At 31.4% G+C, this 72089-nt stretch overlaps 3 protein-coding genes across 4 annotated transcripts; 1 reads left to right on the top strand and 2 right to left on the bottom strand.

Annotated features, from left to right (window-relative positions):
• Positions 1–16043: 16043 nt before the first annotated feature.
• LOC139858590 (probable receptor-like protein kinase At2g42960) lies at positions 16044–19729 on the top strand. Its single transcript, XM_071847423.1, has 7 exons — positions 16044–16705; positions 16939–17043; positions 17141–17263; positions 17691–17861; positions 17970–18099; positions 18581–18787; positions 19478–19729. Exons 1-7 carry the CDS (start codon positions 16068–16070, stop codon positions 19577–19579), a joined length of 1476 nt encoding a protein of 491 aa, XP_071703524.1. The 5' UTR covers positions 16044–16067; the 3' UTR covers positions 19580–19729.
• A 618-nt stretch (positions 19730–20347) lies between these two features.
• LOC139857783 (uncharacterized) lies at positions 20348–25979 on the bottom strand. Of its 2 annotated transcripts, XM_071846625.1 has the most exons (10): positions 25794–25979; positions 25537–25653; positions 24120–24181; positions 23942–24025; positions 23798–23829; positions 23594–23675; positions 23107–23335; positions 22333–22560; positions 21781–22073; positions 20348–20991 (listed from the first exon to the last, which is right to left on the bottom strand). In XM_071846625.1, exons 1-10 carry the CDS (start codon positions 25818–25820, stop codon positions 20574–20576), a joined length of 1572 nt encoding a protein of 523 aa, XP_071702726.1. In that variant the 5' UTR covers positions 25821–25979; the 3' UTR covers positions 20348–20573. The 2 variants fall into 2 exon arrangements, with proteins under 2 accessions (XP_071702726.1, XP_071702725.1); XM_071846624.1 differs by lacking the exons at positions 25537–25653; positions 25794–25979 and having other exon boundaries at positions 20348–20994; positions 24120–24176.
• A 3930-nt stretch (positions 25980–29909) lies between these two features.
• Positions 29910–32386, bottom strand: LOC139858595 (pentatricopeptide repeat-containing protein At3g09040, mitochondrial-like). The gene has a single exon (XM_071847426.1). It carries the CDS (start codon positions 32342–32344, stop codon positions 29987–29989), a length of 2358 nt encoding a protein of 785 aa, XP_071703527.1. The 5' UTR covers positions 32345–32386; the 3' UTR covers positions 29910–29986.
• Between the last annotated feature and the right edge of the window lie 39703 nt (positions 32387–72089).

Here is a 72089-nt window from a genome sequence, read left to right as displayed (position 1 = left end):
CTAGAATAATTAAAACAGGGGTGAAATTATGTACAAGGACACTTGGTATAATTGATAACAAAATATTAAAACCTTGGGTTACACTCAGTCGACATCCTGGTGTAATTACTAAACAAAGTATTAAAATCTTGTTACAGTTTAAGTCCCCAATTAGTTGGAATATTTAACTTCGGGTATAAGAATAATTTGACGAGGACACTCGCACTTTATATTTATGACTGATGGACTGTTATGGACAAAAACCAGACGGACATATTAAATAATCCAGGACAAAGGACAATTAACCCATAGGCATAAAACTAAAATCAACACGTCAAACATCATGATTACGGAAGTTTAAATAAGCATAATTCTTTTATTTCATATTTAATTTCCTTTATTTTATATTTAATTGCACTTCTAATTATCGCATTTTTATTATTATTGTATTTAATTGCACTTTTAATTATCGTACTTTTTAATTATCGCAAGTTTATTTTATCGCACTTTTATTATTCGCAATTTCATTATCGTTATTTACTTTATGCTTTAATTTAAGTCTTGTATTCATTTTTAATATTTTACATTTGGTTTTAACTGCGACTAAAGTTTTAAAATCGACAAACCGGTCATTAAACGGTAAAAACCCCCCTTTATAATAAAAATATTACTTATATATATATATATTTGTATTTTTATAAAAGTAAACTAATATAGCGTTAAGCTTTGTTTAAAAAGATTCCCTGTGGAACGAACCGGACTTACTAAAAACTACACTACTGTACGATTAGGTACACTGCCTATAAGTGTTGTAGCAAGGTTTAAGTATATCCATTCTATAAATAAATAAATATCTTGTGTAAAATTGTATCGTATTTAATAGTATTTCGCACTAAAAATAATACTATTTTGTATACACCCCCTACGACATCAAGTATTTTTGGCGCCGCTGCCGGGGACAAAGAAGTAATAATCGTGACTTATTATATAGAAGTATAGTGGTAAGTATTCACTTATTTATGTCAATTTGACTCGTAGTAATAATCGTGACTTTTAGTAATAATTATGTCTTTATTTTGGACACATTATTTTTATTAATGTCACAATAAACTTAAGTCACAATATATTATGTCAATTACCAAACACTTGAGAATTCATGTGAATTCATGTAAATAATTTTAAGTTTAAAAAAAAAAAAAGATTTCAATTGGTTTGTCTACTTTATCTCTGCCGACACTCAATAGCTTTTGAACATGCATGCTACCAATTGGCTTTTGTTAATCATCTAATTAGTTTAATAATAAATAATAATAATTGATTAGGATAACTAGATAATTATTTATTTATTAACAGTTAATTTTAGTTAATTAGATATTTTAGGATAATTAGTATTAAAATATAAAATTAGTTTGAATATGCCATATAATAAAGATTGTACAACGGAGCAAATCGCTTTCTTGTTTACCATTAAATATTGTAGCCAATCACTCAATAATTAATAATCATTTAGGAATCAATCCTTTTCTTTTTATTTCTTTCTTTTCTTTGTTTGTCGTGACTCAAAATCAGCAAGAGCCAATCGGCTCTCTATATTGTACTGCTCAAATCTTGATTTCTTGAAAGTTGGACTTTTCTAGTTCAATATTTTCCTAAGTCATTGATTTCTCCCAATCTTAAAACATGGGTAAATGAATATTTTTAAAATATGTGTGGGCTTCTTTTAAAGGCGAAAGAAAAGATGTATATTTAAATAACGATCAAAACTATAACTAATAGTCAATAAGAGTAGGCTATGGAATTAGATATAGTTAAATTGGAATAAAAGGCCAAAAAAAAAAAAAAAAAAAAATTCGCCACGTGTTACATTTAAAAGTTTATCAACTGAGACTTTTTTGTACCTGATTAAATAGCCAGTGGTATTATGTATTAGTAGCCAGTAGCCAACTATACAACTTTAAGTGGAATCCTAAGTGTTTCAATGTAAACTGTGAAATTAATTAAAGATTAAAGATATGAATTAAAAATTAGTTTTACTCTGTAAAAAAAAAAAAAAAAAAAAAAAAACGAGTTTTGAGCCTGCACTCCCAATTTGAGCCTGTAAAAAAAACGTTTAAAAAAAAAAATTTATTTTAAGTTTTATTACCTTTAGATTTTTAGACTATAGTCGCAACTTTTAGTATTAAGTTTATTTTTGCCGTAGTTTTTTTTTTATTTCTAGAATTTTAGGCTTTGCCGTAAAATCCCTTAAGTGCTTATTCCTTAGACTAAGATTTAGGTGCTTTAGAATTTTGCGACGCCATTTTTCGCGCTACTTTCTTATTTTTTTTTTTTTTTTTTTTTTTCGACGCCTTTTACCTATGTATCAATTACAATTCCAATTAGTGATCTCAATTTGTAGTTTTAATTTTAAGATAGTGATAGTAATAAGGATTGATTAGTCGTGTGTTTTAAAGTCTTATAAGCCACTTTTCGCCTTTTTCATTTATTTTTTTGGACACTTTTCGACGCGCAATCTTTTTCTTTCTTATTTCTCACCATTCTAGTTTTTAGGACTTAGATTTTTTTCTACTTCTTCTCTAAATTTCTTAAAATTACGAAAATTTATTTTAAGTGGTTAAATTGATAGACATCAAAATTTTCTGGTTCGTAGTAATAGTTGGATTTGTACGTGGACCGGGTTATTGGAGCCAAATAGTACTCAATTATATTGAGACCAAACGAATCCTGCCCCTCTGCTGCATCTTTTGGCTATTCGAAACGTGGGCAAAATCAGAAAAGTCTATTGATTGGATAACTTATATAATTTTTCTTTCCTTTTTAAAAACTAATAGGATATTCAGTGAATGCACCGAGCAAGACGTTCACCACCTTTTGTACGTTCACCACCTGTAACTCGATCAAGACATCTAGCAAACATTGTCGCCGTTGATTTTTCTTTAGAATCATCATCCAGTCGACCAAGTACTCCAATTCAAATTTCCGATAATCCATTTTTTGAAACCGACCTCACAATTGAGAATCCGGAGAATATTCAGGAACGGTTCGTAGACCCTGAACCATTAAACTTTCCCCCGGAACCACCAATCATTCAAACAGAGATTGTTGAGGAACGAACCATTAAATCAGAATCCTCTAGTGATTCAGATTCAACAAATTCAATTATGGAAAATCTGGAACCTTTAAGTATGGAAGACCGAATGAGAGCTAAACGCACTGGCCAAGGTCACGCAATTACTCATCCTGACATTAATGCGCCAGATTATGAAATCAAAGGACAAATTCTACATATGGTGACTAATCAATGCCAATTTAGTGGTGCGCCGAAGGAAGATCCAAATGAACATCTTCGTACCTTTAATAGGATCTGCACACTATTTAAAACCTGAGGCAACTGAGGATGACACACCCACCTTTAACCACATTGTTACTACCATTGTTCATACCGCCATATTAAAATCACTGATGTACAAAGTGTGAAGAATAAAGAAGTGATTCAAGTGTTTTTCAAGACTATATTGCTTGAGGACAAGCAACGCTCAAGTGTGGGGATATTGATAAGGCTAAAAAGGAACATATATTTCATAGCATTATCCCCCAAGAAAGACAAGATTTTAGTTGCAATTGTTCCATTTTCAAGTAATATTCGTTTGTATTAAATAAGTGCGAAGACAAAAGGCGAAAACGACGAATTGAAGACACAAAGGTCCAAAAAGCTCAAAAGTACAACATACAATTAAAAAGGTTCAAATTATTGATGAGGAACGTCTAAAAACGACAAGAGTACAAGTTACAAAACGCAAAGTACACGATATAAAATAGTACGAAAGGACGTTCGAAAATCCGAAACCAGGACATGAGTCAACTTTCAACGCTCGACGCAACGGAGCTAAAAGTACAAGTTAACTATGCACAAGAATATAATATAATATTTAAATAATTTATAATAAGAATAATATTAAATAATAAAAAGTTGTTAATTGAGCATAGTTCAGGGGTCATAAGTGAAAATTCAATTTAATATTTTGCCTATAAAAGGCGACGTATTTCGTTGAAATGGATCATACCTTTTTCTATCATATTTCTATCTATATATCGATCCATCTATCTATTATCAATATCAATTATCAATATCTATATTCTATATCTCTATCATAATGTTAACTTAATAAGATATAACAATAATCTTAATTTTAATTTTAAATTATGATAATAATAAGATTTATGATAGAGATCGTTTGAGTGTGTAAGTTGAAATTCTGTCCGTGTAACGCTACGCTATTTTTAATCATTGTAAGTTATGTTCAACCTTTTTACATTAATGTCTCGTAGCTAAGTTATTATTATGCTTATTTAAAACGAAGTAATCATGATGTTGGGCTAATTACTAAAATTGGGTAATTGGGCTTTGTACCATAATTGGGGTTTGGACAAAAGAACGACACTTGTGGAAATTAGACTATGGGCTATTAATGGGCTTTATATTTGTTTAACTAAATGATAGTTTGTTAATGTTAATATAAAGATTTACAATTGGGCGTCCCTATAAATTACCATATACACTCAATCGGACACGATGGGCGGGGTATTTATATGTACGAATAATCGTTCATCTAACCGGACACGGGAATGGATTAATAGCCACTAGAATAATTAAAACAGGGGTGAAATTATGTACAAGGACACTTGGTATAATTGATAACAAAATATTAAAACCTTGGGTTACACTCAGTCGACATCCTGGTGTAATTACTAAACAAAGTATTAAAATCTTGTTACAGTTTAAGTCCCCAATTAGTTGGAATATTTAACTTCGGGTATAAGAATAATTTGACGAGGACACTCGCACTTTATATTTATGACTGATGGACTGTTATGGACAAAAACCAGACGGACATATTAAATAATCCAGGACAAAGGACAATTAACCCATGGGCATAAAACTAAAATCAACACGTCAAACATCATGATTACGGAAGTTTAAATAAGCATAATTCTTTTATTTCATATTTAATTTCCTTTATTTTATATTTAATTGCACTTCTAATTATCGCATTTTTATTATTATTGTATTTAATTGCACTTTTAATTATCGTACTTTTTAATTATCGCAAGTTTATTTTATCGCACTTTTATTATTCGTAATTTCATTATCGTTATTTACTTTATGCTTTAATTTAAGTCTTATATTCATTTTTAATATTTTACATTTGGTTTTAACTGCGACTAAAGTTTTAAAATCGACAAACCGGTCATTAAACGGTAAAAACCCCCCTTTATAATAAAAATATTACTTATATATATATTTGTATTTTTATAAAAGTAAACTAATATAGCGTTAAGCTTTGTTTAAAAAGATTCCCTGTGGAACGAACCGGACTTACTAAAAACTACACTACTGTACGATTAGGTACACTGCCTATAAGTGTTGTAGCAAGGTTTAAGTATATCCATTCTATAAATAAATAAATATCTTGTGTAAAATTGTATCATATTTAATAGTATTTTCTGCTAAAATTAATAGTATTATTTTTAGTGCGAAATACTATTAAATATGCTACAATTTTACACAAGTTATTTATTTATTTATCGAGTGGATATACTTAAACCTTGCTACAACACTTATAGGCAGTGTACCTAATCGTATTATAGTATAGTTTTTAGTAAGTCCGGTTCGTTCCACAGGGAGCTCGTGAAGTATAACACTATATTTTTTTACACACAATAATTGTAAAAATACAAATATATATATATATAAGTAATATTATTATTATAAAGGGGGGTTTTTACCGTTTAATCCGGTTTGTCGATTTTAAAACTTTAGTCGCAGTTAAAACCAAATGTAAAATATTAAAAATAAATACAAGACTTAAATTAAAGCATAAAGTAAATAACGATAATGAAATTGCGAATAATAAAAGTGCGATAAAATAAACTTGCGATAATTAAAAAGTACGATAATTAAAAGTGCAATTAAATACAATAACAATAAAAATGCGATAATTAGAAGTGCAATTAAATATAAAATAAAGGAAATTAAATATGAAATAAAAGAATTATGCTTATTTAAACTTCCGTAATCATGATGTTTGACGTGTTGATTTTAATTTTATGCCCATGGGTTAATTGTCCTTTGTCCTGAATTATTTAATATGTCCGTTTGGTTTTTGTCCATAACAGTCCATCAGTCATAAATATAAAGTGCGAGTGTCCTCATCAAATTATTCTTATACCCGAAGTTAAATATTCCAACTAATTGGGGACTTAAACTGTAACAAGATTTTAATACTTTGTTTAATAATTACACCAGGATGTCGACTGAGTGTAACCCAAGGTTTTAATATTTTGTTATCAATTATACCAAGTGTCCTTGTACATAATTTCACCCCTGTTTTAATTATTCTAGTGGCTATTAATCCATTCCCGTGTCCGGTTAAATGAACGATTATTCGTACATATAAATACCCCGCCCATCGTGTCCGATTGAGTGTATATGGTAATTTATAGGGACGCCCAATTGTAAATCTTTATATTAACATTAACAAACTATCATTTAGTTAAACAAATATAAAGCCCATTAATAGCCCATAGTCTAATTTCCACAAGTGTCGTTCTTTTGTCCAAACCCCAATTATGGTACAAAGCCCAATTACCCAATTTTAGTAATTAGCCCAACATCATGGTTACTTCGTTTTAAATAAGCATAATAATAACTTAGCTACGAGACATTAAATTAAAAAGGTTGAACATAACTTACAATGATTAAAAATAGCGTAGCGTTACACGGACAGAATTTTGACTTACACACTCAAACGATCTCTATCATAAATCTTATTATTATCATAATTTAAAATTAAAATTAAGATTATTATTAGAACATTTATATTATAATTATGATAGAGAGATATAGAATTTTGATATTGATATTGATAAAGGATGGAAAAGGGATCGGATAGATAGATTTAGGATTAGAAAAAGGTGTGTCCATTTCAACGAACTACATAGCCTTTTATAGGCAAATTATAAATTTGAATTTTCATTTATGACCCCTGAACTATGCTCAATTAACAACTTTTTATTATTTAATATTATTCTTATTATGAATTATTTAAATATTATATTTTATTCTTGTGCATAGTTGACTCGTAATTTTTACACCGTTGCGTCGAGCGTTGAGAGTTGACTCATGTCCCGGTTCCGGATTTTCGAACGTCCTTTCGTACAATTTTATATCGTGTACTTTGCGTTTTGTAACTTGTACTCTTGTCATTTTTAGACGTTCTTCATCAATAATTTGAACCTTTTTGATATCTTGTACTTTTGAGCTTTTTGGACCTTTGTGTCTTCAATTCGTCGTTTTCGCCTTTTGTCTTCGCACTTATTTAATATAAACGAATATTACTTGAAAATGGAACAATTGCAACTAAAATCTTGTCTTTCTTGGGGGATAATGCTATGAAATATATGTTCCTTTTTAGCCTTATCAAGCGTTAAGCTTTGATTAAAAGATTTTCCCTGTGGAACGAACCGGACTTACTAAAAACTACACTACTGTACGATTAGGTACACTGCCTATAAGTGGTGTAGCAAGGTTTAAGTATATCCATTCTATAAATAAATAAATATCTTGTGTAAAATTGTATCGTATTTAATAGTATTTCCTGCTAAAATTTAATAGTATTTTATACCCCTTAGCTTTAACCATCACCATCTTACGCGATCTCAGGAAAGATTTTTGGTATGAAGAGTTTAGTGACAGCAATTGATAGTTGGATGGTATTCTCAATGCATAATTTTCATAGATATATATAGTACCAGGATCCCTTAAATTAAGGAGAAATTTACAAGAGATATCGGCAAGGTCTGCAGTAACAGATACGCTAAGATATGAATTGTCAGATACGCTAAGATATGAATTTTGTCTATACACTATTCATGCAGTCAATGCAGTAAAACGTGTCTAGACTAAGAATAATGAGTAGGTAATTTCCTAAGGATGATAAGCAGATGATTTCCGACAAAAATGATAAGCAAAACTTTTGACATGCAGACACGGTCGAAGTCCAGACTCACTAATGCATCCTAACGACTATCAGTTAGACACTAATGCAAGACCTGGTTCGCTAAGACCACCGCTCTGATACCAACTGTAGAGACCCGTCCTAATCCATCCGGACAAAGTCCATATCGATTACAAACGATTCACAATAGTTGGTTACATCGCGAGGTACTTGACCTCTATATGATACATTTTACAAACATTGCATTCGTTTTTAAAAGACAAACTTTTGTTTACATCGAAAGTTGACGGCATGCATACTCTTTCATAATATATCCAACTATAATCGACTTAATAATAATCTTGATGAACTCGATGACTCGAATGCAACGTCTTTTGAAATATGTCATGAATGACTCCAAGTAATATCTCTAATATGAGCAAATGCACAGCGGAAGATTTCTTTCATACCTGAGAATAAACATGCTTTAAAGTGTCAACCAAAAGGTTGGTGAGTTCATTAGTTTATCATAAACATTCATTTCCATCATTTTAATAGACCACAATATTTTCATTTTCAGTTCTCATAAATATACGTCCCATGCATAGAGACAAAAATATCATTCATATGGATTGAACACCTGGTAACCGACATTAACAAGATGCATATAAGAATATCCCCTATCATTCCGGGAAATCCTTCGGACATGATAAAACAACATCGAAGTACTAAAGCATCCGGTACTTTGGATGGGGTTCGTTAGGCCCAATAGATCTATCTTTAGGATTCGCGTCAATTAGTAGACTGGTTTACTAATTCTTAGGTTACCAAGTAAAAGGGGCATATTCGGCTTCGATCATTCAACCATATAATGTAGTTTTGATTACTTGTGTCTATTTTGTAAAATATTTATAAAAGCGCATGTATTCTCAGTCCCAAAAATATATATTGCAAAAGCATTTAAAAAGGGAGCAAATGAAACTCACCATATTGTATTTTGTAGTAAAAATACATATGACGATATTGAACAAGTGTAGGGTTGGCCTTCGATTCACGAACCTATATCATTTGTATATCTATTAAAACATATAATCGTAATCGAACAAGTTTAATAATTCGTAATCGAACAAGTTTATATATATTATTATTAATAATATACTTGTTATCTCATATGTTATATAGATATCGATAAATTTAATATATTTAGTTTATATATTTATATAGCTAATATAACAATTTATTTTAGGGTTTATACATGATAAAAATATATATTTATCTATAAAATGTTAATATGTAGTTATATGAGATGTTAATATCATTATAGTATATGTACTAAATATATTTTATATAAAAATATTTATTTGTTAAAAATGATAGTTTTTATATTAATGAGTTACTAATAATAATAACTTTATTAATAATGATATCGTTAATAATGATAATAATAATCCTAACCATGTTAATAATAATAACACACATATTAGTAATGATATTAATTTTAGTAATAACAATATATATCATCATTGTAATTATAATCGTATTAACAATAATTTATATTTACTACTTGTATTAGTAATGCTAATAATAATAATAATAATTTTAATATTTATACAAGTGATAATAATAATAATCTTTATAATACTAATATTAACAATAATAACAATACTAACAATAATAATAATAATAATAATAATAATAATAATAATAATAATAATAATAATAATAATAATAATAATAATAATAATAATAATAATAGAAATGGAAATAAAAATATATATACCCTTTTAAAACTTCCACAAAAAAGAAAAGCCCACGATAGGACTCGAACCCGCGATCTCCCGCTCACCCGTCAATCCCCTTAACCACTCTTTTGTTTCGTTTATTTCTGATTAAATGTTACAAATATTTTTATTTAAACCGTGAACTCGTCGGTTCTTCTTCTTCTTCCACTAAAGCTCAAACAGACAACCCATTTCGTTACCAAATCAATTATATGATTTTTATCTTTTGAAAATAGAATTGAACATAACTCAAGGAGTAATTGAGTTTATTAAAATAGATAATAAAAATTTAAATAAAACTGAAATCAGACCGATGAGTTCATTTATGAACTACAAATTCATTCTCGAATTCTAGATCATTTCTGATAAAAAATTTAACATGAAAGAGGTACTAAATAATCCTTAGAAACTTTCTAAACCCTTAATTAGTCCAGAAACATTCCAACAAATTCGAATTTTACAATGATCAAAAGCTTTAACTTTTTAAAACGAACTTTGACTCCCAAAATTCGCAATGAATAACAGGAATTGGAACTTGTAAATTTGTAGAAAGTTTAAGTAAAGGAATCCTAACAAAACTACATTTCTACTTTTTAGAATTCGTTGAATAATCAAGCTTTTTGAAATTTGGAACCATGAACAGGGGTAGCGAAGCAGAAGATGATTTTCTTGATAAATTTTTGATAATTAGGATGCTGTAAAGGGTGTTTGTGATTGATAAAAACTGTAGTAAGTTGAATGATTTAAACATTAACAGAAATTGATTGACATTTGTTTGTATCCTGATTTTAGTCGACAGAATTTTTCACGGGTAAACAGAATAAGAGATTCTGAAAGTGATATCAAAATAATTACGCGTAGGTATCAGCTTTTATATAAAATATAATTAGTCTTTGATATCTTTATATATATATATATATATATATATATATATATATATATATATATATATATATATATATATATATATATATATGTATGTATATATATATATATATTTGTATTTATCTATATTTGTATACGGGTATAACTGTATCTATATGTTTATATCTCAGTATTTGTACTTATGTACATATATTCTGTATTCTATCTGTATATAACTATATATACGGAGTATAACTGTTTTACATTTTTATACGGAGTATATATGTATTTATATAACTGTTATATTAAATAAATTACTGACATTAATTTATTAATAAAATCCATTAATATTAATAATTTTAATAAGAATACTAATAATAATAATAATAATAATAATAATAATAATAATAAAAATACTAATATTAATAATGGTAATAATAATTCTATTAACAATAATTATATTAATAATAATAATAGTACTAACATTATTACTACTAATGATAATGATAATAATTATTATGAAGTATATAACACTAATAATTTTAGTAATGTTTTTAATAGTTATAAATCTACGTATGATAATAATAATAATAATAATAATAATAATAATAATAATAATAATAATAATTGTAATGATATTAATAATACTAATATTGATAAGGATAATAATAATAATAATCAATATTCATTAATAATAACTAAAATTTGTAATTTTACTACTAATTATGATATGAATGATGATAACAATAACACTAATGAAAATAGTAATACCACAAATCGATTGTATTAAATTTCTTAATTAGGTATTATACATATCAATAATAATACCGTTATTAATATTAAATACTTATTCTAATAATATTAATGAAAGTAATAATAATAATATTAATAAAGATGACTAATTAACTACGTTAAATTTCATATATATTATCTATAATTATATAACTAATACAGAGATTTATTATTAATATTATTTTTAGTATTAATAGAAATGAAGAAAGTAATAATAATAATACTATAACAACTATCTTTTAACTTGTTAATAATCTATTACTAGTTATGTAATATTTAATAATCATATAATAACATAGATTTAATATTTATTATTTATACATTTTAATATATTACAATATATATATCCTTATCAATTATATATAAAAAGTTCATATATTTTTATATATAGACTTATTTTAAGTTACACCTAATTAGTTGGTATCTTATTTTACATATTTAATTCAATGCTTAAATTATATTTTATAGTTTCAAATTTATATACATATAGTTACATTTACATATACATATTTATTTACAAATAATTGTTCGTGAATCGTTGGGAATAGTCAAGGTCAAATGCATTCATGAAAAATAGTTCCAACATTTTGAGACTCGGTTTAATAGACTTTGCTTATCCTGTCGGAATCATTAAAAGATTAAGTTTAAATTTAGTCGGAAATTTCCGGGTCATCACAATGTATATCAATCATGTGTATATGTATATATTACACTACTACATAATTAATTATGTTTTAGATATCAAGTAATTAAATATGTTGATTATATATATTGAAACAATAATCTCAGAGTATAACATTTAGTACTTTATTAGTATTGACAAATTAGGTATATTTAATCTACTCTCTATATTCAAATAAACAGTTTTAAATAATATGTTTAAGTTTTCTTACTTAATAACTAATTTACATAATAATTCATTAATGTATTTATTTTATAATATATTTATTTACATCTATATATGTAATACATTTCCATTTACGATTAAAGGTTCGTGAATCGTCAGAAGTGGTCGAGGTCAAATGATTTCATAAAATAGTTCAAAAACTTTGAGATTCAATTAAATAGACTTTACTTATCGTGTCGAAATCATATAAAGATTAAGTTTAAATTTGGTCGGAAATTTCCGGGTCGTCACAATGGTTGTATACTCTTCGGATGAAAGAAGGTTCACTAAATGATCACATCGATGAGTTCAATAAAATAATTTTGGACTTGAATAATATTGGTGTGAAAATTGATGATGAAGATCAATCGTTAATTTTCTTATGTTCCTGTAAGACCCAAATATTTATTGTACATAAAGTATAATTTTTTTTAAAGTTTGTAAATATGGTCATGATGTGTTTTATTATTAGGTTGTACATGATGTTTCAAATATTGTACATATGGTTATGGGGGCAATATACCATAAGGTTGTACATAATGTTTCAAATATTGTACATATGGTCATGTGATGTTTTATTATAAGGTTGTACATAATGATTTATATATTATACAATTAACATGTTAACATTTTTATTAAATACAATTAATTATTTTAATTACATCATCATGGGGTTAGATTTTTTCTATTTGTTTTTAATTTTTTTTTAAGATTAAATAATCCTTAGTTATGAAATCGTCAATTTAAAAATTTATATGATACTATAGATACGTAGATATATAATAAAAATAAAATATTACGTATGTATTTTTTCCGAGAAAAACTGAAACTAAAAAACAAGTTGGGCAACTTCATCAAAAATATTATACTCCGAAGTAATTAATTATAAAGATTATAGTAATATTTATATGTAGTTATATATAACATTTGCATATTTATTTCATTTTGGTTTAATGTTTTTGATAATAACTAGGAGGTAAGACCCGTGCGTTGCACGATTAGACCACATTTCAATAATATGATGTTTGTGGTTTGAAATCTTAAAGGTTTGGAGATGTACAACCAGCCGGTTACATATGGTAGTTCAATAGATATACTTTTATAGTTACAATAAACATTTTGGGTGGTTGTTGAGCTTGTCAAAAATAGCTTGGCTCAAACAATTTGGCTAATATAAATATGAAAAGGCAAAGTTTGCCATAATTTGGAAAGCAAGTAATGAAGTAGTAACACCCTCATATCTATGGAGATCGAGATCAGAAAGGCACATAACTAAATTATTTCATTGTTAAAATTTTATTGAACTCAAATACCAGTGAGTTGTATTATTATTTACGGAAGCTAGAAATAAAAGAAAATAAACATAATAGACATTATAACTCGAGGTAGTTTTAAAACGGCAAAACACTAAAACCTGATGTGGAGTAACTTATTTCAGCTTGCATACTAATATCCCACTATCAATTAATCTTTTTCATCTTTTTTCGATGTTTCATCCGAGTCGTTCCTACTCTCATCTTCAAAACCCTTCCTACTCTATTTTTTTACGTTCGTAGTGTTTGGCTGAAGTAGTAATAGTTGTGTTCCTTTTTTGTGATTTGGTTATTGAGAACTTTGAACATCTTTTCAACACTCTACCAGTTTGTTGATGGTGCCATATATGTTTTAACATCTTTTCATTTTCTTCTATTTATAATATATTTAAAAATATTTAGTTTTATACATAATACATAGTAACTACATTTCTCACTCATTAAAGGATAAGTTGAAGAGTTTAGTATTTCATAATTTTGTTACAATTACAAATTTAATAATTTTTCTCTTCATTACATATTACATTACGTAAATACATACATAAATTAAATAAAAAAGACTTACAAATATTGTTATTAAACTTTTTCATCCTTTCATTTACATACATTTTCTACTTTCATTTTATTAAACATTTTTATTTTAATTTTGATAATAATATCACTATTTGGGTGAGACAATTAATTTATATTTACAGAATAAAATAAAATTTGTAAGTTATGATAAACATTATTTTTATATTATTTCATCACTTTTTCTACTATATTTATATCTTATATTATTCAATTTATGTTAGAAAACATATTACTCAAATATATGTTTCATTGTTTACTTAAGCCTTACAATGAAATAAGTTGCATACATATCTAATATACATGTATATGAACTCTAAACAACTATCAAAAGGATAAATTTCATATAAAAATAGAAAAATATTAATGTACACTAATAACATCATATCTTAATAAAGTCATACCGTAACATAAATCTAAAGTTCATGTGATAGATGAATACTTGACACTAAATGGAGAAATAATCTTATTAAATTGATGAGCATAATGATCATGATGATGAAGAAATAACATATATAAAACTCTATCAATTATCAATTAGTTCATTTGCAAAGTATGTGTTAAAATGAAAAAATGAGTTGTGTGAAAATGAATAATGAGTATTTATAGGTAATATTGTATCAACTTATTTACTATAAGAAAAATGAAAAGATTAAAACTTATCTTTGTTATTTATTATAAGAATATGAAAAGATTGAAATTAATCTATTTAATATAAGGAAAATGAAAAGATTAAAATTTAGATATTTAATAAAAAGAAAATAAAATGATTGAAGTTACATAAGGAGTTCATATTTTATGATGAAAGAAAATGAAACATTTTTATCACTCATATGAATAAATGTTAGATAATAAAAGGTCCTTCGTTATTTAATGGATGTATTATTACTATTGTAGTTAAGTGCTTAGTGAGGGTAATTTTAATTTTTAATATTTTTACCTTAACTTATTAATCATTAATCATTATATATAAGTTATATATAATGGTAATGGTAACTTTTTAAAATTATTTTACTATCTGGATAATAAAAGGTCCTTCGTTATTTAATCTATGTATTATTACTGTTGTAGTTATTAAGTGGTTATTAGTGATGCTAATTTTAATTTTTAATATTTTTACTTTAATTTATTAATCATTATATATTATATATAAGTTATATATAATTGTAATGATAACTTTTTTAATTATTTTACTATCATTTAATATCATGAGGTAAATCACATTTACTCTCATGGAACTCAATCTTTATATAGATATATATATATATAAAAGATTAGTACATCTAATATTTAATATGCAATATACTTGCAAACTCACTTTTTGTTTCAGATTTTGTCTTTCGGTGGCTTTGGGTGCACTGCTTCTTATGTTTCTTCTCTGTTTCTCACAACATTATATTATATTTTTACACATTCATCAAATCTCATCTGCTGTAAGTCTTCTTTTTTCAACTCATTTTCTTTTTTCTTTTATTTTTCAGATCACACATTCACACCTGATTGATTATATGAAATGCCTTTAATTTATCACAGCAGTAATTACACTTGTATTAGTATTTACTTTATGCAATAATATTGTTCTGTAATACTGTTCCAGTTTTGCCTTTATGTTGTTAAAGCATATTAGCATTATATGTTTTTTTTTTTCTTTTCTAATTTTTTCGTTGTATACCTAGTCATTTTGTTGATGTTAATTTGGGTTTGCTTGCATTGTAAAATCTGACAATTAAAGTTTGTTAATTTAATTGTATGATGATGTTAAATTGATGTGTTTTGGCCTGCTGTTTTGTTGACAATTCAATGTTTAATGATTACTGTATAGGAGATGGATTAGATGAAGAAGCAAGAAAGTAGATAACTTTATAGGTTATAAAAATTACCCGAAATGTCATTAGGGAGTTTAGATTCGGAATTATCGAAAAAGACTTCGATAATGGGTCTCAATGTATGGGTACTGATCTGCTTATGTGTTGGTGTATTTATATGTATGTTTTTATGTTTCCTATCAATGTGGGTGATGTGTCAAAGAAAATCTCGAAGAAGAGACAGCTACCCACAAATACCGAATGTACCAAAAGATATACGAGTTGATCGGGTTGGGGAGCCATGTAATAGTAATAATTTTGACCGTTCATCAACAAGTGATGAACCGAGTGGCAAAAGTTCAGGAAAAATGTTGTTTCAAATTGGACTTAATAAATCGGGCGGTGATGTTGATAATGTAAGTCAAAGTAGTTCGATGTTTGAAAGGGGATATAAGTCACAATCAGGGGAAGAAGGAACTTCCGGAAGTATCCGGAAGCAGTCTTCGTTGCCTAGCGGAGGAATGGCGTCTCCGTTTGTTGGGTTACCGGACACCTCGCATTTAGGGTGGGGACATTGGTTTACTTTACGAGACCTTGTACAAGCGACACGAAGATTCTCGAGTGAAAACGTCATTGGGGAGGGTGGATATGGGGTTGTATATAAGGGTACGTTGATCAATGGGACCCAGGTAGCGGTGAAGAAGCTACTTAACAATTTGTGAGTATGATTTTCGGTTATGGATGCATCTTGATATTGAGGTTATATTGTTCTCTCAATATGTCACAGCTAATGATATTTCCACTCACTATTTTGATAACTCCACTCATATCATGCAATAACTCTTGTACTAAGTGCATAAATAGTGGTACATGATTAGTGGATCTATCAAAACGAGTGGAAATATCATTTTCCATATGTTATATACCAAATTTTTGTGCGTTTTTGCATAGGGGGCAGGCCGAGAAAGAGTTTAGAGTTGAAGTGGAAGCTATAGGACATGTTCGACACAAGAATCTTGTGCGGCTTTTAGGCTATTGTATAGAAGGGACACAGAGGTACGTTACTTTTTTCGATTAAATACAATTAGGTGCGAATTTTCGTTATTGTTGTCGTGTTTAGATTATTCTTTTTTTATGTTTGAAAATGATGTAGGATGCTTGTTTATGAATATGTGGACAATGGAAACTTGGAACAATGGCTTCATGGAGACGTTAGTGAATGTGGTGCTCTTACTTGGGAAGCTCGCATGAAGGTCCTTCTTTGTATTGCGAAAGCGTAAGTGAATCATCTAGTTCAATCGTTTGGATGTGTACCGAAGGTGGCTATTTCTACCCATGTACTTATGAGTGAGTTGATTTGGGTTGTGCACTACATTTCTTTCACATACGGGTTAAATTGGTCATCTCGAATTTAGGTAAAAGGGGAACAAAGTCCACTTGGTCAAACGTGTTAAAGTCTCCCAAAGTCTATTTTTAACGCATGCAATCTCCTAAATCGTTTATATTCAAAAGTTAAGATTATTATTGTAAGAATAATGTTATCCTCAAATTCAGAAAATGGGCACAAATTGTTTGTGGGTGACTGCAATCCTAACCCATGAACATTTACATGTTACCGCCCCACCCATCTTGCCACCAGTAATATATACTTGTCTTCTCTATGAATTGGTCACTAGTCATTCAAACTATGTATTCTTTTGTAGACTTTCTTACTTGCATGAAGCTATAGAACCAAAGGTTGTGCATCGAGACATAAAATCTAGCAATATTTTGATCGATCATGACTTCAACGGCAAGCTTTCTGACTTTGGTTTGGCGAAGCTTTTGGATTCAGGAGAAAGTCACATAAATACCCGAGTAATGGGGACATTTGGGTAATTTTTGAAATCTTTTTTAACATCTGTTCCATTATACATAATGTGGGCTGAATATGGATTGATTTAATACTAGTGTTAAAACTAAGTAATCTTTTTAATGTTTAGTTACGTGGCTCCAGAGTATGCCAATACGGGCATGTTAAATGAAAAGAGTGATATTTATAGCTTCGGTGTGCTCCTTCTAGAAGCCGTAACTGGACGAGATCCAGTGGACTACAATCGCGTTGCTAATGAGGTACTAAAGGGTACTAATATATTAAAGATTTTTCTAAAGACAATCGTTAGGGCGGTCGTTAACGCACTTTGAAGTATTGTACAACTTGATAACCGTCATTTTATAAGTAATAAATACCGTTATGTACAATGGTTTAAAGCCCGTTAACAACAACCCTTAGGACTATCGTTAAAAAAATCCATATATTAATGCTTGTTTAAAAAGTGTCCTATTATTACAGAGTACTAAAGGTTATAATTTCAGCCTATTTACTTATGAATGGGCCAATTTGGGTTATGGTTGACCTTAATTGAATAAATAAAAAAGAGATAGATACAAACTGAGCCTGAATGTATCAAATGGTTTGAACTGGTTAAAGCCTTGTTACATGTTTCTTCAATGCATACAACATAAGAAATCATTAGACTAGTATTGTGATAATATATATATATATATATATTTTCCTTTTTTTTTTTTTTTTTGTGTAAATAACTTATGACAGGTGAATCTTGTTGAGTGGCTGAAAATGATGGTGGGCAACCGAAAAGCGGAGGAAGTTATAGACCCAAATCTTGACCCGAAGCCATCAACACATGCTCTAAAACGTGCACTTTTGGTGGCACTTAAATGTGTTGATCCTGACTCAGAAAAACGACCTAAGATGAGTCACGTTGTGAGAATGCTTGATGCTGATTTCGCATATCGTGAGGTACCACTACTAATTTTCACCTTTACTAGCCCTAGACAAATTTCCCATACCGACTTAGATATTGTAGACTTATAGCTTTCCTTATTTCAAGTTATTATAATGAAGAATTAAGCAAACTGCAAACCATTAATTAGATATGCACCATAGTTATGGATCAAAAAGGAGTAACATTACTTAGTTATGGCTGAATTGAGTTTTAATTATTTTCATTTGAACTTTAGTTTATAATTAAAACCTTCATATGTTCATATAGACCATTTAATTGAAGTTTTCTCTTAAAATCTTCGGATATGGAAAAAATCCCCCGTCTCTTGAACAATTAAAGGTAAAAAGACACGCATAACGACTCAGAAAAATACAAAATGGATACACAATGTTTAATTTGTAGCACATTATGGTTCTATAGGAAAAAGTTAATATCACTTATGTCTTATGGTAAACTAACGGTTGGTTTAAGTAAGGCTGAGCTTATGGTAAAACAATTAAAGAATAATGAAAGGGTGGTGTTTGGCAACTCGTGCATCAAGATCTCCTCACAAAAATTGCCATGTGTTGCTTTGACAATATTTCTTATTTGTCTTACCATAAAGTTGGTTTTTATTATAACCAACCTTAGGTAAATCTAGACTGATGGTGATATCTTCTAATACGTTACTTTGACCAAATTAACATGTTTGACTTTGGAAACAGGAACGAAGGAACAGGAAGAGCCGCACCGCCAGCATGGATAGTGAAACCATGAGCGGTCCTGCTGACATAGAACAACGCCCGGCAGTGTCATCACAAATCTGACATCATTAACAGAAACCGTTAACGGGTTAATTCATTCTTGGTATATTACTAGCAGGAGTGGTCGGTGTATGGTAGAGGTAATCAGTAAAAACTTCAATTAAGAAAAATGTAATCATGTAAATCACATAACAAGCCATAACAAGGAACATAGTTGCTACTTTTTTCTTCTCCTTCTGTGTTGATAATGATTAAAGAGAACAATGAAGTTTTTGGTTCTCCCTGATCTTCGTATTGTTATATTAGTACCATGGTCTAATCTAATTATCATCTTGGTTTAGGAGTTGAGGTATCACCTCAAGTAAGATCAGTATTAGATGACATGTTGATGGTTAACGCACTTTGTGTACAAGTTGAACTGAAAATGGTAAGAATCATGTTTATTACTGTAACTTTTTATCAAAAGTTTCAGTTCCTATTGCCTATATTGAAAGAGGAAAGGGAACATATGGCAGTCATGTACCTAACTTGGGTATAGAACCTAAATAAAACTACATTATTTTGATAAGAGATTAACTCACACCTCATTCTTCATTATATGACCTTAGATCCAACTTAACATTGAATCAAACAAACTTTTTGTAGTTAATATTCATTCTATAAAACTAACAAAATTTAGCTTCCACTCCACCTTTATATGACTATACAGTCAAAAAGAATAAAGGTGTGTTGACCATCATCGGTTCTGACCATCTTCTTGATTATTTTCCGAAACAACCAGAATTTATCAAAGACATGAACAACCAATTCCCGAATTAAAATAATCTCAAGAGCATAAACATCACCAACATCTATTATTACAGTTGAGAGTGAATCTGCACAATACATGATAACCGAGTATCCAAATATGTCAGTCTATTCAGAAACCAGTCAGTAAATTTAACCTTTTAACTCACTCTATTAATATTTTCACAACTGATTCACACCAAATCAAGTCAGTTCAGTAACAACAAAAACATGATTTTTTTTTTTCCCTTTAGAACAAACAGAAATACATCTAAGGCTGATGATAGGTATCCGTTGTTTGTTCCGATTGTGTACCATCTGATTGTCTAAATGTTTGAACATCGGGATGGTACGCATTTCCATCCTGCTGCTGACCATCATTTGGCTGCAAGAAAACTGGAATATCCAAACTATTTCCTTCAGTATCGGGTGTAATTTCTCTAACATCTGCTATTCTTGCTTCTGTTGCCTCTATATCGTTCCATTCACCGTCACCAATTGGGCCCGTTTGATCTATCGATGGTGACGGGTGAACTAAACTTCTTTCTGATACTGAAATATTTCTGGAATCATTAACACATGCTTTATCCACATTTTCTTCAGATGGATGCACGTGTTTAGTCAGAGGCTGAGCATCTGAACAAGACTCAACTCTTTCCGTCATTACTTGCTTAGTATTTTCTTCCTGCCTGCTAACAAAACATAAATAACGCATCAACAAAAGCCTACGGTCGGTATTGCAGGACTCGGAATTACTCGGCGAGTACTTTGTCAAACTCGGAATTACTAGAAAAATCGGTCAAAATCCGGCCAAAACACAAGATTACTCGAAAAATCGGTCAACACTCGGTCAAAATTAGTCATACTCAAACTTGGTGTCTTGGTCAACATCCGAGTACTCCCTGAAAAGGTCCCGAAGATAGTGACTTATGCAACATTGGCTACGGTAGAGGGAACAATTTAGACTTGTTTTTATAAGAGTCAATGTAGTCATCTTTTTTTATTATCAAATTGGGTCAAATGGGAGTAGAAACAATTTCTAAAATCTAAGAGGGAAACATGTCAAATAGATAGAATGACACAATAATATTTGGCACATTAAAATTTAAAAAGAATTTAATAAAAGAAGTCAAATTTGAACAATAAGTTCAAATGACTTGTTCAGTATTTCTACAGCTAACAAACCATAAATGTCACGTACAAAAGTAACACAAGGCTATGGTTGAGATGGAAGTTTCAACCCATTTAGTGGGTCGACTACGGGTTCGTAAACGTGTATAGCCAGCTAATACACAAGACATACTATATCATTTTATTTAAAAGAGAACATTAATGAAATTATATAATTTTAGTAATCATATTTGAACCACCAAAATTGGTTGGGGACAAACTTAGACAACTCTCTACAAAATTACCCACTTTGACCTAATAAGCATAGTATAGCAAATTAGCAATGTGGTTCAATAAGCTTATCAAACCTTTGAAGTTGTAATTGTAAAACATTAATGTACGCCAAAAGCTCTTGATTTTCCTTTCTTGCAGCGGCCTCTTTCTCTGTTGCTTCTTTTATTGCAGATTCAGACTCTGCATCCTTAACCCGAACCTTCTCTTCGGCCCGTACAACAGCTCCTTCCAAAATGACTACACGTTCCCGAGCTTTCGCAAGCTCCGAACGCCATAAAAGTGCCTCCTGATGAGACGAGTCTCTTTGTTTCGTGAGTTCCTCTCGTTCTTTGCTTAAAACCGCCATCTTTTCCTCAACATCTCTTATCTATAAAACCAACATTGCATTCATAAAAATCATCATATAATAATAGTACACACTGCATGTTAAAGTTGATTTTTAACCAATTTACTTTAAAAAAACAGGCCATATTTTACCAAAGTGTTTGACATACTAATACTAAGTAGTTAAAAAGATTGGATAGAATTCAGTTCAACCTGAGCCGCCTAATCTAATCCAACCTGTCTGTACGGCCCACTTGAACTCTAAAACCAATTTAAAGAAAATTGTTGAACATGAATCTAACCTTTGAACTGTAAGACAATGTCTGCTTTTCCAACTCGTTTTTTAATCGATCAACTTCTGAAGTTGCAATTCTCCGTTGCTCATTCATCGTATGAGCTGCAGATGCTGCACCCTCAGCTGCTTGAGCTGTCTCGGTTAGTTTCTCTGCTATCTCTTTTATCGTTGAATCCCTTGCGCGAATATCCCTTGCTAAATTTTGTAACTCCTCATCTTTTACTCGCAGTGTCTCCTATAAAAAAATTACATTACTTATCAATTCTATTCATATTGTATTACCAAACTATGGCTATAAGACTGAATGATTTAGTGTTGAATGGTTCATAATCTAAATGATTGAAAAGTTTTGAATAAAGTTGTTCTGAATGACAATAACATGTTTGATAATCATTTTGAATGAACAATATGAATGATGTAAAATTACCTTATTAACCTTTTGCATGATTAGAAAAGAAAATATTGTTGTTTAATAAGTGTTCTCGGTATAATTTAAAGAGAATATTACATAAAATTTAGGTACTTAATGGTTAAGAGAATATTTCAGCTCTTAATGGTTCAACACTGAATTTTAAACCATTTAGCACCATATGTCAATCAGAGGTCACAAACAAACGCGTTGAATGCTGAATCAATTCAGCACTGAACCATTCAATTAAGAGGTAATCAAATGCACCCTATAACTATTATTTTATAACTTTTACAACTGTTTTTGACTATGATTTTATAGCTTTTACAACTGTTTTTGACCTTCGGGTACTGCCAATATGTTGTTTGGTACCTTCATGATGGTCAAATCATCCAATGGGCCATCGAGTGGTTTGTTCATCACAGATCCCAAAGCATTCCTCCTTGCAATCTGCAATGCCGCTTCGATTTCTTTGGAAGATTTCAAAGCGGTTGAATTTGCAGCAGCAACAACAGCAGATACCGTCCCTAACGTTGCATTACTGTTTCCGGCTAACGAGTTCACAGCCTCTTTATGGGCCCTTAATACCAGCTGTGTTGCACTATTGTTTGTTTACATGGTAAAAAAACATACATCAGTTTGTAATAATATACTAACAAAATGATTGAAATTCTGTAAGTATTACTCACTATAGTAATTGTGCACCATGTTGCATTACTAAGGCACCCCTGTGAACAGTGTTGTGTACGAACTGTACGCAGGGGTATTTTTTTAAAAAAATTTCGTTCGTTTGCTTTTTGACCCAGCGAAACAGGGCCCACACAAGAATATAATCAACAATATGAAAGCATTAACTCACTGCAATGTTGCCACCCAAGCTCTAGCTGCACCTGGAGTTTCAGCGCAGAGGAAATATTCTTTCTTCTGTGGTGTTGCAATATCTAATAATGCAAGTCAAGGTATGCATGTATCTATTTTAATCATGTTTAAAACACTATAACAACATAGAAAAGTTAATGATAATCCTTAAATCCGAAAAATAATGTGCACATATGGAGGATACAAATAATGCAGTTATCATATTTTGGCAGTCCACTGAAAAAAAAAAAAAAAAAAAAAAAAAACCCACGAAATATTGATTAGTAATCATTTAAGGCCTAACATATGCCTTTCAGATGGATATTATAATGTTCAGTAGTGATCTTACTGGAAGTTATAAGGTGATGTCATGATTGTGCTATTTGCGTCGAATGAGATTATCCCTTTGACAGTTGGATCATTTCTCCTGATTCTGCGGACATTTATATTTATAATTGTTATAAAATACACACTTGAATATGAAAAATATGTTAATGAATGAAAGTAATTAATGCATAGCATCTTACTTGTATTCCATTCTTCCTGTTGTAGGGTCGAGGATCACCCATCTTTCGTTCCATTTCCTTAACTATTACAAATTAACAGTTGAGCTATAGGTCAGAATAAACAGATAAATAACACTATATTATCATATGTTATAACAGATCATATTTAATATTCATGATAGTTGTTTGTGATGTCAATATAAAGACCAACTGAGAAATTACACAAATATCTCATGAACGTTACAAGGGCACCTTGCGCGAAGAACGCCAAAAATTCTTAATTTATGAAGACCCAAAGAATGGCGCAAGTATCCAAGATTCAGTTAGGTAGTGCTTGCTAACTTCTTAGCATATCGCTTATAAAATTATAAAAAATAAAAAAAATAAAAAAATAAATAACTAAAATTTTATTTGTTATTCGAACTATATTGTCATATAGCTCAATGTGTTATCACCAAAGCTGTGATACATTATCATAACATATGACCTAATCAATTTAGCGCGCATATGACCTCATCAATTTAGCACTCATCTCATTTATGTTTTCAATTTTGTTGTATCATGTAGATCAAAGATGATCTCAAACAAAATGAAATGATATAAATAGCGTGCTTAGTTTAGTAGGTAAGCGCCAAATGTTTCCAATTAAACACAGATTACTTTAATATTAGTTTCTTTGATCCTATCAAATATATCGAGCACATAACCTTGTGTTGTAGCTCATGTGATAGTGGTCTGCCTTTCTTAGTGAGAGGTCAGGAGTTCGACTCCCGTGGGGTGCAGCATTGCACACAAGGTTGCCCCTTTACCTTGAATTCCACCCAAGGGTGCCTTCCGCACATCGCGTTGCAGGGGCAGTGGGGAATGGGATGGGGGGTTTTACCGCCCATACCCTCGGATTGGGCCGGGTTTCCTCCTGGGCAGCAGTTGGGGCGAGTTATGCAACTGTGGTAGATGAACACGTGGGTGATTAAGTCACCCTAGGTGATCCCATACTACTGTTCAAAAAATAAAAAATTAATAAAAATGTCAAGCACATTCACACTACTAGGTTGTAACCATTTCGCAATCAGATTAGATGACATACCGTGCATCCAATTTCTTAATTTCACACAAATTTCCTATAAACTGTTGCAAACAACAAGCATTGGGTCACACAGGTTCTAAACTTACACTACTCCCAAATTTCAAGATGCATTAATCAATCAATCACCTAATTTCTATAAATTTTTATTTTTAATTAGTCTAAATTAAAGTACTTACATCCAATACTTAAATATCTAGAATTAGGGTTTCAATTCCGTGTAACTAAAGTAGCATATACATATTCACAAGAGAAGATTTAAATTTTAATTTAATTTTAATTTTAATTTTAACTAACAAATACAGTACTCCGTATTTATTAAAGTAGAGACTAACAAAGAATAAAATGAAGTACCGTTTCAGATCGTTTGAGAAGTGGACCTTGTAAAAGGGTTTTACCCGACCCGGATGCCAGTTGTCGTTTAATTTTATCCAAACTGACTTCTGTAGTAATAGACCTATCTTCATCTCTCTGATCAGAAATTCAAATACACTCAATTAAATTAAAATTATAATTATAATTATAATTATAATTAAATCAAATGAAGTAATAAAACGATACGATCTATCCATCGATAATCTATAAAAACATATAAAAGTAAACTAACTGACCGGAGAAGATAAGCCATTGGTCGCCATAATTATAATTTATAGAAAATTGTAACAGAATTAGTAACACAAGAAGAAATTTACTTATAAATTAAGAAAATTCAGATGTGAAGGAAGATGATTTGGATGATATGTGTTAGGTTTTACAGTAGTTGTATACACCACCAACAAGAAGCTATTAGCCTGTTTGTTTTGGTACGTTTACTAAGGCGAAATAAACATCACCAAGTTTTATTAGTCCGTTATGTTTTTTAGTTAAGGGTAGAAAAAAAAACTCATATTACTCCCTATTAATTCCTAATTGTTTCTTTTTCAGAAATCAGTTAACGTCCCTTAATAAGTCAAAATAAGATTTATTAGCCAAAGTCAAATTTAGACAATATTTTAATATGAATTTACACAATAATAAGAGTTTTTGAACAAATGAATGATTATATTTATGTTTTAAACAATTATGTTAAATGTTAAAGTTTATGTTTATAATTTTCTTCAATATTTACATATATTATTTTGAAATTCGTTATTTAAATTTGCAAAAGTCCAATCAGATTAATCCCCGATTAATCCTCAATTTTCAATTACCCCTTCAAAGTTTCAACAGATTACTCTCAGAGTAGCAAGTTTTGCAACCGTGGTCATGGGTAGAATAAATTGATCCATGACTTGAAACTTATCGATCTGACAATATGTATGATTAAATGCAGTTAAGAGTATATCATTAGTTTTGATATAAAGTCACTAGTTAATATGAACGTGATTATCCTTATAAGTTATACCCCCATTATTTAACTATACATGTATTTCGATTAAACTAGCTTGTAGTTGGAGCTTGTAGCTTAAACTTATTTTTTAAGCTAGAAGTTGAAGTTTATGTTTTACAAGTGTTTGGTAAAGTAAAAACAAAGGGTAAAACCGACCATCTGGCAGCCCCACACCAACCGAGCCCACGATCAACATGTGAGAGGAAAATCGTGTAACTCAAGGGACATGGGGCAGGGATTGAACCCATGACCACCGCTTTCGCTTTATGCTACATGTCCCCCAACCGCTAAACTACCATCGCGGGGACATAAAAGGACAAAAAACGTAAAATGACATAAAAGAACCAAAAATAAGTGATAAATAATGATTTAGGGGTTAATAATGTAATTTTACTTCCATAAGCTTCCTAACTTATTTGCATAAGCTACTTCGACTAGCTTATATTTCCATAGCTTATTTTCTTCATAAGCTCTGCAATATTTTTCTATCAAACAATGCTAGAAGCTGGAGCTTATGAAAAAAATAAGCTTAAGCTCTCATAAGCTCATATAAGCTTGTATGCCAAACACACTCTAAATATAGTTTATCACTAAATATATTTTAATGCATGGTAATTAAATGCCTTAACGCACATTTAGTGGCGTATGACTAAAATTGGTAGTGTAAGGATTTATAATATGAAAATTTATAATTTTAGTGACATATATTGGCAAAAATGCGGATATAGAGGAACACCTTAACTTTATGTTGTCTTCGGCAACCTACCAAACTCATCTCGTAAGAGTTTGATGCTTGTGAAACACCTTCATTGGATACCCATGAATGACAAATCTAAAGACTTATAAATTCCCGACATAAAAGGGGATCGAAGATGTGCCTATTTTCACAACGGCTTCCAAACAAGGGACCTCAGTTTCTTAGATGACGGGGACCACTCAGCTAATATCTCGCGAGTTTACGAGGTAATAGAAATAGCTACTCAATAATTTTTTTTGATTATGCTTATAATTAAAAAGCATTGAAATGAATTTCATAACTATATAGTTCAGGTTACAATATAATGAATTTCATAACTAATCGTATCAATGATAAAGGCCTTAACTAATGCTTCCAAAATGACAATAATTCATGGTCTTGTCCCACATGGCATTATCAAAAGATAAAGACCATTTCTAGCTCTGACATTTGAAGTCAAAGGTAAATTAGGCACTTTTTAATGAAAATGTGAATTTTTTTACTTTCACTGTATTTAACTTTCTCAAAAAGTTAAATTTTTGTATCAAATATTTGTAAGGTGATATGGTAGAATCTGAATAGAAATTGAGGAGAAAAAATAAATTAAATTAAATAGTAAATATAAATGTGTAAAGTTGTGATTAGTGGGGGCAAATCTCACGATCAAGGTAAATTTCATCAATATTCCGACCAATGCTCAAAACTAGCGCCTGAGTACGAGGCGTCAGTATCTAAAAAAAAAAAAGGTAAAGTGACTAGATAAAATGTAACGCTTGGTTAGAATTGGTCTAATAAGAACATAGGATCATTTTGGAAACACATAAGCCAAGTGGAAGGGACAAAAAAAAAAAACAAAACAAAAAACAAAAACAAAAAGACGTTGTAAATGACAGAGAAACCAACAATACGTACGATTTATATACATTATTGAAGATTGGAGATATTGGAGATAATATAGCCTCAAAATATTGAAAGAGAAACATGCTGATAAAGAGTTTTGTACCAATGAGGAAACTGATTATCCGGGTATTGTTAATCGAATTGTGCTTTTGTTTCTGCAAAGTTGTACAAAGTGCTCCAAACACTAACGTAACAAGCGTTCTTTGTAATTCTGGCATTTATACCACAGGTGATCCATTCACCATAAGTCTAGAATATGTTCTTGATGAACTACCAAAAGTTACACCTTTTAAACGAGGTTATGACTATCGAAATATATCTCCGTATCCTAACGCGTTTGCCTATGGTCATGCTTCTTGTAATCTAAGTCTTGTAAGTACAGATTGTGAAACATGTCTTGATGCAGCAAAAGTCAACGTGTTAGATACTTGCAATTTTAGAATAGGTGCCAGAGCAGTGCTTCGTGATTGTGTTATTAGGTATGAACAATATCCATTTAATGATTAAGTAATTATTGTTGTCATGTTTTGTGGGTTTGATCCCTTTTGATTGATAAGATGTTGTCACTAGTATTAGTTTATGCAATATTTGCATATTAAGGTCGATAAATTTCTCATGTTATTTGGATTCAGTGACTGTTTAATGTATTTTTGTTTATTTTAAGCTTTTTAGTGGAGATGTTGTTTAGGTAATCCAATGTTAGCGTTTAGGCATGTTTTTATATTCTTATTCATTTGTGCTCTGCTCTGTTGGCTGGAATTTTGATCTAGAACTGTAGTTTTTTGTCGTATGTTTGGTTTTCCTTTTGCATAGTTATCGATCTTCGGATTCGTTAAATGTTAGTATTACGGGTTTTAAAAAAAAAAACCTGAATTTAATGACTGATGTGAAACTATGTAACGAATAGTCTAAGGGTGTGTTTGACCGCGCAACTTATTGGAGCTTATGGAAGCTTAAACTTATTTTTTTCATAAGCTTAAACTAGTAGCATTGTTTGGCTGACATGATTTTCAGAGCTTATAAAAAAATAAGATCTAGAAAAAGAAGCTAGTTGAACTAGCTTATAAAAATAAGCTCCTAAACTTGTGAAGTTAATATTACTTATTTGACCTATCTATCAAACATTTTGTTGTCCTTTTTAGTCAATTTACAACAATAAGTTTCAGCTCCGGCTACTTTTTACCAAACACTTATTAAAAAATAAGGTCCATTTTCAGCTTCTAAAATAAGCTCCAGCTACCAGCTTCAGCCATAAGCTCTAGCTCCAGCTAATAACGCCAAACACCCTAAATGTAAATTTTTCTACCATGCTTATTCTCTATTTATTTATCTTAAAAGCAATTACAATTATAACCTGATTACTCCTTTTTAAGAGCAGTTTGTTATAATTTTTCAAAATCCATTTAATTAACGGTTAACGTCGATTTATGAGTCAAAATCGAATTTGTTGGTCAAAGTAAAAGTTTGTCAGCATTTTAACATGAATTTAAACTAAAATTTTAGTGTTTTTGAACAAAATGAACAATTATATTATGTTTTTAGACAATTATGTTTTTAGACAATTATATTTTTAGACATAATTTTGAAATTTATTATGTAAATGTATAAAAAGTCCATTCCGATTATTCCTTGAATTGCCGATTACTCCTCCAAAGTCCCAACCGATTACTCACTACTAGCGAGTTTTACAACCTCGTTGATTATACGTACACAAAACCCATAATCAATCTTATCGGTTAAAACTTTCAAATACTTGAGATTATTACATGTACAATTAGGGGTTACTGTTTGGTCCTATTCTATTCACTAATCCAACTATAACCCAAATCTTTCCTAATCCCTTTATCAACCATCTCCTTCCTAATCTTCAAACCATCTTCCCAATTACCACCCTCACAATATATATTCGACAACAATACATAATCCGTCGCTTTCTTCGCCGAAAACATGTCAAGTAATTTCATAGCACCCGTTCGCCCGAGCTCTTTTTCACCATGTATCCTACACCCGTTAAGAAACGATCTCCATATAGCTGGCCAAGCTCGAAAAGGCATCGTCTCAATCACATTTTTAGCTTCGTGCAAATGCCCGTTTCTAGACAACAAATCGACCAAACAACCATAATTATCCGCGGACGGATCCATTTTGTAATCTAGTTTGATGGATCTAAATAGCAACCGACCCAGATCAACAAGACCCGCGTGACTGCAAGCTGATAAAACTGAAACAAATGTGGATTGACTAGGTTTTAAATTCGCGGATTTCATCATTTTGTAAACTTCCATGAATTCTGTTACATAAGCATGGTTTGCATACACCATTATCATAGTATTGAACAGCGCCACATCAGCAAATCTATATGAGTCATGAAAAATGATTGTCGCACTTTTTACATCTCCGCTTTTTCCATAAGCATCTATAATCGCGCTAGCAACATATTCGTCTCTATCAAGCCCTAATTTGAAAACTTCACCATGTATTAGATTTGTTAACTTGAGTGATGCGATGCTCGCACAAGCATTCAAAACGCTACCTAAAATAAAACTGTCGGGATTTTGCTCGTCTTGTTTTAGATAACTGTAATACCTAACTGCGAGCCATGTTTGACCTTGATCCACCAATGCAGAAATAAGCGCACCCCAACACACAATATCCATTTTATCATCAAAAAACGCATACGAATCAGTTAGAAAACCGAATTTAGCATACCCATGGATCAGTGAGCTACACAAGTATCCATTTGAAGCGAACCCGGATTTGATTATAATCCCATGAACGGGTCGACCCAATTCCACGTTTTCATTTCTGAGACATGCTTCGACAGCACATGAAAACGTGCACTCGTCTGGTTTAATATTTGAACCCCATAATTTTGTGAAAAGTTTAAGGGCTTCAGGATCCGAACTCAAGTTATACCCATGGATCATCTCATTCCAGTTTTGTAAGGTTCTTGAAGAAATGGAATCAAAAATCGAGCGTGCGGTTTCTTTTGCATTGCATCTACAGAACATGCTTATAAGACAATTGGACATATTAGGGTCATTGTGTAAACCAAGGCGTAATGCAAGACCGTACAGCTGTTGACTGAGGTCAAACTCAAAAACATCCCCACACATTCGAAACAAGATTGAGAATGTTATACGGTTGGGTTTTAACCCCGTCATCATAAAATCAGTAAACAAGGTTACTACTTGTTCTACATTTTCAACTTGACAACAAACAGCTAATACGGTGTTCAATGATGAAATATCCTTGAACTTCATTGCTTGAAAAAGCTTCCAAGCATGATCATCCACACCAGTTTTGAAGTACATGTCAATCAACGAATTCATTAATGTAACTGTCGATTCAAAACCATTTCGAACGATTAGTCCATGAATTTGGCATCCGAATTCCAAGTCACAAGTGATCGAGCACGCATTAAGAGCATGAATGAAAGTGAATTCATCCATTAGTAAACCTTCATTGTGCATTGAAGATACAGTATCGATAGCATCGAGTCCATATCCACATTGTACATAACCTCCAACCATAGCATTCCAACAACCAAGATCAGGGTCGTTTAAACACTCAAACAACCGCTCAGCGACCTCAATGCATCCACTTTTACAGTACATATTTAAAAGCGAACTACCAACAAAATCGTTTCTTTCCATTCCAATCTTAACAGCAAAACAATGAACACACAAACCAAATTCAAAAGCTCCAATACTAACACATGCTTTCATCACACTACCCAAAGCAAACTCGTTAATCTGGAAGTACCCTGTTCGAATCATATCAACAAACATCTCCATAGCCACCCTATACTCTCTGTTCTTATTCGCCCCAGATAAAATCAAAGTCCAAGAAACCAAATTTCTCTGTGACATTTCGTCGAACACCTTGCGTGCATCGCTGAACACACCACAGTTGGTATACATTTTAATCGAATTGTTTTGAACAAAAATGTCATCGGATAACCCTAGCTTGATTATATGACCATGAACTTGCTTTCCAAGTGTAGGTGACCTCTGGCTCTCAGCCAAACTGAGAGCATCAGTTACAAAAGTTGCATCCTTTATATGATTTTGTGGGCTGTAAAACCTTTTTGGGTTACAAAAAGATTGGCTTGCAAAGATGTAGTTATACCTGTTTAGGGCTAATAATCCTCGCATTAACACAATAAGCTATTTACCTAAAGCTTGTTACACGCCATCATGGTCACTACCATGCACTTTTATGGTCTCATACACACACAGATAGATATATATACATCGTGTGTTATATTTTTTTTTTCAGGCGAAAATATTAATATATATATATATATATATATATATATATATATATATATATATATATATATCGTTAGCATCAAGAGGAAAGTAACCAATCGGGGGAAGCGGGGGGAAGCAAAAACTTTTTTTTTTCGTTTTTTGAAAAAACTTTGTTCACGAACATTATAGATGAGATGAAAATATGAACATTTAGTAGAGACACTTTGTGATAAATGTTTTTATTTTGGCGGGAAAACGCTCGAAGAAGTAATATATAACAATTATCGTGTTTTTCGAGCGTATATCAGTTTTAGCTATTGGGGTTTAGATATTAGGCTTTAGATATTAGGGTTTATAGGGTTTAGATATTAGGGTTTAGAAATTTAGGGTTTAGGGTTTAGATTTAGGGTTTAGATTTAGGATTCCATAAACCCAAAACACCAAACCCTAAACCCTAAACCCTAAACTCTAAATCGGGCTAAATTTTACTTCACGAAACATGAAGAAAAAAAACGTTCATATTCTTCATGAACAATATTATCTTGAATGTTATTTTTGTCGATCTTTTTCCCGCCTAAATAATAACATTCATCACGAAGTGTCTCTTCTAAATGTTCATATTTTCGTGTGATCTTGATGCTGGAAAAAAAATTCCAAAAAAACGAAAAAAAAAAAAATTTGCTTCCCCCCGCTTCCCCCGATTGGTTACTTCTCCATTGATCCTGCCCCTATATATATATATATATATATATATATATATATATATATATATATATATATATATATATATATATATATATATATATATATAGATATATATAAAGATCGTAAAGATCCGGTGGAAGGCACAAATGATTACAATTGTAAGGCCTCGCTCTGATCGTCCTACACAATGGACGAAAATTGAAAGAGAACGAGTACCTTGAAAATGATTGAAAATGAAATTGAAATATATAATAGAATCGTACATCATGCCAAACCTAAATCTAAAACTATATAAAAAATGAACTCGTATCCAATACCGCAAACGCCACTACACAGAAGCCGCACAACTAAAAAGAACGACGGGCACTCCAGCAGCATCTAACCCGAGGCCTGCAAACCAAAATACCCTCTCGCACCCGAAAACCCTATACAACTTCAGAACCAGAGATACACAAGCCCGTCGAGTAAGATCAAGACCTCGTTCGAGTGAAAAAAGGACCCCGAGAGAACACTCCAGTAAACATCAATTTTCCGAGGTCAACTAAGTCGACACACGTCGGCAACGACATCGAGCCCACCCGAATAGACCCGACTACGGGAAAAGCATGAACTAACTAGACAAACAGCAACCACCCAGCACCAAACGCAATATCGAACCTAAAAGAAACCAATCTATCTCCGCCAAATTTTCTGAAGATAAACAAACCCGCAGATCCCAGCGACTACCAACCGGCGACTGGTGTGATGACCCGGGAATTTCCGACCAAATTTAAACTTGAATCTTATATGGTTTCGACACGATAAGCAAAGTCTGTTATCCCGAGTCTCAAAATTTTTGAACTGTTTACTTGGATATATTTAACCTTTGACTATTCTCGATGATTCACGAACAACTATTTGTAAATAGATAACATATATAATTAAATAGGTATTTATAATTTGAAATATAATTTGGAATATTATATAATTTAATTATTAGAATTTATATTGTAAAATAAATAAAATAAAATGCGATGTAATGGAAACTATATTTATGAATATATAGATATATATAAATATGTATATAAATATTACTTGTAAATATATAAAATAATATTAAATCTATTTGTTTAAAAATATATAATATATATTTATGTGATAAAACTTGTTATTTAAAACTGATTATATTTAGAGAGAGAGTAAATGGAAAATGAATGATTTCGAGCTTAATTAGTAAACGTCGGTAACACTCGGTTGATGTTTTGTTAGTTTTAATATAGATATTGTACATGTTCATGAAGGATTGGAATAAAAGTTGGACTGTAAATTGATTACGAAGATTTTAGATTTGTCAAAAATATTTTTACCTTTTTAAGATTAAATATTAGCACTCCGTACATATAAATTGGAACAGAAAATAAATAATTATTGAATCTTTTTGATCAGATTTCAAACAGTTAATGAGTGAAATAATTAAATATATTTAATCTAAAAATTTGAGATTTTTAGGGACACTTTTATACGTTAACTGTTTAGCAATGGACACGATATGTGAATTAATAATAAGTTAAAACACTGGCGGCTATACTGTGTATCAATTATTTTTACTGTGCAATGTTTGATTTTTAGATTCATTATCTTATTATTATTAATTATTATATTATTATAAATAATTATTATTAGGATTATATTATTAATTATAGATGTATGTATTACATATTAGTTGGTTATCATTTTCCTGGACATAAAACCCATCACACACCACCTTCCCATATCTCTCTCCCTCTACAATTCTGAATCGTGACCATCATCGTTGATCACAACTCTACAAATCACCACCACAATCATCATTTATATGTTTTTCGTTTTCTGTTTGTTTCAATCCTACCACCAAATAACCACCGAGAAAATCACCGAAGCCATAATCTCCACCACCACTTTCGAACCTTGATCACTGTCGTGAGCCACCATGAGTCACCTCGTATTTTCTGTTTTCGCAAACCATCTCAAACACCATAAACCGCCACTCCCTCTCATCCTCTCTCTCTCATATTGTTAACGAAGAAATCATCCTTAAACTCACAACCATTAGACAACCCACTTCAAACAATCAACCATCTTCATCTACAACCTTCTATTTCGACTACCACTCATGACCACCATGAACCGCTGAAATGTCCCGTTCATATTGATTATAAACGTTCCATATTAATTGATTTCGTCGCGAGGTTTTGACCTCTATATGAGACGTTTTTCAAAGACTACATTCATTTTTTTAAAACAAACATAACCTTTATTTTATCGATAAAGGTTTAAAAAGCATTACGTAGATTATCAAATAATGATAATCTAAAATATACTGTTTACACACGACCATTACATAATGGTTTACAATAAGAATATATTGCATCAAAAATAAGTTTCTTGAATGCAGTTTTTACACAATATCATACAAGCATGGACTCCAAATCTTGTCCTTATTTTAGTATGCAACAACGGAAGCTCTTAATAATCACCTGAGAATAAACATGCTTAAAACGTCAACAAAAATGTTGGTGAGTTATAGGTTTAACCTATATATTTATCAAATCGCAATAATAGACCACAAGATTTCATATTTCAATATACATCCCATACATAGAGATAAAAATCATTCATATGGTGAACACCTGATAACCGACATTAACAAGATGCATATAAGAATATCCCCTATCATTCCGGGAAATCCTTCGGACATGATATAAACGAATTCGAAGTACTAAAGCATCCGGTACTTTGGATGGGGTTCGTTAGGCCCAATAGATCTATCTTTAGGATTCGCGTCAATTAGTAGATCGATTTACTAATTCTTAGGTTACCAAACAAAAGGGGCATATTCGGCTTCGATCATTCAACCATATAATGTAGTTTCATTTACTTGTGTCTATTTCGTAAAACATTTATAAAACTGCATGTATTCTCATCTCAAAATATTAGATTTTAAAAGTGGGACTATAACTCACTTTCACAGATTTTTACTTTGTCGGGAAGTAAGACTTGGCCACTGGTCGATTCACGAACCTATACAAATTTGTACATATATATCAAAGTATGCTCAAAATATATTTACAACATTTTTTAATACGTTATAATGTTTTAAGCTTATTAAGTCAGTTGTCCTCGTTAATAACCTACAACTAGTTGTCCATAGTTAGATGTACAGAAATAAATATAAATTATCTTGGATCAATCCACGACCCAGTGTATACAATCCTCAGGCTAGATCACAACTCAAACTATATATATTATTTTGGAATCAACCTCGACCCTGTATAGCTAACTCCAACATTACTGCATATAGAGTGTCTATGGTTGTTCCAAAATATATTATATAGATGGGTCGATATGATATGTCAAAACATTGTATACGTGTCTATGGTATCCCAAGATTACATAATATATATTAGAATACATGAATAATACAATATAAGTTTGTTAAGTTATGATTTGTATAGAATTGTTACAATATTTCTCGTAGCTACAACAATCAAAAAATATTCAATCTTGTTTTACCCATAACTTCTTCGTTATAAATCCATTTTGAGTGAATAAAATTGCATATTGAACTATATTTTATGAATCTATACGGAAAAAGTATAGTTTTATAGTCAAAAATATAAGTTACAAGTAGTTTTTGTAAGAGGTAGTCATTTCAGTCGAAAGAACGACGTCTTGATGACCATTTTGAAAAACATACTTCCACTTTGAGTTTAACCATGATTTTTGGATATAGTTTCATGTTCATAAGAAAAATCATTTTCCCAGAAGAACAACTTTTAAATCAAAGTTTATCATAGTTTTTAATTATCAAACCCAAAACAGCCCGCGGTGTTACTACGACGGCGTATGTCCGGTTTTACGGTGTTTTTCGTGTTTCCATGTTTTAAATCATTAAGTTAGCATATAATATAGATATAGAACATGTGTTTAGTTGATTTTAAAAGTCAAGTTAGAAGGATTAACTTTATTTGTGAACAAGTTTAGAATTAACTAAACTATGTTCTAGTGATTACAAGTTTAAATCTTCGAATAAGATAGTTTTATATGTATGAATCGAATGATGTTATGAACATAATTACTACCTTAAGTTTAGTAGGTAAACCTAATGGAAGTGACAAGAAATGATCTAGCTTCCAAGAATCTTGGATGGCTTGAAAGTTCTTGAAGTAGGATCATGACACAAAAACAAGTTAAAGTAAGATTTTTACTCGAATTAAGATAGCTTATAGTTATAGAAATTGAATCAAAGTTTGAATATGATTATTACCTTGAATAAGAAAGATAACCTACTATAAATAACAAAGGTTTCTTGATCTTAGATGATTACTTGGAATGGATTAGAAAGCTTGGATGTAAACTAGTAAACTTGAAAGGATTTTCGAAGTGTTCTTGAAGTGTTCTTCCTAAGATGATTATAGCTTGATTCTTGAAGTAATTTTTGATGAAGATGATGATTAGCTACTGGAAAAATTCGTTCATAAGTGTGTGTGTATGTTGAGAGAGAATTAGAAAGAGAATTGGAAGTGAAATGGAGTGAATGATGAGTGGTAAGTGGTGAGTGGTGAGTGGGGTTAAAAGGAGTTCTAGTTAGTTGACTAGTTCATAGTAGAAGTTAAAATTGATTAGTAATACATGACATAATCAAGAGTGGAATCCCATGCTAGTTTCTATTGGTATATACCCACAGTAAGTACGTCTAGAAGCTGTGTATAATACGGGTATGAATATGACTAGAATTCTTGATGAAAAAAGAATGGGAATGTAACTGTACCCATTTTCGTTAAGTATTAGTGTTTTGATATATGTCTTGAAGTCTTCCAAAAGTATATTAATACATCTAAATACACTACATGTATATACATTTTAACTGAGTCGTTAAGTCATCGTTAGTCGTTACATGTAAGTGTTGTTTTGAAACCTTTAAGTTAACAATCTCATTTAATGTTGTTAACCCATTGTTTATTATATCTAATGAGATGTTAAATTATTATCTTATCATGATATTATGATATACTAATATATCTTAATATGATATATATACATTTAAATGTTGTTACAACGATAATCGTTACATATATGTCTCGTTTCGAAATCCTTAAGTTAGTAGTCTTATTTTTATGTATATAACTCATTGTTAATATACTTATGGAGATACTCACTTATCATAATCTCATGTTAACTATATGTATATCCATATATATATCGTCATGTCGTTTTTACAAGTTTTAACGTTCGTGAATCGCCGGTCAACTTGGGTGGTCAATTGTCTACATGAAACTCATTTCAAATAATCAAGTCTTAACAAGTTTGATTGCTTAACATGTTGGAAACATTTAATCATGTAAAAATCAATTTCATTTAATATATATAAACATGGAAAAGTTCGGGTAACTACAACCGCCACCATTACCATAAGCAACCGACATCATCTCTCTCTTCCTCTTTTTTTTCTCTCTCTTCGCTTCTGATTGGAAACCATCGCGATGAACCACCACAAAACCAAATTTATCGCTGCTTCTTCATGTTTCTGTCCAACACTGCTGCTGCTACGTGAGACTTCTGGTTACAGTAGCGATGGAGATGATTATTTGAAGATGACGAGATGATGAAGATGATGAATAGTAGTTGATGGTGACTTGATGATGGTAACACTGAGATCATAATGAAAATAATATGAATGATTATGATGATGCGAAACAGTTACGGGTATGAAAAAGATGATCGTGATGAATAACGGTGATGATGAAAGATGATGATGATGTTGAACTGTACGTATATGATGATGCGATGATGAGTGAGATGGTGATAATAACTGATGATAATATAACGAAGATGATTATGATCCTGATCTTATGTTATTAATGATGACGATGAAACCGTAATAATTAGGATTGATGATGATGATCTTATATGGTGATGTTATGATCAAGTCGTGATGATGATGATGATGTTAAGAAGATGATGATAAAATGATGATGATGACGTTACGAAGATGATGATGAAGCGATGATGATGATGTTATGAAAAAGATGTTAATATCGATGATGATAAGATGAATCAGGAAGAGGTCGATAGTTGCAGTTAATTTTTATTCATATATTTGGACCATGAACTGATCTAGCTATTGGGTTTTAAAAACGTGTTAGTGGACTAATTATTGATGGGCCGAGATTTAATTAGGTGTTGGGCCGAATATAGTTGTTGTTGGGCCATGAATGAACTGGGATAAGATAGGACATATGTTATATATATGGGTTGCGAATTATAACATAGAAGTAGAAACAGTGGGACAGTTTAAGTTGTTGTTGGGTTTCGAAAGGTTGTGGGTTCGAGTCCCGTCTCGGGCAGTTTAATTCTTTTTAATGCTAAAAAGGTATAATTTAATATTCTAACTATTTCTTTTATTATTATTATTATTATTATTATTATTATTATTATTATTATTATTATTATTATTATTATTATTATTATTATTATGAAAATAATACAAGTTATTATTATTTTCATTAGTATTAGTATTAGTATTAAGTTATTATCATTAATATTATTATTATTATCATAAGTATTATTAGCAATATTATCCTTATTGTCATTAATAAGATTATTACTACTGTTTTTATTAAAACTATCAAAAATTAACATTTTCTTTTATTAAAGTTATTATATATATTAAAATTTCAATTAGGTTAGTATTATTATTATGAACATTACTTATAAAAATATCTACTTATAACAAACTATCGGTTCTAAATAAAGTACTAAACATATATTTATAAATATACTTATATAACAAAACGAATATATAAATCATTTTTAAATGAATATATATATATATATATATATATATATATATATATATATATATATATATATATATATATATATATATATATAATAGATATATAACATAAAAATTTAAGATATAATGCACATAAATAAAGGATATATATATATAAGATATTTAATATATGTAACTTAACAAAAATCTATATTTTCACATATAAAAATGAATATATATATATATATATATATGTATATATATATATATATATATATATATATATATATATATATATATATATATATATATATATATTAATGATGGAATACATAAGTTACTAATATAAAAATTATATCATTAAAAATAATATAAATACATATAAACTAAGATATAATATATATGAATTTGTTCGATTACAAATATATGTGTTAATATACATTAATGATATAGGTTCGTGAATCTGAGGCCAACCCTGCATTGTTCAATGTCGTCATGTGTATTTTTACTACAAAATACAGTAGTGTGAGTTTCATTTGCCTTTTTACCCTTTATATTTTTGGGCTGAGAATACATGAGCTGATTTTATAAATGTTTTACGAAATAGACACAAGTGATCAAAAACTACATTATATGGTTGGATTATTAACCGAATACCGCCCTTCAAGTCTGGTAACCTAAGAATTTAGGGAAATGGCCCCTGATTGACGCGAATCCTAAAGATAGATCTATGGACCTTGACAAGTCCCATTCGGGGTACGAATGCTTTAGTACTTCGAGATTATTATACAGATGAGAGGTTCTATTTTGGGGATATTCTATGCATTAAGTTAACGTCGGTTACCAGGTGTTCAATCCATATGAATGATATTTTTATCTCTATGCATGGGACGTTTATTTATGAGAACTGAAAATGAAAATCTTGTGGTCTATTAAAATGATGGAAATGATTATTTATGTTAAACTAATGAACTCACCAACCTTTTGGTTGACACTTTAAAGCATGTTTATTCTTAGGTATGAAAGAAATCTTTCGCTGTGCATTTGCTCATTTTAAAGATATTACTTGGAGTCATTCATGACATATTTCAAAAGACGTTGCATTCGAGTCGTTGAGTTCATCAAGATTATTATTAAGTCAATTATAGTTGGATATAGTATGAAATGGTATGCATGCCGTCAACTTTCGATAAAATGAAAGTTTGTCTTTTAAAAACGAATGTAATGTTTGTAAAATGTATCATATAGAGGTCAAGTACCTCGCGATGTAATCAACTATTGTGAATCATTTATAATCGATGTGGACTTTATCCGGAAGGATTAGGACGGGTCCTTTCAGTTGGTATCAGAGCGGTGGTCTTAGCGAACCAAGTCATGCATTAGTGTGTCTAACTGATAGTTGTTTAGATGCATTAGTGAGTCTGGACTTCGACCGTGTCTGCATGTCAAAAGTTTTGCTTATCATTTCTAGTCGGAAATCATCTGCTTATCATCCTTAGAAAATTACCTGCTTATCATTCTTAGTCCAGACACGTCTTACTACCTCTATTGTATAGACAGTGTATGGATAAATTCATATCTTAGCGTATCTGTTACTGTAGACTTTGCTTGACAGTTTCTGTAGATTCCTCTGTAACTTATGGGATTTTAGTATTATATATACATGTGTAAATTATGTATTGCAGGCTACTAATCTATATCCTATAATTTATTTCTTATCCAAAATCCTTCATCTGATCGTACGGGATGAATCCCTCAACCGGTTCGAGTCCCTCAGATTTCGATAGCTATTCCGATAATTATTCTGACAGCTATTCCGACATTGATATTCACCTAAGCTTCGAAAGCAGTGTCACCAGAATGAATCAATCAATCAGCCATCCCTAATTCATCTGATGAGTTCGTAGTCGACTTAATCAACGGAAACGAGAAGAAGGCAATTCCTTTCCACCAACCAAATTCACCTCTTAGCGAAGAACCTAAAGCACTTACAGGTGAGCCAGTCCGAAATATCATTTTCACCCTCATTTCCCAAATATCTCGTCATAATTACATAATATCTCAGATTTTAAACCTTATTCATCCGCTCGTTCCGACCGACAATCATCCCGGAATAATAGAAGAAGTTAGCGAACTTCGCGCTCGAGTAATCAATTTGGAGAATATGGTGCAAAATCTACCAGCTTCAGCAACATCACCGGCGCCAACAGTACCATCAATAACAGCACCAGTACCATTAGCAATCCATGTTTCAATATCACCATCTGTACTTCGAGTATGATCTTCGTTCTACGTATCGTTCTACCTCATTTATCCTCGTTCGACATGGCGAATATGTAATCTCTAAAGTTTTAGAGATTATTTATTCTAGTTCCAACCGAAAACTAAATGAGTTTAATATTATATTAACTCATTAAATCCATGATTACATCTGAAGAAAATATATATATATATATATATATATATATATATATATATATATATATATATATATATATATATAAAGATTGTAATTAAAAATTCTTTTGTACAAACTGTTAATGGTGAAAATATTTTAACAGGTAGGTAATACCCGAGGAATATTTAGATTTCACATTAATAAGTTACACTGTACATTCTTCGGATCTGATTCAACAATCATTTACTATCCTACTTACATTCACCGATATACGTATCCGTTCACCGCAAAATAACCATTTTCATTCAATTTCATATTTGGATTTTGACCTATCAGAATCCAACAAGTGGCATAATGAAGAAAACATTTGACAAAATAAAATTTGTTAGAAACAGACAAATTTAACTATGATGAATTTTGTTAAGAATTCACGCTAACAAAATTCTAGCTAACAAAATCCTAGCTAACTGTTAATTCCGCATTACATTTAATTATCGCAATTTATTTTATCGCAATTTTAAATTCTCGCAATTTTATTTATCGTCATTTAATTTCTGTTATTTATTTTACGCACTTTATTTATCGTCATTTAAATACTGTTATTTACGCACTTTATATATCGGGACACGCATACAAGGTTTTGACATATCATATCGACGCATCTATATATATTATTGGGAATCACCACAGGCACTCTATACGGTGTAATGTTCGAGTTTGCTATACATGGTTGAGGTTGATTCTACAATAATATATATAGTTTGAGTTGTGATCGAGTCTGAGACATGTACACGGGTCACGATACGTATTAATTAATTCGAATATTATACATTAAACTATATATGAATTATTGGACTATTAACTTTGGACTATCGACTGTAGACTATCAAGATTGGACAATTAAAAATGAATTAAAATATTGATTATAACATATGAAACTAAACAATTCTTCAAGTTTGCCACTTGATCTCATTTTAAACCTCATTTATATCTTGACGATTACAATCTGCGTTCAAACCTTTCATGATTCTTGAAAATACCTCAATTGAGAGGATGAACCAACCGCACTTCATCTACGGAAGGAAAGATTTATGCATATAGTTATGTACTTGAAAATACTCGGAACCTGAGTAAACGTTTAAAACATGTCTGTGCTAACTCCTTTGGCGTTGTTATTACCGAAAATAACTTTCCAAATTCCTTTCAAAGTAGCAAATTTTGTCACAGCTCCAGCAAGTCAACTTCAACTTTTCGTTCGAAACAACCTTATTAACACCTTGATATATATACGTGTGCTCTTTTATTGTTACCGGGGAACCTTTTATATTCCACCATATTACCAGCAGACGTACCAGCAACCTCGTTGCTTCTTGACTTTAATCTCTCTGATAAATCATTATATTTATTTATTAAAACCCTATCATGTACTCATCTGTATTTGTGACGGTGATTGCCCTATCAATTACCGAGAATCAACAATCAGTATTTCGAATCTCGCAGCGTTTCTACATCAACAGTTATATGTATGCACTTAACATTTATCTCCTAGAATTATGTACTACAATTCTGAAATTCTGAAAAGTAACCAGTCTACGGATCAATTATCTGACTTTCGAAAAAGCTGAATGAAGCAGTAAAAACTGAAAACTGCCTTAACAGTCAAAAGTTTGAAGATAAAGAATGGAGTGTTGAAAAAGCTCAAAAATTTTGATACTGAAAAACGAATTAAGCAAACCATGAAGGAGACTCTGAACAAATCACAAGGACTAAACTTGTACATTAAGAATCCTGATGATTCTATTTCTGATGAAATCTTTAGCGAATACCTTGCTTCTGACTCCAAACTCTTGCGGACAAAAATTTTCTTCACCATACTTCGATATTAGAAATTCCAAGATATCATTGTATCTTTCATTATAAATATCCTCCATATTTCTGAAGATATTTTCATAACTATTCTTATTTGAAATCATTAATCTCTTCATGATATCAGTGTTACACGATATAGAAACTATTAGTTTCTATATTCTGTAAACTTTCAAGCTTAAAATATGAATATTATTGAAGTAATGTTGGGAACTGATGCATGAGTTAGTATAATATAATGACACTTGATCAACGTGATTATATTACAGTAAGTCATGCTGAGTTTCTAAATGGAACATGATGATTCACAGATTATAATGTCATTATGTGCCATGTTACATAACTCTTTCATTCTATTTAACTCCTGAACAAATCAAGAAAATATATTCTTGATGGTTCTATCTTCCGTGATGTTGATAAATTTGAAAATTAAATCGTGCTATCACGTTCCTTTCTGCTTAGAACATTATAATCATTCAAAACTCTATATCTCCAAATTCTGGACCATTATTCGTTTGACTTGAATTCGGGAAGAGAAAACAAAAGCATAGAGCTTTGAAATATAAGGGAGAATATAAAGCCTGATAACAACACATAAATTACAAACCGTATATATCAATGTTTATCGCAACACAAAGACATGGGAGAATTAAAAACATTATAATCCCAAGGGCGAAGAAGAAGAAAGCAGATTCCTCTGGTGGAAGTTGGAAAAGGAGAATGATTGTTGCGATAGTAAGGATGAGGACAAGGATCAGAACTGGATTAAGCATTTTCAGAATCTTTAGGATGTATGAAACAAGAAGAAAAGTATAGGAATGGTGAGAATAATGGAATGGAAGAGTTTAATTTATAATGGAAATATCAGACAGAGTAATCGAAGAAGATCACCATATTTAATTAGAGAGATCTTAATTTCCTTATTCGCCGAAGAATCAGATCTTATAGATTTCCAAGATTTTCTTTTAAATCCCTTGAATTCTGGAATTCACCCAAGACAACATCAAAAGTTAAGACGCACTTTGTTTTCTAAATTTAATCGTGACTACGTCAAAAGTTATAGAAAATCTCCATTTCTTCATCTCGATCTTTTGTGATAGCTTCATTCTTGCTCTTCGAATAATCGAATTATTTTATCTGTATTATTCAATAATGATAAAACTCTATTTATCAGCTCATATTTGTCAGGAAAACATATTTATTGTTAGCTATGACGACCTCACTCAAATTTCGGGACGAAATTTCTTTAACGGGTAGGTACTGTGATGACCCGGGAATTTTTGACCAAATTTAAACTTGAATCTTATATGGTTTCGACACGATAAGCAAAGTCTGTTATCCCGAGTCTCAAAATTTTTGAACTGTTTACTTGGATATATTTAACCTTTGACTATTCTCGACGATTCACGAACAACTATTTGTAAATAGATAACATATATAATTAAATAGGTATTTATAATTTGAAATATAATTTGGAATATTATATAATTTAATTATTAGAATTTATATTGTAAAATAAATAAAATAAAATGCGATGTAATGGAAACTATATTTATGAATATATAGATATATATAAATATGTATATAAATATTACTTGAATATATATAAAATAATATTAAATCTATTTGTTTAAAAATATATAAAATATATTTATGTGATAAAACTTGTTATTTAAAACTGATTATATTGAAAGAGAGAATAAATGGAAAATGAATGATTTCGAGCTTAATTAGTAAACGTCAGTAACACTCGGTTGATGTTTTGTTAGTTTTAATATAGATATTGTACATGTTCATGAAGGATTGGAATAAAAGTTGGACTGTAAATTGATTACGAAGATTTTAGATTTGTCAAAAATATTTTTATCTTTTTAAGATTAAATATTAGCACTCCGTACATATAAATTGGAACAGAAAATAAATAATTATTGAATCTTTTTGATCAGATTTTAAACAGTTAATGAGTGAAATAATTAAATATATTTAATCTAAAAATTTGAGATTTTTAGGGACACTTTTATACGTTAACTGTTTAGCAATGGACACGATATGTGAATTAATAATAAGTTAAAACACTGGCGGCTATACTGTGTATCACTTATTTTTACTGTGCAATGTTTGATTTTTAGATTCATTATCTTATTATTATTAATTATTATATTATTATAAATAATTATTATTAGGATTATATTATTAATTATAGATGTATGTATTACATATTAGTTGGTTATCATTTTCCTGGACATAAAACCCATCACACACCACCTTCCCATATCTCTCTCCCTCTATAATTCTGAATCGTGACCATTATCGTTGATCACAACTCTACAAATCACCACCACAATCATCATTTATATGTTTTTTGTTTTCTGTTTGTTTCAATCCTACCACCAAACAACCACCGAGAAAATCACCGAAGCCATAATCTCCACCACCACTTTCGAACCTTGATCATTGTCGTGAGCTACCATGAGTCACCTCGTATTTTCTGTTTTCGCAAACCATCTCAAACACCATAAACTGCCACTCCTTCTCATCCTCTCTCTCTCTCTCTCATATTGTTAACGAAGAAATCATCCTTAAACTCACAACCATTCGACAACCCACTTCAAACAATCAACCATCTTCATCCACAACCTTCTATTTCGACTAACACTCATGACCACCATGAACCGCCACCATTACCATAAGAAACCGACATCATCTCTCTCTCTTCCTCTTTTTTTTTTCTCTCTCTTCGCTTCTGATTGGAAACCATCGCGATGAACCACCACAAAACCAAATTTATCGCTGCTTCTTCATGTTTCTGTCCAACACTGCTGCTGCTACGTGAGACTTCTGGTTACAGTAGCGATGGAGATGATTATTTGAAGATGACGAGATGATGAAGATGATGAATAGTAGTTGATGGTGACTTGATGATGGTAACACTGAGATCATAATGAAAATAATATGAATGATTATGATGATGCGAAACAGTTACGGGTATGAAGAAGATGATCGTGATGAATAACGGTGATGATGAAAGATGATGATGATGTTGAACTGTACGTATATGATGATGCGATGATGAGTGAGATGGTGATAATAACCGATGATAATATAACGAAGATGATTATGATCCTGATCTTATGTTATTAATGATGATGATGAAACCGTAATAATTAGGATTGATGATGATGATCTTATATGGTGATGTTATGATCAAGTCGTGATGATGATGATGTTAAGAAGATGATGATAAAACGATGATGATGACGTTACGAAGATGATGATGAAGCGATGATGATGATGTTATGAAAAAGATGTTAATATCGATGATGATAAGATGAATCAGGAAGAGGTCGATAGTTGCAGTTAATTTTTATTCATATATTTGGACCATGAACTGATCTAGCTATTGGGTTTTAAAAACGTGTTAGTGGACTAATTATTGATGGGCCGAGATTTAATTAGGTGTTGGGCCGAATATAGTTGTTGTTGGGTCATGAATGAACTGGGACGAGATAGGACATAGGTTATATGATAATGCTAAAAACGAACATATATTTCATAGCATTATTCCTCAAGAAAGACAAGCTTTTAGTTGCAATGGTTCTATTTACAAGTGATATTCGTTTAAATAATAAAAGGTGAAGACAGAAGACAGATTCGACGATTTGAAGACGCAAACGACCAAAAAGCTCAAAAGAACAAAAGACAATCAAAAAGGTTCCAATTATTGATAAGAAACGTCTCGAAATCACAAGAGTACAAGATTCAAAACACAAAGTACAAGATATTAAATTGTACGCGAGGACGTTCGAAAATCCGGAACCGGGACCAGAGTCAACTCTTAACGCTCGACGCAACGGACTAAAAATTACAAGTTAACTATATATATAAATATAATATAATATATAATTAATTATATTAATTATATATATATTATATATATATATTAAAAACCGTCGGCAGCAGGAAACTCCAAGGGTGTGAGCTGTAAATATATCTCCGCGACTCGCGGAGTTTTAAGGGCATTTTGCCGCGAGTCGCGGAGCCCCAATTTTCAACCCTGGCTATAAAGCAACCCGAATTCTGATCAAAATGATCATCTTTTTTCTCTTCCTCTTCATACGTAAATATATTTATATTTATAATTTATATTTTAATTTTAATTATAATTCTAATAATAAGGGTATGTTAGCGAATGTTGTAAGGGTGTAAGTCGAAATTCTGTCCGTGTAACGCTACGCTATTTTTAATCATTGTAAGTTATGTTCAACCTTTTTATATTAATGTCTCGTAGCTAAGTTATTATTATGCTTATTTAAAACGAAGTAATCATGATGTTGGGCTAATTACTAAAATTGGGTAATTGGGCTTTGTACCATAATTGGGGTTTGGACAAAAGAACGACACTTGTGGAAACTAGACTATGGGCTATTAATGGGCTTTATATTTGTTTAACTAAATGAAAGTTTGTTAATGTTAATATAAAGATTTACAATTGGGCGTCCCTATAAATTACCATATACACTCGATCGGACACGATGGGCGGGGTATTTATATGTACGAATAATCGTTCATTTAACCGGACACGGGAATGGATTAATAGCCACTAGAATAATTAAAACAGGGGTGAAATTACATTCAAGGGTAATTGGTGTAATTGTTAACAAAGTAGTAAAACCTTGGTTTACACGCAGTCGATAACCTGGTGTATTCATTAAACAAAGTATTAAAACCTTGTTACAATTCGAATCCCCAATTAGTTGGAATATTTATCTTCGGGTATAATAATAATTTGACAAAGACACTTGCAATTTATATTTATGACTGATGGACTGTTATGGACAAAAACCAGACGGACATATTGAATAATCCAGGACAAAGGACAATTAACCCATGGGCATAAAACTAAAATCAACACGTCAAACATCATGATTACGGAAGTTTAAATAAGCATAATTCTTTTATTTCATATTTAATTTCCTTTATTTTATATTTAATTGCACTTCTAATTATCGCACTTTTATTTATTGTTATTTTATTTAATCGCACTTTTATTTATCGTACTTTTAATTATCGCAATTTAATTTTATCGCATTTTTATTATTCGCAATTTCATTATCGTTATTTACTTTACGCTTTAATTTAAAGTCTTGTATTTATTTTATATTTTACATTAGGTTTTAACTGCGACTACAGTCTTAAAATCGACAAACCGGTCATTAAACGGTAAAAACCCCCCTTTATAATAATAATATCACTTATATATATATTTGTATTTTTATAAAAGTAAACTAATATAGCGTTGAGCTTTGTTTAAAGATTTCCCTGTGGAACGAACCGGACTTACTAAAAACTACACTACTGTACGATTAGGTACACTGCCTATAAGTGTTGTAGCAAGGTTTAAGTATATCCATTCTATAAATAAATAAATATCTTGTGTAAAATTGTATCGTATTTAATAGTTTTTCCTAGTAAAATATAAGCTATTTTATATACACCTCGTTCGACATCAAGTATTTTTGGCGCCGCTGCCGGGGATTTAATCTTAAAAGCCGGAAGCGCAACGCTAATAATAATAAAAAAAAAAAGATTTTTAGTTACTTTTATTAAAAATTCGCTTTTGTAAAAATACGTTTTAATTATTCAAAAATATAAAAAGAAAAACAAAAATATAAGAATTTTTAGGATTTTGTTAAATATTTAAGTTTTATAAGTTTCTTTATTTTTATTTTAGTTTATAAAAATATAAGTTTTAATTTTAATATCTTTTATTTAATTAAAAAACAGAAAAAAAAAAAAAAATTAAAGAAAAACGCGTAAAAAGTGAAAGCTGTCAGCAGAATTCCTGAACCCCGCGACTCGCGGGGTTTTCTTCTTTAATTGCCGCGACTCGCGGAGGCCTTCTGACACACGGACAAAAACCCTAAAACCGCATTAATTACGGGTTATTATTTATTATTATTATTTAAACCTTATTATTATTATTATTATTATTATTATTAGTTTTAAGTTTTATTTTTATTTAATTTATGTATTTAGTTTAAATAAGTTTTATTAAAATTATAAAATTAGTAGTTTTATTAAATAAATAATATAAAAATAATATTTTTATAAAAATTGTACTTTTTACAACTTTTTGTATATTTTTATAATTTTGTCCCTTTTTAATCGTTGTAGCGTAAAATTTGTATTTTTTTAGCTCATATTTAATTTTAAACTTAGTTTTTGCTATAATTATTTTTACTCCTAGATTTTTAGGCTTTGCCGTAGAATTCCTTAAGTGCTTTTTCTTTAGACTAAGATTTAGGTGCTTTAGAATTTTGCGACGCCCTTTTTAAGTTTTAGTTTCTTTTTAAGTTATTTCCATTTGGGATTTAGTTTTTCCTTGTAAGCTTTAATATTTTTAGACCTTTTACTATGTATCAATTATCATTCCAATTAGTAATTTCAATTTGCGATTATAATTTTAAGTTAGTTGTAGTAATAAGGTTAGGATAGTTAAGTATTTTTAAGTTTTTATAAGTTTCTTTTATTTTTCCGTCACCTTTTATTTTTCAACCATTTTTTTTTTTTTTTTTCTTTTTCGACCTTTTTCGACGAACTCTTTTTCTTTCTTATTTCTCGCTATTCTAGTTTTAGGACTTAGAATTTTTTCTACTTCTTATCTAAATTTCTTAAAATTACGAAAATTTATTTTAAGTGGTTAAATTAATAGACATCAAAATTTTCTGGTTCGTAGTAATAGTTGGATTTGTACGTGGACCGGGTTATTGGAGCCAAACAGTCCTCAATTATATTGAGACCAAACGAATCCTGCCCCTCTGCTGCATCTTTTGGCTATTCGAAACGTGGGCAAAATCAGAAAAGTCTATTGATTGGATAACTTATTATAATTTTTCTTTCCTTTTAAAAACTAATAGGATATTCAGTGAATGCACCGAGCAAGACGTTCATCACCTTTTGTACGTTCACCACCTGTAACTCGATCAAGACATCGTTTAACAAATATAACCGCCGTTGATTTTTCTTTAGAATCGTCATCCAGTCGACCAAGTACTTCAGTTCAAATTTCCGATAATCCATTTTTTGAACCCAACCTCACAATTGAGAATTCAGAAAATATTCAGGAACGGTTCGTAGATCCTGAACCATTAAACTTTCCTCCGGAACCACCAATCATTCAAACAGAGATTATTGAGGAACGAACTATTAAATCAGAATCATTTAGTGATACCGATTCAACAAATTCAATTATGGAGAATCTGGAACCTTTAAGTATGGAAGACCGAATGAGAGCTAAACGCACTGGCCAAGGTCACGCAATTACTCATCCAGACATTAATGCGCCAGATTATGAAATCAAAGGACAAATTCTACACATGGTGACTAATCAATGCCAATTTAGTGGTGCGCCGAAGGAAGATCCAAATGAACATCTACGTACCTTTAATAGGATCTGCACACTATTTAAAATCCGAGAAGTGGAGGATGAACAGATATATCTCATGTTATTTCCCTGGACTTTAAAGGGAGAAGCCAAAGATTGGTTGGAATCGTTACCTGAAGGGGCGATTGATACATGGGATGTTTTAGTTGATAAATTTCTTAAACAATTTTTTCCTGCATCTAAAGCCGTAAGACTTCAAGCAGAAATTGTTACGTTCACACAGAAGCCAAATGAAACTCTATATGAGGCGTGGACAAGATATGGAAAGTTATTACGAGGATGTCCGCAACATGGTTTAGACACCTGTCAAATAGTACAAATATTCTACCGAGGATGCGACATCACTACAAGAAAAGACATAGATATAGCAGCTGGTGGTTCTATTATGAAGAAAACCGAAACTGATGCTTACAAAATTATTGATAATACTGCTTCCCACTCACATGAGTGGCACCAAGAAAAAGATATCATTAGATCATCTAAAGCAGCTAGAGCCGATTCTAGCCATGACTTAGATTCCATTTCGGCAAAGATAGATGCTTTCGAGAGACGAATGGAAAAGATGACTAAAGATATTCATGCTATACGAATTAGTTGTGAGCAGTGTGGAGGACCACATTTGACAAAAGATTGTCTCAGTATTGAATTAACAATGGAACAAAGAGAGAATATTTCATACATAAACCAAAGGCCTGGAAATAATTATCAGAATAATTATCAACCGCCAAGACCGATTTACAATCAAAACCAGAATTATAACCGAAATATTCCATACAACAACCAACAAGGTCCTAGCAATCAACAATTATCCAATAATACTTACAATCAGCAAAGACCGAATTTTCAAAATAAACCACCACAACAAACCGATGATAAAAAGCCAAATTTAGAAGATATGATGACGAAGCTAGTTGAAACTCAAACGCAGTTTTTCACATCTCAAAAACAAACAAATGAACAAAATGCTCAAGCATTTAGAAATCAACAAGCTTCTATTCAAAATCTGGAACAAGAAGTAAGTAACCTAGCAAGGTTAATAGGTGAAAGAAAACCGGGAAGTTTACCTAGTGATACAAATGCTAACCCCCGGAATGAAACAGCTAAAGCTATTACCACAAGAAGTGGTACAACACTTAAACCACCTGAAATACCTGTAACTTCTGATGAAACTATTCCTAATCCACAAGAACCACAACCTGATCAAGATAAGGAAAAAGAACCGGTAGTTGAAAAGGTTAATGAAGATAACACAGTTAAGGATAAACCTTATGTTAAACCATATCAACCACCACTTCCTTACCCGAGTAAAATGAAGAAAGAAAAACTTGAAGCCGAGCAATCCAAATTTTTGGATATGTTTAAACAGATAAATGTAAATCTTCCTTTCATTGATGTGATTTCAGGAATGCCAAGGTATGCTAAATTCTTGAAAGATCTAATCACGAATAGAAAGAAAATGGAAGAACTCTCGGCTGTTACTATGAATGCTAATTGTTCAGCAGTGCTGTTGAATAAGATACCAGAAAAACTATCTGATCCAGGAAGTTTCACAATTCCATGTTTTCTGGGTAGTCTTAGTTCAATAGAAGCATTGGCAGACTTAGGTGCTAGTATAAATCTAATGCCGTATTCACTATACGCTAAACTAGACCTTGGAGAATTGAAACCAACCAGAATAAGCATACAACTAGCCGATAGATCAATAAAATATCCTAGAGGGATAATGGAGAACATGCTAGTTAAAGTTGGTACTTTAGTATTCCCAGTAGATTTTGTTGTTTTAGACATGGAAGAAGATTCTCAAGTTCCTCTCATATTAGGAAGACCATTCTTAAACACGGCTAAAGCAATGATAGACGTGTTCGGTAAGAAACTGACCCTAACTATAGAGGATGAGAGTGTTACCTTTTCAGTGGATAGAGCAATGCAACAACCACAATCTGCAGATGATACATGTTATTATATTCAAACTATAGATGCACATGCAGAATTATTAGAAGAATTTCCAGAATTACAAGGAACAGGAGAATGTTCTTTAGGAGAAGGTAATGAACCAATTGATGAAGCTGAAATGTTAGCTACACTTATAGCTAATGGATATGAACCAACAACAGAAGAAATTCAAATGCTAAAAGAAGAAGACAGATATCGATATAAATCATCGATAGAAGAACCTCCGAAATTAGAGTTAAAGCCACTTCCAAACCATTTGGAATACGCTTATTTACATGGTGAATCTGAATTACCTGTAATAATATCGTCTTCTCTTACTGAAAATGAGAAATCACAACTCATTTCTGTGTTGAAAGCTCATAAACCAGCCATTGCATGGAAGATTCATGATATTAAAGGAATAAGTCCTTCGTATTGCACACATAAAATCCTTATGGAAGAAGGTCATAAAACGTATGTGCAACGCCAACGAAGACTAAATCCTAATATGCAAGATGTAGTTAAGAAAGAGATTATTAAACTGCTAGATGCAGGTTTGATATATCCAATTTCTGATAGTCCATGGGTAAGCCCAGTTCAATGCGTGCCGAAGAAGGGTGGCATGACTGTCATCACAAATGAGAAAAATGAGCTTATTCCTACTAGGACTGTAACAGGATGGCGTGTATGTATTGATTATAGAAAATTAAATGACGCCACCAGAAAAGATCACTTTCCCTTACCTTTCATAGATCAAATGTTGGAAAGATTAGCCGGAAATAGTTACTATTGTTTTCTAGATGGATTTTCCGGATATTTTCAAATTCCAATAGCACCCGAAGATCAAGAGAAAACCACATTCACGTGCCCTTATGGTACTTTTGCTTACAAAAGAATGCCATTTGGACTTTGTAACGCCCCTGCAACCTTTCAAAGGTGTATGATGGCGATTTTTCACGACATGATAGAAGAATGCATGGAAGTATTCATGGATGACTTTTCAGTCTTCGGTGATACATTTAAATCATGTCTAGTTAATCTAGAACGAATGCTAATTAGATGCGAAAAATCAAATCTAGTACTTAATTGGGAGAAATGCCATTTCATGGTTAAAGAAGGCATCGTTCTTGGACATAAAATTTCAAAAGAAGGAATCGAAGTGGATAGAGCTAAAGTAGATGTAATTGCTAAACTTCCACATCCCACCAATGTTAGAGGAGTTAGGAGTTTTCTAGGGCATGCCGGTTTTTACCGACGTTTCATAAAAGATTTTTCTAAAATTGCCACTCCTATGAATAAACTCCTAGAAAAGGATGCGCCATTCATCTTTTCAGATGAGTGTATCAAATCTTTTAATATTCTTAAAGAAAAACTCACTAATGCACCGATCATGATAACACCAAATTGGAATCTACCATTTGAACTAATGTGCGATGCAAGTGATTTTGCAATGGGAGCCGTTTTAGGACAAAGGATTGAAAAACGATTTCAACCTATATATTATGCTAGTAAGACATTACAAGGAGCACAAACGAACTATACAACTACTGAAAAAGAACTCCTTGCTATTGTCTTTGCTTTTGACAAATTTCGATCATATCTCGTTCTAGCAAAAACGGTGGTCTATACCGACCATTCTGCTCTTAGATACCTATTTTCAAAACAAGATGCTAAACCAAGATTAATCCGTTGGATCTTACTCTTACAAGAGTTTGATATTGAAATCCGAGATAAAAGAGGAGCAGAAAATCTCGCCGCTGATCATCTTTCTCGTCTTGAAAATCCTGAATTAGAAGTTCTAAATGAATCGGCCATACAAGACAACTTTCCTGATGAATATCTATTGAAGATAGATTATAAAGAAATCCCATGGTTTGCAGACTATGCAAACTACTTAGTTTGTGGATTCCTTGAAAAAGGATTATCGTACCAAAGACGAAAGAAATTCTTCAGTGATATAAAACACTATTTCTGGGAAGATCCACATCTGTTTAAAAGTTGTCCCGATGGAATAATACGCCGATGTGTATTTGGAGATGAAGCTAGTAAAATATTAAACCATTGTCACACAGGACCAACAGGAGGGCATTATGGGCCTCAACTAACAGCAAGAAAAGTTTATGAAGCTGGATTCTATTGGCCTACAATTTACAAAGACGCACACCTTCTTTGCAAATCCTGTGATGCATGTCAAAGGGCCGGAAAAATAAGTCAACGTGATGAAATGCCACAAAATGTCATCCAAGTATGTGAAGTATTTGACATTTGGGGTATTGACTTTATGGGTCCATTTCCAAAATTTCATAATAATCTATATATACTCGTAGCCATTGATTATGTATCTAAATGGGCGGAAGCACAAGCTCTCCCAACTAACGATGCACGAGTTGTAGTCAACTTTTTAAAACGTCTTTTTGCAAGGTTTGGAACACCGAAAGCTTTAATAAGTGATCGGGGTACTCATTTCTGTAATAATCAACTTGAGAAAGTTCTTAAAAGATATGGAGTAACTCATAAAATCTCCACCGCATATCATCCACAAACAAGTGGACAAGTTGAAAATACCAACCGAGCTTTAAAACGTATTCTAGAGAAAACCGTAGGATCAAATCCGAAGGAATGGTCCATTAAATTGGAGGATGCACTCTGGGCTTTTAGAACAGCCTACAAAACTCCAATTGGAACCACACCTTTTAGACTTGTGTATGGAAAAGCATGTCATCTTCCAGTAGAAATTGAACACAAAGCATTTTGGGCTTTGAAGACATGTAATCTTGATTTACATGAAGCCGGACGTCTACGATTAAGTCAATTAAACGAATTAGAAGAATTAAGACATGAAGCATACGAAAATTCGTTAATCTATAAAGAAAGAACGAAGAAATGGCATGATAAAAGAATCAGAAATTCAAAAGAATTCAAAGAAGGAGACAGAGTTCTTCTTTTCAATTCACGATTCAAGCTATTTCCTGGAAAATTGAAATCAAGATGGTCTGGACCATTCATAGTCAAAAGAGTTTTCCCATACGGAACGATAGAATTGATAAATTCAAATGGGATTGAATTTAAAGTTAATGGTCACAGAGTTAAACATTACATACATGGTCCGATGGAAGTCGACAACGAAGTTAATCACAATTTCGACACCACAGCTAACTAAGTGTGGGGAGAATCAAGTCTTTAAAGGATAATATGTATTTCTGTTAGAGTTAGATTGTCTGTTTTCGTGTAGTTTTCGAAAATGGAACCCTAATGGTCTTTCCCTAGCAGACCCTAAAGAACTAGTCTTCTCCCCCCATTCTGAATTTTTATTTTTTTAGGTTTTTACGAAATGAAGACTGCCTGTGAACTAAACCATGGTCTAATGCTACACGCTTTGATCACTAAACGTAATAATGACATACTACCGAGCGAAATAGTATCAGTAATCAGAGAAAGAATGGACGGAGTTAGAAAAGGATCCAGATGCGAAGATAATAAGTTACAATTTGGTAAAGGAATATCAAAATCCGCAGCAAAAAGAAGAGCACGACACCTAGAACGATGTCACAAATGCGGAAAATGGTCACATGGAGGTAAATGTTCAAATAATCAAACCTATTCAAATACCGAATTTGTTACTTTATGCAGAGACGGACCGTTCATATGTTTAGAAGAAAAGACAATGAATGCTCGAGGTTACGCCTATGCAGCCATGGAAAACCAATTAAACCGACTATCTTATGAATATAATAGATCATATAACTAAGAAATCTATTTCACAGGTATGTCTGTACAGTTTTTATTTTTATTTATTTTTTAACCTTTTGATAATAAACGCTAATTTGTTCGCTAAAAAGTATTAAATTGGTATTGAATAAAATTAGGTTTGGCGACCGAAATTATTGATATCATTCAAAAATTTATTACATCACTGCGAAATTTAACGTTTATTCTTAAGGTATAAATATCTTTAATCAATCAAACCAAAATATTTCAAAAATTCGTCATGAGTTAAATTAGGTCTTGGAACTGAAATTACTTTACCGAAAAGAGGGGCGCATATTTTTGATAATATTTGATTAATTAAAGTGGGATAAAAAGAAAAAAAAAAGATTTTTAATTTTATTTTTACCATGTTTTTAATCTTAATATTTAAATCTTAAATTAATATTGTAAACTTTGTAAAAACAATATTTTTAAAATTGTAAATATTTGAAAAATTAATATAAGTTTGGTGTGAATTTATAATATGAATTTTTAAATTAAGTTTGGTGTGAATTTTTAATTTTTAAAATATGAATTTTAATTTTATGCATTTTAAATTTTGAGTTTGGTGTGAATTTTTAATTTTAATTTTGAATTTTATATTTATGTTGTGTGAATTTAAAAACAAAAATTTACTTTATCTCATTAAGTTAAGAATATGATTTTTAAAATTCGTCGTAAGTTGAAGACTAGGTCTTTGAACCGAAATTGCTTTACCCGAGGGAGGGACGAGAACTTTTATTATCATTATTTTTAATCTTATTGATTTAAAGTATGCCAAAAACATTGAAAAAAAACCCAAAAATCTTAGCTTTTAAAACAATCGCTACAAAAAGACAAATTTTAAAATTTTGTCGAGGGACGGACTAGGACATCGATCCGAAACGACCTCATCCTAAATAACAAGGGAAACAAAATTTTAAAATTAATTTCTTAATTGTTTTATAAGTTAAAGATTATAAAAAAAAAAAAAAAAAAAAAAAAAAAATTACCAAACTCCGCGACTCGCGGAGTTTGCAGTGCAAACCTCCGCGACTCGCGGAGGGACAAAATTACAGAAAAAAAATAAAACTAGCTGCACGATCAGTTCACTCACCCACACACATAAACACCCAAATACTGCGAAAAAAGACCCCGAAAACCCACGAAAATCACCCCCAAAAATCTCAATTTTTAACCGTTAATCACCAAATTTTTTGCTAAAATCATGTTGAGAAGGATGATATCTAAGAACTACTCAAGAAAAACGGTAAATTTCTACACCTAAACACCATTTAATTCGAATTTTAGTGTTCTTGAGCTAATTTTTACCCAATTTGATTTTGATGCTTTTTAGTGTAATTAGACTTAAATTGTTTATGTATTATGCTTGTATAACCTAGATTGATGCTGTTTAACATGATTAGAAGCCTTAAACTTCAAATTTTGAATAATCTAGGGTTTGTGTTCTTGAGCAATTTGGGGCTTTTTGATATAAACAGGTTATGGCCGATTTTTGTCATGAATTGTTGCTAAATTGAGTAGTGTAACATGTCTAGGTAGTTAAATGATCCAAACTTTGAGCCTAAACATGATTTTGAAAATTAAAGTGGACTTTTTCAAGTCCAAAATTCATGAACTTGATTTTTGAAAGATAATGCCATTTGAGACTTGTTTATTTGCTAGTAATGATTATTTTGACATGTTATTTGAGTTGAATGCTTATGAACTTGGCGAAAATTTTCGTATATGCTTATTTGAAAAAGTGTAGATTTGATAAAAATGTGAAAATAAGCTTAAGTTTGATATAAATTGATAATGTCATTGTAATTATTTTGATTGATGATTTTGCTGACACTAATGCATATTTGGATGCACAAAATTTGTGTTTGATGTGTTTTGCAGAATGAAAGGGGTGAATCTTCATCCCAAGCCCGCCATGCTCCTGCTGAGAACTTGGAACAACAGGAGGTAGATAACTACTACAAGCAGGATGTACCTCATCCAGTCATGACCTTTTCAGATATGCACTTGGAACAGTTGCACCCGAACCTGAGATTTGACAGACTTTGGATAGATTATCCAAAATATCAACGGGGTTTGCATACTCTTCATTCCAAGGTTGTTGAGGTACCGAGGGTCATAGAATGGGGACCCTTGGAAGCTGTAGAATTGGCCGGGCCAATTAGGGAATTACTGGTACAGAGGTATGGTAATTCTTCTTTTAATGACTGGATATGTTTATTCACCATACGCAGACCTGTATATAAAGTATGGTGTGAAGAGTTGTTATGTAGTATAGAGTTGAATGATCGGGTAGCTAGTTTAACCGATCGTTCTTTTATTAGATTTTTGTTAGGCGGTTCGATGCGCCACATGTCTTTACTGGACATGGCTCAGGCTTTACGTATATACACGCCTGAGGAATTAGCGTCTGCCGATTGTAGAGGATTGATACTAAACGGTAGGAAAATAGATGAAAATTTTGATACACACGGTGTGTGGAGTCAAATGACAAGCCATCACCGTTTTAAAGGAGGAAACTACTCTTATTTGGATATAGATAGAGCCGAATTAAGAGTAATACATAGGTTTTTAGCTAATTCGATTACACAAAGGGGTAAAAACAAAGAAAAGGTAAATGAACAAGATTTGTTTTACCATATGTGTATTCGAGACCCACACAGCGCTGTAAGTATACCATATTGTGTGGGTTATTATTTATCAGCTATGGTTCGAGGGATGCGTCCACATAGCATAATAGGAGGTGGTATTTTTATTACTTTGATTGGTGAATATCTCGGTGTGGATATAAGTCGGGGGGGATTATTGGTAGAAGAGCCGGAACCCCGCGACACTATAGGTTTAAATGTATACCATGGTGCTAAAGTTTTGAAGCGGCGAAATAACGCCGCAGTACGATACAATGGTAGACATCCACAGGTAGAGAGAAACCAGGAACAAGGTAATGTAGGAGGGGGGAATGAGATGCAAGAAATGCATAGGTTTATAGCTTCTCAGGAATACGAAAATGCTAGACAAAGAGCATTTGAAGATTGGCAAGTTCATCAGAACCAGATCATAGCGCATTGCCAACATATAGGTAGAAACTATATTCCTACACCGAAACCCGTCTTCCCTCCTTGGTCGATAGAGATGCAGCCACCATATCCTACGTATGACCCTGCCGAAGCATTCTATAGCACTTATGGTTATGCGTGGAACCCCTATTGGTACCAATATCATCCTTAGTTTACTTATTTTTATTTTTATTTTGTAATTTGTAATTATTGATATGTTTAATACTTTTGTTAATATTGTAATCATTTTTATAATTATCTAACTTTTATTCTTAGATTTTAATAATTTTTGAATGTGGGGTAATATACCAAACTTCAAAAATATGTATATATGTTTGCAGTTTATCTTATGTACACAACAGGGTAAAACAACGCATTTTCAAAGACTGGCATTAAGTTCAGCAAAAGCAAGTAATTTTGACGACAAGATGCAAAATATATGTGAAATAACAACAAGACGGAATGAACAAATGATGTGCACCATTTATCATTCAGCAAACAAACGCCAATATATTTGGAAACTTTGGTAAAAATTTAATCATTTTCACACAAATCACCCTCAATAATTTAAATTGTTACTGATTTCTTGCAAATGAGGGCATTGCAAGATCTTAAGTGTGGGAAGGGGTTAAATTCTTTCGGATTTTAAAAATTTTTATATTAAACACTTGGTTACCATTAAAATACTAGTAAAGCAGTAGTTGTATTAGAATCTAGTGCTCTCTGATAAAAAAAGAACAGCCCTAGTCTTATATACTGACTACTCAATTCTAGTAAAATTTTTCAAAATTTTCAAATAAATGAATTCAAAATCATGTTTATACATATTTATGAACGATAAAACTAGGTGTTAACACCGAAATTATTGTTACCTCGGAAAGGACATAAATTGAGAAACAAACTAAAATGTTAAAATTCATTTAAAATGGAATAGAGGACGATAAAAAGAAAAATAAAAAGCCAAGTGTGGGAAAATTTACCAAGTTATTTTAAACATATGCCACATATATTTGTAACAAATAACTGAAAATACTTTTGCTTTGGACTAAACTAAACTGTTTTACCCGATGAAAGAAAAGAAGAGATGGATCTACACGATGAATCAATTCCATCATTAAAAGGAAGTAAAGTCTTCCGAAAAAGACACGCGCTTCTTGATTTAGGTCATGAAGTTGTCGTCCAGACCAGCTGTAGGTTGACGAAAAATCTAGAAAAGTCATCACTAAAATCAGCTGGAAATCCACGGACCTCAGCATTAAACAGGGTCGCCAAGTGGTCAGATTTATCCTAACCATGAGAAGGATTTATCTCGTACAATGGGGAGGCACCGTGCAAATTAGCTGGATAAGACTAATGAATCAGATCTCCAGAAAGGATAATCTCCTTAAAGATTAAAAATCAGCTTTCAAGACTGATATTACTCAATCCTAGAGATTGACCTTAAAGATTGAGAATTCAAACTCATGGAATTCGATGATATCTAAACTCGAGCTTGAACGAGAAAATATTTTGATCAAAAATACAAACCGATTTGTTTTCTGAAAACCCTATTTTCAATGCGTTCATTACCATTGAACGTAAAATCCTAGGAATTCACCTGGAATTCATTAGGTCACCTGAACTAAATCGGGTGTCAACCGTAAGAACGGTGGTTGCATAGCATGGTCAAAGACAGGACCTTGTGCCAGACCGAAAAATTATAAGGGTGAGCTTTACTATTGCTCCTATCAAGGATAGTAATTGCGTCCGACACGTTATAGACCATAATCAAAAGCATGTCACGGGACATTGCCTTAACAGTTGCTTGTTCAACGCTTTCCTTTACAACCGGACGGTAGTTTACCGAAAGGTAATATACGGAACAAGTAAACTGGACGTGTTGCTTTCCAAATACAAGGTTAGCAAGTGGGTGACACAAAACCGCAAGTTTTGAGCTAAAATTTTCAAATCTGAAACCCACCAAACCCACAAAAATATTTTGCAAACACCGGTAAAGGGTTATTCCGGAAAACTTATCTAGGGTAAAAACTAGATTTAATTTTCAAAAGATCAAATGTTTTCATAAAGATCCAATTTCCTTAATGGATCTAAATTTTTATAGTCATGTGGGACTGTAAACCATATCGTTACTACCATTGTTTATACCACCATATAGAAATCACTGATGTACAAAGTGTGAAGAATAAAGAAGTGATTCTAGTATTTCAAGACAATATTGCTTGAGGACAAGCAACGCTCAAGTGTGGGAATATTTGATAATGCTAAAAACGAACATATATTTCATAGCATTATTCCTCAAGAAAGACAAGCTTTTAGTTGCAATGGTTCTATTTACAAGTGATATTCGTTTAAATAATAAAAGGTGAAGACAGAAGACAGATTCGACGATTTGAAGACGCAAACGACCAAAAAGCTCAAAAGAACAAAAGACAATCAAAAAGGTTCCAATTATTGATAAGAAACGTCTCGAAATCACAAGAGTACAAGATTCAAAACACAAAGTACAAGATATTAAATTGTACGCGAGGACGTTCGAAAATCCGGAACCGGGACCAGAGTCAACTCTTAACGCTCGACGCAACGGACTAAAAATTACAAGTTAACTATATATATAAATATAATATAATATATAATTAATTATATTAATTATATATATATTATATATATATATTAAAAACCGTCGGCAGCAGGAAACTCCAAGGGTGTGAGCTGTAAATATATCTCCGCGACTCGCGGAGTTTTAAGGGCATTTTGCCGCGAGTCGCGGAGCCCCAATTTTCAACCCTGGCTATAAAGCAACCCGAATTCTGATCAAAATGATCATCTTTTTTCTCTTCCTCTTCATACGTAAATATATTTATATTTATAATTTATATTTTAATTTTAATTATAATTCTAATAATAAGGGTATGTTAGCGAATGTTGTAAGGGTGTAAGTCGAAATTCTGTCCGTGTAACGCTACGCTATTTTTAATCATTGTAAGTTATGTTCAACCTTTTTATATTAATGTCTCGTAGCTAAGTTATTATTATGCTTATTTAAAACGAAGTAATCATGATGTTGGGCTAATTACTAAAATTGGGTAATTGGGCTTTGTACCATAATTGGGGTTTGGACAAAAGAACGACACTTGTGGAAACTAGACTATGGGCTATTAATGGGCTTTATATTTGTTTAACTAAATGAAAGTTTGTTAATGTTAATATAAAGATTTACAATTGGGCGTCCCTATAAATTACCATATACACTCGATCGGACACGATGGGCGGGGTATTTATATGTACGAATAATCGTTCATTTAACCGGACACGGGAATGGATTAATAGCCACTAGAATAATTAAAACAGGGGTGAAATTACATTCAAGGGTAATTGGTGTAATTGTTAACAAAGTAGTAAAACCTTGGTTTACACGCAGTCGATAACCTGGTGTATTCATTAAACAAAGTATTAAAACCTTGTTACAATTCGAATCCCCAATTAGTTGGAATATTTATCTTCGGGTATAATAATAATTTGACAAAGACACTTGCAATTTATATTTATGACTGATGGACTGTTATGGACAAAAACCAGACGGACATATTGAATAATCCAGGACAAAGGACAATTAACCCATGGGCATAAAACTAAAATCAACACGTCAAACATCATGATTACGGAAGTTTAAATAAGCATAATTCTTTTATTTCATATTTAATTTCCTTTATTTTATATTTAATTGCACTTCTAATTATCGCACTTTTATTTATTGTTATTTTATTTAATCGCACTTTTATTTATCGTACTTTTAATTATCGCAATTTAATTTTATCGCATTTTTATTATTCGCAATTTCATTATCGTTATTTACTTTACGCTTTAATTTAAAGTCTTGTATTTATTTTATATTTTACATTAGGTTTTAACTGCGACTACAGTCTTAAAATCGACAAACCGGTCATTAAACGGTAAAAACCCCCCTTTATAATAATAATATCACTTATATATATATTTGTATTTTTATAAAAGTAAACTAATATAGCGTTGAGCTTTGTTTAAAGATTTCCCTGTGGAACGAACCGGACTTACTAAAAACTACACTACTGTACGATTAGGTACACTGCCTATAAGTGTTGTAGCAAGGTTTAAGTATATCCATTCTATAAATAAATAAATATCTTGTGTAAAATTGTATCGTATTTAATAGTTTTTCCTAGTAAAATATAAGCTATTTTATATATACCTCGTTCGACATCATTATATATATGGGTTGCGAATTATAACATAGAAGTATAAACAGTGGGACGGTTTAAGTTGTTGTTGGGTTTCGAAAGGTTGTGAGTTCGAGTCCCGTCTCGGGCAGTTTAATTCTTTTTAATGCTACAAAGGTATAATTTAATATTCTAACTATTTCTTTTATTATTATTATTATTATTATTATTATTATTATTATTATTATTATTATTATTATTATTATTATTATTATTATTATTATGAAAATAATACAAGTTATTATTATTTTCATTAGTATTAGTATTAGTATTAAGTTATTATCATTAATATTATTATTATTATTATCATAAGTATTATTAACAATATTATCCTTATTGTCATTAATAAGATTATTACTACTGTTTTTATTAAAACTATCAAAAATTAACATTTTCTTTTATTAAAGTTATTATATATATTAAAATTTCATTTAGGTTAGTATTATAATTATGAACATTACTTATAAAAATATCTACTTATAACAAACTATCGGTTCTAAATAAAGTACTAAACATATATTTATAAATATACTTATATAACAAAACGAATATAAAAATCATTTTTAAATGAATATATATATATAAAATAGATATATAACATAAAAATTTAAGATATAATACATATAAATAAAGGATATATATAAGATATTTAATATATGTAACTTAACAAAAATCTATATTTTCATATATAAAAATGAATATATATATATATATATATATATATATATATATATATATATATATATATATATATAATGATGAAATACATAAGTTACTAATATAAAAATTATATCATTAAAAATAATATAAATACATATAAACTAAGATATAATATATATAAATTTGTTCGATTACAAATATATCTGTTAATATACATTAATGATATAGGTTCGTGAATTTGAGGCCAACCCTGCATTGTTCAATGTCGTCATGTGTATTTTTACTACAAAATACAGTAGTGCGAGTTTTATTTGCCTTTTTACCCTTTATATTTTTGGGCTGAGAATACATGAGCTGATTTTATAAATGTTTTACGAAATAGACACAAGTGATCAAAAACTACATTATATGGTTGGATTATTAACCGAATATCGCCCTTCAAGTCTGGTAACCTGAGAATTTAGGGAAATGGCCCCTGATTGACGCGAATCCTAAAGATAGATCTATGGACCTTGACAAGTCCCATTCGGGGTACGAATGCTTTAGTACTTCGAGATTATTATACAGACGAGAGGTTCTGTTTTGGGGATATTCTATGCATTAAGTTAACGTCGGTTACCAGGTGTTCAATCCATATGAATGATATTTTTGTCTCTATGCATGGGATGTTTATTTATGAGAACTGAAAATGAAAATCTTGTGGTCTATTAAAATGATGGAAATGATTATTTATGTTAAACTAATGAACTCACCAACCTTTTGGTTGACACTTTAAAGCATGTTTATTCTCAGGTATGAAAGAAATCTTTCGCTGTGCATTTGCTCATTTTAAAGATATTACTTGGAGTCATTCATGACATATTTCAAAAGACGTTGCATTCGAGTCGTTGAGTTCATCAAGATTATTATTAAGTCAATTATAGTTGGATATAGTATGAAACGGTATGCATGCCATCAACTTTCGATAAAATGAAAGTTTGTCTTTTAAAAACGAATGTAATGTTTGTAAAATGTATCATATAGAGGTCAAGTACCTCGCGATGTAATCAACTATTGTGAATCGTTTATAATCGATGTAGACTTTGTCCGGATGGATTAGGACGGGTCCTTTCAACTGGCCTCCACCCACTTCATCGATAGCTGTCAACAAATGCCAACAACCACCTCCATAGGATGCAGGTAGCAACTCAAGGTTACCAACAAACATCACATTAACAAGTCGCCTGATGTCGTCGTCGAACCCAAGTCACCACCACGCACCCGGAAGTAGAAGCCACCCATCTGTTGTAGCTTCCCGCAGCTATGTTAACAGAGATTAACCGCCAGCCTCCAACGAAGGCTGCTAGCAGTCGTTCTTCGTCGGCATAAGCTACCGGAAGCCAAAAACCATCGGAATCAACCAGTCACACAAATACAGGTACGCTTGTACCAACCCAACGACCACCAAACCCCACCCACCGAAGCCAACCAAGAAGGAAGTAGAGTTCCGAGGAACTCGCCGCCTACAACCAACAGCAAGCAACACGCCGGTGAGGGACATAGGACGTCACCGACTACCGGAACCCACCAAAATACCAAAAACCCCTGTGACACCCAGATCCCGAGTTAGAGACTCATGATCGCCGCCTGGAAGAAAAGGGAGTAACCGGAGTACCGGACGTGCCCCAACTCGCAGGAAAAAAAGAAGATGCCGACAATACTTTATTAAACGACAAAAAGCAAGAAATCACCGAACCACCGGCGAGATGCCGGTGGTCGGGAAGAGGCAAGGACGGAAACTATAAACCGGGAGAAGATGAAGACGACGGTGAGCGGTGATGAAGTCCAGAGAAAAGAGCCGGCGAGAATAGATCCGATTTGCACCAAAAACGAGGTAGGGAGTGTTATAGAGAGAGAAAAATTTTGCCCTTCTTTGAAACTCAATTAAATGAATTGCCATCGTGTGTTATATACTCCCCCCCCTTGTACCAATTTAATAGACTCGTCCGGGATGATCTAAATGAATAGTTAATTTATAGATAAGAATAACTAGTAAAAGTGGCCCGCGATGCCGCGGGGTCTTTCGGGTTACATATTCATAGTTAACGCAGCGTTATGTATATACAGAAGTAAAAACGTTTTGCTACAGGTGTTTTTAGATATACGTAGTTAGTACATAGTATACCTAATGGCCTATGCGTTTTTAACGTCAGGAAGATTGCGTAGAAAAAAGAGAAACAGAACCATCGATATGATGTAGTTAGTTTAGTTAGTTTATTATAGGTGTATGCAAGGTTGGAGAATTCGGATCTCGTGGAGATCTTGTTTGGACTTTTATAGGGAGATCTCGACATCTCGGAATAATCTCGGAGAGATCTCGAACGTTGACTTACGTCGACTTTATAGTTTTTGTAATAAAAATAGACATAAAAACATAAATATATGTATATTTATATACGTTTTTATGAGATTTTACAAAAAATATCCGAGAAATGAGCTGGAAAATCTTAAAAATTATGAATTTTACAATAAAATCTTACAATTTAGCAAGAAAATTCGAGAAATCGTGGCTTTGACTAAGTTTGACCCCGTTGATCGAGAAATCTCAGGAGATGAACATCTCGTCTCGGTTGCCTTCTAAAAACGAGATCTCGGAGGAGATCTTGGGAGATTTACAACACTTGGTGTATGTATATGTATTGAAGATAGTCCGATGTATTTAGCGTTTTTTTTTTGAAGTGTCCGTTTCGCGTATAGTTAGTCCCGTTGTGTTCGTAAGACTTTTTTAAGTTGAACGGAGGGTTCGGAAAAATTTAACGCGTGGCGAGCGGGAAGATATGTCCTGTTGAAAATTTAGGTGAAGTTTGTTTAAGATTTTTAATTAAAATAATAAATTTACATTTAGTACCCTTGATTTGGGGATTAAACTTGGAAGTTGTTTAAAGTTTGGGGGGAATTTGACTTTTTTTTTCTTTTTTTTTTTGAATGTCGTTTGCCAAGTATGGGGAGGACCAAAATCCCCGTGCTTAAGATAATACCTAGTTTTTTGGCCCGCGATTTCGCTGCGGGTTGGTTTCGAGAAGAAAAAAAAAAGAAGTACTGTAGCTACAGTAGATGGTATTCGGGTCGGGTTGGTGGAGCGGGTCAGGGGATATTGGGTTAGTGGTTTGGAGAATCATGTTTTGAAAAAGGAAAAAAAAAGGTTACTATTCACGGATGGTGTCAATTAATCATAGGTTGACACCATCTTCTAATTTTCATCACAAGTACTATTTTCCTTATTATAAAAGCCTACATTACTACATTTATTGAGACATGTATTTTGCATACATATGTAACATAATTAATCTCGTAAAAAGAACTCATATTTGAATAATAATAATATTATAAATATAATTATAAGTATAATTATAATTAAATTATATTTATAATTTTATTAATAAAGTTTGCTTTAAAAAGTATTTATATTTTTAATAATAATTATTAGTAATGATTAATGCCTCTTGAACTTTTTTTAAATATTAAAATACAATTATTATATGAAGGTTGTACAATATGCTTCAAAGTTTGTACAGTGTTCTTGGAGTGTTTTGTAAAAGGTTGTACACTTTGTTTTAAAGTTTATACATATGGTCATGTGAAGTTTTATTATAAGGTTGTACATAATGCTTCAAATATTGTACATATAATTATGAGTGTGTTTTACTATAATGTAGTACATAACGTTTCAAATATTGTACATAGTGTTTTATTATAAGGTTATACATTATGCTTCATATATTATACAATTAACATTTTAATATTTTTAAAAATATAATTAATTATTTTAATGACATTATCATAGGGCTTAGATTTTTTCTATTTATTTTTGAATTTTTTTAAAGCTTGAATAATAAATATTTATGACATTATCATTTTAAAAATTTTATATAATAAGATAGATAATTCATGATAGTAATAATTTAGACCGAGAATGTTTGTATAACAAGTGCCACGTAAGCATTATGGAGTACTATTTTAATCATATTTACCATTTATTTACCATTTATTTATTTACCATTTATTTACTTACCATTTATTTACCATTTACCATTTATTTACCATTTACCTTTACTACTAACCCTCCTGCAGGATTTTGTCGCCTCCTTCACTAAATCACCCAAAACGACATCCCACCTAATTTCTACCCTCCTTCATATCCTGCCTTTCTTCCCCAAAATTTAACCTAAATTAAAACCCTCTCCCTCTCATCCAACTTACTCCCGTCCTTCACCACCACCAACCACCATCGTCATCACCTCACCTCTCACCAACACCGGCCAGCGCCACCGCCGCCTCCATCGCAACCGCCTCCACCATAGCCATCACCTGGCCTAACACTAACGTCGACCAGCGCAACCTCCGCTGCCATTAGGTACCCGAAACTTGGTCGTACCCTTCAAAAAAATGCCCAAAACGACGTCTTCTTTCTTCAATTAGTGGTTCTCTATCTAACACACACACACACACAAAAAATTGTACAGTCCTGCCTTCTTCTCCTCTTTTCTCTTCTGTGTGCGACTGTTCTTCAAATCCAGGGTTTGTAACCTTGGCTCAACTACTAAATCCAGGTTTTTCGATTGATAAGATCGGTGTTTGTTGCATTCGATATCGCCAAATTTTTCTTGCTAAATGCATTGTTTGTCTTTCTATATATTTTTACTTAATTTATGTCAACGGGTAACACTAAATTTAAATTGATTGGTAATATCAGTTTTTGTTGTATTCAATTGATGATGTTGTTTGTAGGTTGCAGCTGAGTTTTTTAGGTCTTTTTGTGGGGTTATTAGTCTGATAGTAATTTCATTTATTTATCATTACTTTTGTTCTCATTGATTTATTGCATAAGTGTTTTTGTTTTGTGATTTTTAAGTATGTTTTGTGAGAAATCGTTATTGAAAATTTGATTTTTGCTGTTGTTGTTTGTAGGTTGTTCTTGAAGCTTTCGACGACTTTTAGGCGTCTTCTATTTCAGGTAATTTAAGATTTTATTGTCACATTTTTTTGTTTTGTGTATTTCATAGAAGTAAATTTGTTGTGATTGATTGTTGTATTTTCATAAACGCCGATTTTTCTTTGTTTTAAGGTAACTGATGCGTTTGTTCTATATGTTTTCTGTTTATTACAGTTTCGCATTGTGCTTGCTTTCTTTATGTGTATATCGTTGGTGATTGTGGTATGCATGTGTATGTGCTTTTCTTGGAGGTTTTTATATTGAATTGTTTTGGTTGTCAATTGCTTATCTTTCATTAATTGCATGATAGAAGGTCCTGTTAGTGAGTTGTTTTGTTTTAAAAGTAATTATCTGTCATTAACTTCAAGATATTGGTAAGTCATTGTCTAATGGAAATTAGGATTATAGGAAAAAGCAAAAGATATGTGTGCATCATGTGTGCCTGGTAATGATTTTGTTATTCATATTTGTTTTGACTTCAAGTAGATACATTTGTTTATCATATTTATATAGTTGTTTGAACCTGTTTTTAAAAGCAGGTACACGTGTTTGTTTTATGGAGTTTTTCTAAATTACAATTCTATGACTTACTGTGTTTCTAATGACAGTCTTTATGCATGAACCGAGTAATTTAACTGACCAGTGTTTATACAATTCATTACTTACTAATCTTTTTGTTGAAATTTAAGCACTTCGGATTGCTAACGTGCTAAGTCCTGATGTATAAAACAATGCATCATTTAAGCCACTTAAGTGCATTCTACTACCTGTCACACGCTGATATGTTTAAGCAACTGTAATGAGCCGAACAAACTTTTAGTGCTGCACTCGATTAACATACTGAATGTTATTAAAGGCTTTATAATTACATAAAGTTAAGCGCCATACACATTAAGTATGTAAATATGGCAGATACAAAATCAGGTTTGCAAAAGATTCTAATGTTAGCAATCGACAGGAAACAATATGAAGACCTGAATTAAGAGGATGTCAAAAACAGATTCCCATTACCGCAAATGATGTCACAAAACCTTAATGGAAAGCCAAAGATACAATTTGTATTGAACAATGTGGTAACATTCAATTCTGTTTCAGACAGTAAGATTCGTATGGAAGGAACAACTCTGCAAATCGACGCTAACAGACAATGGTTTTACAGTAAGTGCACGGTGTGAAACAAGAAACGAATTCGGCAGCCCTCCAACCATCGGGTGTCGAGATCACGGCCTTCAACCAAACAACAACTTTGGGTAACTTACACTTTATTACTTCCAATCAACAGACCGTGTATGAGGTTAGCTACTTATTACAATTCAAAACGTACAAAAACTCACATTATTTATGGGTAGACAATAATTAAGATATTGTTTTAAAATTTCATATATGCAGATCTTCCAACCATGGATTCAAAATAGAAGAGTTAACTATATCACACAAGAATTTGTCAAGAACAAATTACTTAAACTACTGTCTACAAATAGAAAGCCAAATAGTAAGTACATGTCTTCATGTATTTGTTATATTTTAACTTTCCTTATTTAATTATGCTTAGCGTCTTGGCATGATCTTCATCCACATGTTCTTCTTCATCTGAATATCACTACCGTTTTCCTCTCGATTTCGCAAGGATTGGAAGGATATCTTTCCGATTATTGTTAATGTCAGATTTTGCACTCTGAAACTCAATTTCAGGTGAATCTCTTCTTTCGCATTTATGGCTTATTATTTATTTTAAACATTTGCTTCTTTTATGACCGTTTTTTGTATCGTTGTTAGTTTATAAGTTTGTTGTCGACTATGTGAGGTTGTGTTAT

The sequence above is a fragment of the Rutidosis leptorrhynchoides genome, chromosome 7, assembly GCF_046630445.1.
Source record: "Rutidosis leptorrhynchoides isolate AG116_Rl617_1_P2 chromosome 7, CSIRO_AGI_Rlap_v1, whole genome shotgun sequence".
In the NCBI taxonomy this organism is placed as follows: domain Eukaryota; kingdom Viridiplantae; phylum Streptophyta; class Magnoliopsida; order Asterales; family Asteraceae; genus Rutidosis; species Rutidosis leptorrhynchoides.
This window is presented reverse-complemented; position numbering and strand designations above follow the sequence as displayed.

Bases quoted from the DNA above. Each gene is read 5' to 3' on its own strand.
- LOC139858590 (XM_071847423.1), top strand. From the start codon at position 16,068: ATGTCATTAGGGAGTTTAGATTCGGAATTATCGAAAAAGACTTCGATA. The intron at 17,044-17,140 runs GTACGTTACTTT...AAAATGATGTAG, and splicing joins TGTATAGAAGGGACACAGAG to GATGCTTGTTTATGAATATG. The intron at 18,100-18,580 runs GTACTAAAGGGT...AACTTATGACAG, and splicing joins ACAATCGCGTTGCTAATGAG to GTGAATCTTGTTGAGTGGCT.
- LOC139857783 (XM_071846625.1), bottom strand. From the start codon at position 25,820: ATGGCGACCAATGGCTTATCTTCTCCG. The intron at 24,182-25,536 runs GTACTTCATTTT...AATTTGTAATAG, and splicing joins TTCTCAAACGATCTGAAACG to TTAAGGAAATGGAACGAAAG. The intron at 22,074-22,332 runs GTTAGATTCATG...TTGGTTTTATAG, and splicing joins CATTGTCTTACAGTTCAAAG to ATAAGAGATGTTGAGGAAAA.
- LOC139858595 (XM_071847426.1), bottom strand. From the start codon at position 32,344: ATGCGAGGATTATTAGCCCTAAACAGGTATAACTACATCTTTGCAAGC.